This window comes from Oncorhynchus gorbuscha, linkage group LG14, assembly GCF_021184085.1.
Source record: "Oncorhynchus gorbuscha isolate QuinsamMale2020 ecotype Even-year linkage group LG14, OgorEven_v1.0, whole genome shotgun sequence".
NCBI lineage: Eukaryota > Metazoa > Chordata > Actinopteri > Salmoniformes > Salmonidae > Oncorhynchus > Oncorhynchus gorbuscha.
In genome coordinates, this window is record NC_060186.1 from 34578658 (window position 1) to 34650746 (window position 72089).

The window sequence follows — 72089 nt, forward strand, 5'->3', positions numbered from 1 at the left end:
AATGTTTCTGCCGAACATGTATCCCACTTTCATTACCTTCTTGGGCCCTACAGCCCACGTTGGCTTGCCTATCTTATAACTCAGGGAGCTTGCAAGCACAGCAATTGAAGCATCAAAAGCTCGCAACGCTAAGAGCCCTGACCACTCGGCTTGAAGTTTGACCAGGAGCACTCACTCCAGTTAGGAGGGTGCATTATCAGGTATTGGAGCATTGAGAGATGAAACCAATAACCACGGTCAAAATAACTGGAAAGTACATCGCCATCGAAATGACTACCACTACAATCGACCTGTTCTCTACGTTCCTGCACCCAACCCACACAAAGTGTCAGAGCACAAGGGTAACAAAGGGTTAAAGGATGATCAAAACGTAGACAAATGTTCTCTAGAAGTTCCACTATATGAAGAACTAAAGCGAGAAACATTTGAGAAAAGGGTAAAAGATAGGACTAGACGGGGAATTGCCGGATACCAGGTCTGCAGGAATTAACACCCTTACAAGGACATTAAAAATCTAATTTCTCCCGCTCTCTCTCAAGACCCTATCCAGGGCCTGCTTGATCAAGAAACAAGCCCACAGACTTTGTCTATAGACTCTGATACAAAGATTGCGAAGAAAAGGGTAAAAAGCTTTGTTAAAACTTCGTGACTCCCCATCCCGGGTCCGGAGCGTAATCATCGCCTGACACTAATTAGTATAAAGCAACGGACATAAATCTTCCTAGAAAATCTTCCTATTCATGAAAATCACAAGTGAAATATATTGGAACACAGCTTAGCCTTTTGTTAATCACCCTGTCATCTCAGATTTTCAAAATATGCTTTACAGCCAAAGCTAGACAAGCATTTGTGTAAGTTTATCATAGACTAGCATAGCATTATGCCTTGCTAGCAGCAGGCAATCTTGTCACGAAAATCAGAAAAGCAATCAAATGAAATAGTTTACCCTTGATGAACTTTGGATGTTTTCACTCACGAGACTCCCAGGTAGATAGCCAAAGTTAATTTTTTCCCAAAATATTATTTTTGTAGGCGAAATAGCTCCGTTTGTTCTTCACGTTTGGCTGAGAAATCGCCCGGAAATTGCAGTCACGAAAACGGCGAAAAATATTCCAAATTAGTTCCATAATATCGACAAAAACATGGCAAACGTTGTTTATAATCAATCCTCAAGGTGTTTTTCTAATATCTATCCATCTACTCACTGTTCCTAGGCCGTCATTGAAAATAAGAATTTGTTCTTAACTGACTTGCCTAGTTAAATAAAGGTATAAAAAAAACTACACATATACATATATATATATATATATGTATATATGTATATATATATATGTATATATGTATATATGTATATATATATATATGTATATATATATATATATGTATATATATATATATATATATATATATGTATATATATGTATATATATATATATATATATATATATATATATATATATGTATATATATATATATATATATATATATATATATATATATGTATATATATATATATATATACATATATACATATATACATATATACATATATACATACATACATACATACATACATACATACATACATACATACATACATACATACATACATACATACATACATACATACATACATACATACATACATACATACATACATACATACATACATACATACATACATACATACATACATACATACATACATATATATATATATATATTCAGTAGGACCGATTGGAGTAATGGCTACCTCTGTATTTTACGTGAGTCACCCTGGGAGCCATCATGTGACCACTTACGCAATGTAGCCGCCTACGGCTATTCTTCAATATAAATGCGTAAAACTACGTCACAATGCTGTAGACACCTTGGGGAATACGTAGAAAGCGTAAGCTGGTTGATAGGGCATTCACAGCTCAGTAGGGACTCATCGGAACGCAGCGCTTTCAAAATATGGGGCACTTCCAGATTGGATTTTTCTCAGGCTTTCGCCTGCAACATCAGTTCTGTTATACTCACAGACAATATCTTTACAGTTTTGGAAACGTTAGTGTTTTCTACCCAAAGCTGTCAATTATATGCATATTCTAGCATCTTGTCCTGACAAAATATCCTGTGTAAAACGGGAACGTTTTTTTTTCCGAAAATGAAAATACTGCCCCTAGAGTCGCAACAGGTTAACCTCTCTAGAGTATGTGGGACGTTAACATCCCTCCTGACCAACATCCAGTGAAAGTGCAGGGCGCTGAATTCAAACAGAAATCTCATAATTAAAATTCCTCAAAAATACATGTATATAAACCATATTAAAGATAAACTTGTTGTTAATCCCACCACGGTGTCCGATTTCAAAAAGGCTTTACGACGAAAGCATACCATGCGATTATGTTAGGTCAGTACTTAGTCACAAAAAAACAGCCATTGTTCCAGCCAAAGAGAGGAGTCACAAAAAAGCAGAAATAGAGATAAAATTAATCACTAACCTTTGATGATCTTCATCAGATGGCACTCATAGGACTTCATGATACACAATACATGTATGTTTTGTTCGATAAAGTTCATATTTACATACAAAAATCTCTGTTTACCCTAGCGCATTGTAACATTTTAACTCCAAAACATCCGGTGACAGTGCAGAGAGCTACGTCAATTTACAGAAATACTCATTATAAATGTTGATGAAAATACAACTGTTATGCAAGGAATTAAAGATATACTTCTCCTTAATGCAACTGCTGTGTCAGTTTTCAAAAAAGCTTTACGGAAAAAGCACACCATGGAATAATTTGAGTACAGCGCTCAGAGACCAAAAAAAAGCAATACAGATACCCGCCATGTTATGGAGTCAACAAAAGTCAGAATTAGCATTATAAATATTCACTTACCTTTGATGATTTTCATCAGAATGCACTCCCAGGAATCCCAGTTCCACAATAATATGAGAACATATATCAGTGTTTTCTATCCAAATAATATGCATATCCTAGCATCTGGGCCTGAGTAGCAGGCAGTTTAAAAATAATAATACTGTGAAAATACTGCCCCCTACCCCAAAGATGTTAACTTGCCATGCTTGACAACTTGACATTATCGCTCATCTCTCAAACATTGTTTGATGATCTCAAAAGGGCTTTGAAGCCAACTAAACGTTGGTTAAAAGTGGAACGATGCAACACTACACTTCGAGGTTTCACTCAGACTACCTCGCCTCTCACATTGAGAGTCATGCTGAAACTACACTTCCAGGACGTATTGCTCGTTCATTCTGTGTATGTTACCAGCCTCGAATCTGAACCCCTGCAACTTGGAGCAGACTTTATGGATCGGTTACTCCCACTGACATTTATGGTCACAGGCCACATTGCCTTTTCCACTGACCACATTGTCTTCCTCCAACGCTAGCTGCAGTGCAGACATCCATGAAGGGTATGTGTTGAAAGTATCCCTTGGGAAAAAGACGTTTAGAAACCTCTTGGTGCAGAATCCGATCCAAGGAGATATTACGAGATGTCAATACATTCCATCAGCAAACCTGATTGACCATTATTTTCATGATTTCGAGCCATCAGTCTCTGTGAATGAGCATCCTCCCTCCTCCTTGGAGTCGTGCAATATTGTTGCTGTGATGAACTGCTCTTGTCCTTCGGACACTTCCGCAAGCACTGCAGCCACCAGAGCAGTAAAAGCGTCGGCGCGCAAAGTGTACTCTGCTTCCGATTATAAATCTTCCGCTTTGTGGGGGACTGTCACCCCTTACAAGGACAATAATGGCGTCATTACAGCAACTGACCCGATGACTTCGCGTTCCTAGGAAACTATGCCGTTTTTTTTTTACGTGTTATTTCTTACATTAGTACCCCAGGTCATCTTAGGTTTCATTACATACAGTCGAGAAGAACTACTGAACATAAGAGCAGCGTCAACTCACCATCAGTACGACCAAGAATATGACTTTCGCGAAGCGGATCCTGTGTACTGCCTTTCACCCAGGACAACGGAATGGATCCCAGCCGGCGACCAAAAAAAACGACTTCGTAAAAGGGGGAAACGGAGCGGTCTTCTGGTCAGACTCCGGAGACGGGCACATCGTGCACCACTCCCTAGCATTCTTCTCGCCAATGTCCAGTCTATTGACAACAAGGTTGATGAAATCCGAGCAAGGGTAGCATTCCAGAGGGACATCAGAGACTAAGGTTCTTTGCTTCACGGAAACATGGCTCACTGGAGAGACGCTATCGGAATCGGTGCAGCCAGCGGGTTTCTCCACGCAATGCGCAGACAGAAACAAACATCTTTCTGGTAAGAGAGGGGTGGGGGCGTTATGCTTCATGGTTAACGTGACGTGGTCATAACAACATACAGGTGCTCAAGTCCTTCTGTTCACCTGATTTAGAATTCCTCACAATCAAATGTCGACCGCATTATCTTCCAAGGGAATTCTCTTTGATTATAATCACAGCCATATATATTGCCCCCCAAGCAGACACATCGATGGCTCTGAACGAACTTTATTGGACTCTTTGCAAACTGGAATCCATTTATCCGGAGGCTGCATTCATTGTAGCGGGGGATTTTAACAAGGCTAATCTGAAAACAAGACTCCCTAAATTTTATCAGCATATCGATTGCGCAACCAGGGCGGGAAAAACCTTGGATCATTGGTATTCCAACTTCCGCGACGCATATAAGGCCCTGCCCCGCCCTCCTTTCGGAAAAGCTGACCACGACTGCATTTTGTTGATCCCTGCTTACAGACAGAAACTAAAACAAGAAGCTCCCGCGCTGAGGTCTGTTCAACGCTGGTCCGACCAATCTGATTCCACACTCCAAGACTGCTTCCATCACGTGGACTGGGATATGTTTTGTATTGCGTCAAACAACATTGACGAATACGCTGATTCGGTGAGCGAGTTCATTAGAACGTGCGTTGAAGATGGCGTTCTCATAGCAACGATTAAAACATTCCCAAACCAGAAACCGTGGATTGAAGGCAGCATTCGCGTGAAACTGAAAGCCCGAACCACTGCTTTTAATCAGGGCAAGGTGACCGGAAACATGACTGAAAACAAACAGTGTAACTATTCCCTCCGCAAGGCAATCAAACAAGCTAAGCGTCAGTATAGAGACAAAGTAGAATCTCAATTCAACGGCTCAGACACAAGAGGTATGTGGCAGGGTCTACAGTCAATCACGGATTACAAAAAGAAAACCAGCCAAGTCACGGACCAGGATGTCTTGCTCCCAGGCAGACTAAATAACGTTTTTGCCCGCTTTGAGGACAATACAGTGCCACTGACACGGCCCGCAACTAAAACATGTGGACTCTCATTTACTGCAGCCGACGTGAGGAAAACATTTAAACGTGTCAACCCTCGCAAGGCTGCAGGCCCAGACGGCATCCCCAGCCACGCCCTCAGAGCATGCGCAGACCAGCTGGCTGGTGTGTTTACGGACATATTCAATCAATCCCTATCCCAGTCTGTTGTTCCCACATGCTTCAAGAGGGCCACCATTGTTCCTGTTCCCAAGAAAGCTAAGGTAACTGATCTAAACGACTACCGCCCTGTAGCACTCACTTCCGTCATCATGAAGTGCTTTAAGAGACTAGTCAAGGACCATATCACCTCCACCCTACCTGACACCCTAGACCCACTCCAATTTGCTTACCGCCCAAATTGGTCCACAGACGATGCAATCTCAACCACAATGCACACTGACCTAACCCATCTGGACAAGAGGAATACCTATGTGAGAATGCTGTTCATCGACTACAGCTCGGCATTCAACACCATAGTACCCTCCAAGCTCGTCATCAAGCTCGAGACCCTGGTTCTCGACCCCGCCCTGTGCAACTGGGTACTGGACTTCCTGACGGGCCACCCCCAGGTGGTGAGGGTAGGCAACAACATTTCCACCCCCCTGATCCTCAACACTGGGGCCCCAAAAGCGTGCGTTCTGAGCCCTCTCCTGTACTCTCTGTTCACCCACGACTGCGTGGCCACGCACGCCTCCAACTCAATCATCAAGTTTGCGGACAACACAACAGTGGTAGGCTTGATTACCAACAACGACGAGACGGCCTACAGGGAGGAGGTGAGGGCCCCCGGAGTGTGGTGTCAGGACAATAACCTCACACTCAACGTCAACAAAACTAAGGAGATGATTGTGGACTTCAGGAAACAGCAGAGGGAACACCCCCCTATCCACATTGATGGGACAGTAGTGGAGAGAGTAGTAAGTTTTAAGTTCCTCGGCGTACACATCACAGACAAACTGAATTGGTCAACCCACACAGACAGCATCGTGAAGAAGGCGCAGCTGCGCCTCTTCAACCTCAGGCTGAAGAAATTTGGCTTGTCACCAAAAGCACTCACAAACTTCTACAGATGCACAATCAAGAGCATCCTGTCGGGCTGTATCACCGCCTGGTACGGCAACTGCTCCGCCCACAACCGTAAGCTCTCCAGAGGGTAGTGAGGTCTGCACAACGCATCACCGGGGGCAAACTACCTGCCCTCCAGGACACCTACACCACCCGATGTCACAGGAAGGCCATAAAGATCATCAAGGACAACAACCACCTGAGCCACTGCAAGTTCATCCCGCTATCATCCAGAAGGTGAGGTCAGTACAGGTGCATCAAAGCACTTTAATAAAATAATGTGGGACCTTTTCTTTAATGCAGAACTTACTCGGAAACATGCATCATGTCCCTGTTGTCAACTTCTGTCTGCAATTGCATTAAAGGTTTTTGAATGATTTAAAACCACTTGCTCCTACCCGACACGCAGGCGTCCCATCTAGACATCTGGAAATGCAAATGCACTACGCTAAATGCTAATAGCACTCGTTAAAACTCAAACGTTTATTGAAATACACATGCAGGGTACTGAATTAAAGCTACACTCGTTGTGAATCCAGGCAACAAGTCAGATTTTTAAAATGCTTTTCGGCGAAAGCATGAGAAGCTATTATCTGATAGCATGTAACACCCCAAAAGACCCGCAGGGGACGTAAACAAAATAATTAGCATAGTCGGCGCTACACAAAACGCACAAATAAAATATAAAACATTCATTACCTTTGACCATCTTCTTTGTTGGCACTTCTAGATGTCCCATAAACATCACTATTGGGTCTTTTTTCCGATTAAATCGGTCCATATATAGCCTGGATATCGATCTATGAAGCCTGTGATCAAGGAAAAAAATTGCGTTTTATAACGTAACGTCATTTTTTTAAATTAAAAAAGTCGACGATAAACTTTCACAAAACACTTCGAAATACTTTTGTAATGCAACTTTAGGTATTAGTAAACGTTAATAAGCGATCAAATTGATCACGAGGCGATGTATATTCTATAGCTGTACGTCTGGAAATAATGTCCGGGTAAATCTCAACCAAAATATCCGGTCGGAGACCGGAAGAAAGGCGCTACCTTGTGCCCGTTTGACCAAGAAACAAATCGTAGGCAAATGACAAGACTGTTGCCATCGTGTGGAAGCTCGGCCCCATTTAATGTGGTTCACATTCAACAATGGGTTCTAGTGGCGCATGGATATATTTTCGCATTTTCAGTGATCAGATTTTCCTGCGCTTTTCGATGAAATGCACGTTCTGTTATAGTCACAGCCGTGATTTAACCAGTTTTATAAACGTCTGAGTGTTTTCTATCCACACATACTAATCATATGCATATACTATATTCCTGGCATGAGTAGCAGGGCGCTGAAATGTTCGCGCGATTTTTAACAAAATGTTCAAAAAAGTAGGGGGTAGGAGTAACAGGTTAAAGAGTCATAATGCTAATTTCACCAATGAGTCAATGATTGACAAGGAACAAGGAAATTAACCCCAACACCTGCACAGAGCCCCCAACTCAACCCAATCGAACACCTTTGGGATGAATTGGAACTCTGACTGCGAGCCAGGCCTAAACGCCCACCATCAGTGGCTGACCTCACCAATGCTCATGGTGGAATGGAAGCAAGTCTCTGCAGCAATGTTCCAACATCTAGTGGAAAGTCTTCCCAGAAGAGTGGAGGCCGTTATAGCAGCAAAACTCCATATTAATGGCCATAATTTTAGAATGACAAGTTTGATGAGAAGGTGTCCACATACTTTTGGTCATGTGTATATAAACACGTTCCTTGAATTTTCTTTAGCAGGTGCCTTTTCATTATAGGATAGACACAATCAAAGCAGTGATTGAGCATGTAGTAAAGAAAATCTTGTCGGCGTCAAAAACATTGATCTTGGGGCAACGGGGGGAGAGGGAATACAAAATGCAAACATATAACGCATTTACACCATTTATAAAATGGTTAGATATATATAATTAATACAGACGAGCTAGAAAATAAGTGAAAATTGACAAATTATCCAAAGCATTAGAATAATTCTGGTTAAAAAAAAGTGTAGGTACAAAAACACAAGTTAGCAACCACTGTTTTAATTTGTACAATGGGCTCAGGCAGCTAAGTGGTTGCTAGGCTGTTTAGCTTCACTCAGTTGTAAAGAGGAATAACTTTTCAGGTATTTCTGATTAATAACCAATGCAGTGCTGCGAACATTCAAATAAAACTCAGCCATGAAATATAACAGGCTAAAAATAAATTGCACATATTGGACATTTTCTAGTACATATACATACACCTTAGAGTAAAATCAGTGCACTCTGTGTGTCTAGGTCATTAGACGGCATTAGACATGCACCTGTCTTGAGAGTGGTCATGTCTGTTTATTTTTGTACCATTGCTATGGCTCTAATGTTTCTATGCCCTAAAATGAAACCAAACTAAAATTTGTACAAGGCAAAAAGATAATGGTGGCTAAATGCCAGAGGGGATGAATCATTAACATAAAGAGGAGTTATTATGTTTAAGGATGAAACCTGTGTGTGCCAAGGCTGGAAAGGGAGTTACTTCATGAACCAGCTCGGCTCAGGCTCCGGTATTTGAGAAATATTATTGACTGAATATTTCCACGACACATGTCATCTCATAAGAAAAGACAGCGCATTGACACAGATTTACACTAATGTCTCACTTCGGATTTCCAACTTTATCATACTTTGGCTAAAATGCCAACCTTTTGAAATATTTGGATGTACTACAACACGGGTAAACTCTGGCCTTCGTCTTTCAGATCGAAAAAGTGTATTTCTGCTGGTGTGGGCGTATAAATCACCATATAAACAGCCTCTCAACATAGATTGATCGTGGTTATAGCCAAAGAAAGCCAATGATCTGGAGATGAAACTGACCAGGGTATCAAGTTCATTTTGATTGGTCCAGTGCAATGAGACAAGGTCGAAAGTAGGGGAGGGAAAGGTGTAAGTCGCTCTGGATAAGAGCGTCTGCTAAATGACTTAAATGTAAATGTAAATGAAACGCCTTCAAATGTTACCACGTTCAAACGCCGAAATTGATAGCGACAGTCAGTCTAAACTTGCATGGTCACAAAAAAAAACGTTCTTATTTCATCATCACTGCTAAGTAAGGTTATAATATTGTAAAGAATAATGTAATGAATAATTGTATGTGATTTATGACATGGGGCAAAGAAAACTAGGTTGACATTAATTTAGTAGCACACTCTTAAATTGACCAGTTTTCCTCTGCATTCTAGCGAGTGAATGCCCTTTGATGTACTGTATATAATTTGTACAATGCATATTCTCTAAATACATGGGCATGGCATCTTACATGACATTAGTACAGGTATCTTTTAATGCAGACAATCATGGACAGAATTACTTTTCTAACTCTATGGGATCTAATTTACAACTGGTGTGAGGCCAAGGCCTGCTTGGTGAAAAATAAGTATTCATCATATTTATAAAAATGTACATAAAATGGGTCGATTTTTGATAACTGAACAATGGATTCTGTAACAGACAATATAACAGGATAAAAACTTACCAGTTTAACGTATAGCCTCATTTCCCAAGCTTGCATGTTTGTGTTATCAATAATGACAGGAGAACAGCGTTTACACATGACTTCTTTGGCTGAAAGAATACAAAGCATTGATGTAAAACTATTAATCCATACATCTTTTTTACATGTTTACAAAACAAACACTATATCCAATTAAACAATACATAATATTAATACCAATGATGGTGGCCTGGCTGGTCTAACATGAATGCCTCAGCTTCCAACATGAGTCTTCAGTATCGGCATAGGTTTGAATCAGGCCTACTACCCCTTGACACAATTTCTATCTTTCCCACTGTCATTCTCTCTTTCTGGGTGTTCAATAAAATCAGAATATAGCTTAAAAACACATTTTAAAACTATAGCAACGATGGACTTTTGCAAAGACACTGCTATGAGCCAACCTCTGTTCTGGTTCCAATAGTGTGCGGCCCCAAGCAGACTGGGGTCGTAGGGGTAGCCTTCCTCCAGGGAAAAGTAGTCATCTGTACTCAGCCCACTGGAGCCTGTCGACAGCAGTTCCCTAGAGTAACACACATGCAATGGCTCAAAACAAATGCTTGAAAAAAAGAGAGAAATACATTCAAACATGAGTAGAGTCTCTATGATTAATTATATGACATGCTATTTTATCAAATCGATAACCTAACGTTTAATTGATTACGTGATTGAATTAAACCATGCAACAAGTAAACCATTAATAACCTGGGGCACCACGGAAGAATTAATTTATACAGAGTGGTTATCTCCTGAATCCACTCTTGAAGATCTTTTATATCAATATTAATCGTCACCTCGATCGGTCTCATTCTGATTGTCGTAAGTACTCTTATCTGCACGAACCCTAGCTAACAAGTTGAATCAGGAATACACAAATTGGCTTAATTATTTATTTACTAAATAAATCACACACACGATAGATTATACATTGATTACTAATCATGTCATGACAAGCACCTAGTGGGCTAACCAGATAAGTCTGGAGAGTTCCTGTACCCATCAGGGACAGGGAACTTGTGGAAATGTAGGACCTGCTGGGAGCCCTTTCTTTGGGGGTGTTACTGGTGGTCAGCGGGAGGCGGGAGGCAGGGGTTTGGAGGTGGTGGCGGGAGGTGGTGTGGAAGTCTGTGGAACCTGGGGTATGGCTGAGTGTGGAAAGGTGGGGGAGGTTGCCAGTGATTGGAGTTAGGACCATAGCTGGTCCCCCAAGGCATCAGTCTCCTGGGCTGGAATAGCTCGTTGTCATACCAGTGTGGGCAAGGCTCGTTATTACAGTAGGTCGGTTATGGTAAAAAAAAATTGTAAACCTCCACAAGTCTGGTTCATCCTTGGGAGAAATTCCCAAAAGCCTGAAGGTAGCACATTCATCTGTACAAACAATAATCTGCTATTGGGACCACGCAGCCATTATACCGCTCAGGAAGGACGTACTTTGTTGGGAAAAGTGAAAATCAATCCCAGAACAATAGCAAAAGACCTTGTGAAGATGCTGGAGGAAACAGGTACAAAAGTATCTATAACCACAGTAAAACGAGTCCTATATCGACATAACCTGAAAGGCCGTTCAGCAAGGAAGAAGCCACTGCTTCAAAAATCGGCATTAAAAAAAGCCAGACTACGGTTTGAAACTGCACATGGGGAAAAATATCGTACTTTTTGGAGAAACATCCTCTGGTCTGATGAAACAAAAATAGAACTGGTTGGCCATAATGATCATCGTTATGTTTGGAGGAAAAAGGGGGAGGCTTGCAAGCCGAAGAACACCATTCCAACTGTGAAGCACAGGGGTGGCAGCATCATGTTGTGGAGGTGCTTTGCTGAAGGAGGGACTGATGCACTTCACAAAATACATCATGAGGAAAATTGTGGATATTGAAGCAACAGTCAGGAAATTAAAGCTTGGGTCGCAAATGGGTCTTTCAAATGGGCAATGATCCCAAGCATACTTCCAAAGTTGTGGCAAAATGGCTTAAGGACAACAAAGTCAAGGTATTTGAGTAGTCATCACAAAGCCCTGAATCCTATAGAAAATGTGTTGGCAGAACTGAAAAAGCCTGTGTGAGCAAGGAGGCCTACAAACCTGACTCAGTTACACCAGCTGTCAGGAGGAATGGGCCAAAATTCACCCAACATATTGTGGGAAGCTTGTGGAAGGCTACCCGAAACATTTGACCCAAGTGAATCAATTTAAAGGCAATGCTGCCTAATACTAATTGAGTGTATGTGAACTTCTGACCCACTGGGAATGTGAGTCTCCATTTTTTCCAGTGAGAGAAGTTTCAGACTTGTCTCACGGAAATGCCATCGAGAAGTTGGGGTAAATCCTTTGAATCAGCATGCTACGAAGGAAAAAAATCCCTCTACTACATATTATAGTTCATGGGTTTGATTAGCAATACTTAGCAAATACTTGCCAAGCAAGTTAGCTTGTTAGTTAAAGCTGAAATCAGTGCCAGAAAGTTGAGATATTTTTTAAAGAAACATTATTTCTGCACTTCATTGATAAGCATCAAGCTTTAACTATAGCTAGTTTCAAAGAATGGCTGAGGTTAGTTAACTAGAAAAAGCATATTTATATTAGTTAAAGCAATTCAAAATATACAATCTAGATGAAACTAAGAGCATACAGCTACAACAGAGTATAGCTACAAACATTAGCAAGCTAGCCAATGTTATAGCAAGTCTTGCAAAGTTACTGATAAACTGATCAAATAAAATAGCTATAGGCAGCTGCCAGAATTGTGCTAATATGTTAGCTACTTACCATAAAGTGACGAAGTATTACATGTTACATTTTCATGATTTTAAATTAGCTAGGTAACATTATTTTAATGGAAATTATCATAAAGACCGACTGTTTGTGAAAAAAATGGAGGCAGTTTCGCAGCAACATCGCCACCTGCTGTTGTTTAAGTGTTTGACCACACCAGTAAAATCCTGTTCATAAATTACACAAAATACTCATATTACCAATACATTAGAACATTTATTGTGAACATGCAGATGTGAGCACAAACGGTCATAAACACAAGGACGTAAATGTTACAGTATTTTTTCATTTATATTATACAGTTCGTGACGGTTCTTCTAATGCGATTTCACTAAACTATTTCAGGAGTTCTCCAAGACAACCCCTTTTCTGTCCGATGCATTTTGTTGGGCTCCTTGTTGGCATCAATACCTTGGCCCAAAAAGGCAAGATGGACCAAATCCTAACTTGATTCAGCCTGATGTTACAAACAACTCCATATGATAATTTTCCAACATTTGCTAGTGTTAACATTCACCTGGCACCAATCATGTCATGGTTAGCCTCTAAAATCCCCCCCTCCCGTAGCTTACAAAAGGCACTACATCTTTCCAGGTGGATTCCCAACACACAAATTCAACATGTGGGCTCGGAGAAGCTGACCAGCTTTGTGCTGATGTTTTCAGAAACCTTTAAAATAACAGTCCAACACATTCTCTGTCACGTGTCTCTCTCTATGCCATCGTGTAAGGCCTGAGTGTCAATCATGACCAGCTCTTCATCCTCCACCCACTCATCCTCTAGGGGCAGGTGGACATGCTGTGGAGCGGGGGCCAGAGGTGTCTTTAGGATCCGGTGGGGCTCAGCCCTGCGAGGGGTGTTGAAGGTCTTGTTGACGCACGGCGAGGGTAATGTCATGGTGCCCAAGGGGCAGAGTGGAGGGGGAGAGGGGATGCGACACAGGTAGTCCAGGCCCCTCTTTCTTTTCAAGCTCTTGGGGTCTTTGTTGTCCCCCCCTGAGAAGCAGGCGGGTGGAGGGGGGACGATGCTGTTCAGAGGGGTGAAGGGGCCAACGCTTCGAACTGACTGCTGGGGTGTCATCTGGAAGACAACACACACTAAAGGTTCGTACAGACAGTGGCAAGTCAAATTCAAGGACTTAAGTACTTTTTCAAGCACTAATATTTATTTTCAAGGACCATCAATTTGTAATAGTTAGTACTATGCAATTGTTTCTCGTTGCTGCCAGTAGATCGACAAACTCATGGAAAAAAATTCTAACTATTCATCACTACCTTACAAGTTCTACTCAATAATATGTTGTTTCACTACATAAACATGAGTGTTAAGTCAGTACTGATGATTTTGGGAGATGCCTACTGATGAACACACATTTCATATTTACATTACTCCCGAGAGGCGCAGCGGTCTTAGACACTACATCTCAGTGCTAGAGGCGTCACTACAGACCATGGTTAGATTCCAGGCTGTATCACAACCAGCCGTGATTGGGAGTCCCATTACAGCTGAATTACTTTTTGAATCTCATACTTAATAGCTACGAAAAAGCGCCTAGCTTCCGAGTGGCAGCTTTAGTGTCGCCGGCGGGAGAAGGGTGGGTGGGCTGTGTGAGGAAAACGGCATGTGAACAGTCACCAGAACCCGCTTAATATATGAATGAGGCGATTGCCAAAAAATCTCAGGAGGTTGTTTTGAGAAAGTCACAATTTGTCTCCCCCCCCTTCATGTGACTCTTCAGGGCCGATTCACCCATACTCACAAAACAAAAATATAAGACACAACATGTAAAGTGTTGGTCCCATGTTTCATGAGCTGAAATGAAAGATCCCAGACATACCCATAAAAGGCAGGAAAGAATCTACCCAGCATTTTAGCTATCGATGTGACATTTGGCGGCACCTAATCAGTCAGTTCTGTACCTTCCTGGCTGAGTGGCAGTGTGGGTATAATCAGCGAGCTCGCCTGGCAACGACAGCACGAAACAAGAGGAAATTAAACTCTGTAGTCTGCCCGGAAATTAATTCGCAAGACCAATACATTTTTAATTAAAAAAAAAAATTCATTGTCTGTTCTCTCATTTGAATTCAAGTACTTTTCAATTACCAACTTGAGAAAATGTCTGATTTTCAGAGTGCCAAATTCCAGTACTTCAAGCACCTCAAACACCTTCTGCGAACCCTGACACACATTCTTTGTTAATTGAATGTACAATGTGTAGATGTGACTTGATGTGTAGTGGTGAATAACATTGATACAGACTTGTGTTATGTACATAGGGATGTACATTATTATTTATTTTATTATCAACTGTCATTCCAGGTTGACCAGAATAGTTGTCTGATTGGGAAACCAACAAAAACTCACAGTAGTCCTTGAATCTGGTTTGGCTGCTTTCCATGGCAGCGGAGGAAGACACTGGACAGACACCTGGACTAAGTTAGATAACCTCTCCTCTGCAGTCCTGAAGAAGTGTTCCTGGCCCTGCTCAAACCACACACAATAGATTCAAACATCAGTTTGTTGAAAATATCCTCAAATCAGCAGCAGTGAGGAAGACAAATCTTGAACTCACAGGAATAACGTGTCCAATTTCCCTGTATAATAGCTTATCTGTCTACCACACTTCAGGTGTGATTGTGATGTTTCGAAACCTTCAAATGCCCTCAATCCCTAGCTACCTGGACAAGGGTCCTGAGTTGAGCAGCAGCCTCCTGTAGATGTGGCTCCTTAGGGTTGGTGGAAAACGAGACTAGATCTCCAGCGTATAGGCCAGGGATGGCGCTGCGGATGGGGGTGGGGGAGGAGGGATGGGCTCTGAGCTGAAGGTTACTGAGGGCCACCAGAGCCAGAGGCTTGACCACCTCCTCCAAGCCCTGCTGGACCAGACTGCTGCAGCAGCGCACCTTGACAAAGTCCAGCCAGCCATCCACTAGATACACCACTGGAGAGTGACCTGCAGGCAACAGCATGTCAACATAGTTGGTCAAATCCATCTGTTCACTCTTGTTCTTGATATACCATTGCCATATATGGTTATGTATTTGTCCAAGACCTGTGATCACGTTTTGAAGTAAGTATTTAGACAAAATATCTTTGAAAATACAAGTAGTTGAACATTGGAATGTATTTGGAAAAAAAAACATGTGGAAAGTATTGGCATGTATTTTACAACTAATTATATTCGAACATCTAAAAAATGCTCACACAAAAGTACTTAAATGCCAAGTGCAGTCAAAAATGTGATTTTCCTGCGTTTTACATATTTCCATACTACAAGGTTGGAATAATAATAATAAATGACTATGCCTTTTTAGAATAAGAGCGGTTTGAAAAGACCGCCTGAAATTTTAGCCTGTCTTGGTGGGATGGAGTTTTGGCCGGACTGCTGACATCATCTAGCATTAAATGAGTTAATAGACCAATAAGAAAGACCGTTCCAAACATCTCTGCCAATAACAGCTAGTTTTCAGTTTTCCCCTCCCCACTCAGACCACTCCAGCAAAAATCTTGCTTGAGAAATTGCTTGTTGCTGAAAAGCAATCACATTACAAGGTACTTAATTGTTACACACATACATATAAATACACATCTATATAAAAACATATACATACAAATAAATAAATATATATACACATATGTATGTATATACACTGCTCAAAAAAATAAAGGGAACACTTAAACAACACAATGTAACTCCAAGTCAATCACACTTCTGTGAAATCAAACTGTCCACTTAGGAAGCAACACTGATTGACAATACATTTCACATGCTGTTGTGCAAATGGAATAGACAACAGGTGGAAATTATAGGAAATTAGCAAGACACCCCCAATAAAGGAATGGTTCTGCAGGTGGTGACCACAGACCACCTCTCAGTTCCTATGCTTCCTGGCTGATGTTTTGGTCACTTTTGAATGCTGGTGGTGCTTTCACTCTAGTGGTAGCATGAGACGGAGTCTACAACCCACACAATTTCCACCTGTTGTCTATTCCATTTGCATAACAGCATGTGAAATGTATTGTCAATCAGTGTTGCTTCCTAAATGGACATTTCAGTTGTGTGCCCTGATGAACAACCCACCTTGTCTGTCTGTGATGGAGATGACGTAGCCTACCAGATCCACCTCTCCACAGAGCGGCTTTAAGTCGCGGTTCAGGAGAACGCGAAAGCCGACCGCCTCTCGGGCTTGGAAAATCTCAGACAACCACCCTGCAGAAGCCTGGGTGACGGAGAAAATAACACGAGACAACCAATTCCAAATCAATCCCTAAAACCCTTGCCACTAGGCACTTGTGAGGACCTGGGAGGATCAAATCAGTGTAATACAGTGTCTTCAGAATGTATTCACACCCCTCAACTTTTTCCACATTTTGTTGTGTTAGACAGAATTCAAAATAGATACATTTGAATCCTAGAGAAAAACCTGGTTCAGCCTGCTTGAATTCACCTTTCAGCAGAACATTAACCTAAGACTCAAGGCAATATCTACACAGGAGTTGCTTACCAAGAAGACTGTGAATGTTTGTGAGTGGCCGAGTAAAATTTGCAAGACTTCTACAATGTGTTTTGACTTAAATCTTTGTGCTTTTATGCACAAATATTGATAGAACCATATTGTATTTATGCATGAAAATCTGTAGCGAATTGGATTTAAACCTAGTTACTGGTCAACAACCAATGTAACAGAGCCTGACTTTTTATTTATTTTTAAGATTAATGGACAAATGTTGCACAATCCATGTGTGGAACACTCTTAGAGACTTAATTCCACCTAGGAACAACAAAATGTGGAAAAAGTCAATGGTTGTTTATGCTTAACGGCCAGTTTATTACATACACCACCCCGTTCACCGCAGTGAGTCATGTGGCCGTGGCTTCCTATATAAAGCAGGCGGACAGGCATCAAGGCATTCAGTTACTGTTTGATTGATTGTTAGATAAGGGCGTCCTCCTAGGCTTTTCACGCACGACTGTCTCGGGTTTACAGATAATGGTGCAACATCCAGTCTGTGGCAGTCCTGTGTTCAAAAACAGCTTGTTGATGAGAGGTCGAAGGAGAATGGCAAGAATCGTGCAAGTCCCAATACAACCGCGGTGTGCAGAAGGGCATATTGGGCTATTGCAGAAGAGTACCACACTGGGTTCCACTCCTATCAGCTAAAAACACGAAGCGGCTCCAGTGGGCAAACGATCACCAACACTGGACAATTGAGGTGTGGAAAAACGTTGCCTGGTCCGACGAGTCCCAGTTCCTGTTGCATCATAGCAACAGCAGTCAGGATTTCACGTAAGCAGCACGAGTCCATGGACCCATCCTGCCTGGTACAGGCTGGTGGTTTTACTGGTGTGGGGAATGTTTTCCTGGCAGGAATCCATGACACAAAGAATTGAGGCTGTTCTGGAGGCCCGACCCAATACTAGATGGGTGTACATTATAAAATGGTCGGTGAGTGTATACAAGTGCCTAGGGTTGATTTGAGATTGGCAAATAATTTTAGAATTTACATTTGTATTCGCACACTGTCGTTTAATTTCAGTGTTACCTGTAAATTCTGGAACTGGGTTTTCTTGGTGGCGGTGAGCTGAATGGACGTATTACCGGCTCGTTTCTTGCCCTCCGACGTGGATAGTTGGTAGGCCCTGTATCGACAGCCCTCCTTCAGCAAGGACTGCAGATCCATGGAGGGGCGCCAGATATTCAACAGGTACACTGCTGGAAGGAGTGTGTTGGTTAGGTGAGGAACCAAGAATTAAACAAGGACGACACTGGTCTACTACCCCTTCGGGGTCCAGGGTTAAATCCCTGTGTTGACCTTATAACTTTCTCTTTTCCCATATCTGTACCCCTTTTACTTTCTCCTTGGTCTGAATTGTGCTATATACAAAGATCCATTCACACCATTGCTGCCCGGCTTGGCCCTGGAGTCAGCGACGCTGAGCTTCCAGATGGGGGTCACGTCTCGGTTGTGACAGCTCCTGCCCTCGCCCTCCCGGGTGCTTTCCAGAGCCTGGCGAAACCGCTCCTGCAGTGCCTCTTGCCTCCTCTCACCAACACAAAGCCTATAGCTGTTCAACGCCTCCCGTTGCTGCTCACTCAGACGGCCCTAGCACAAAATAATATGAAAGGCAGTAGGTCTACTTAGGACTCAAAAATATAAATTGGGAATTAAAAGAACTTAACTGTACACTTGGCATTTTTCCTAGTATAAATACATGTATGAAATTATTGTTTTGCTCAACTGTTATGAGGATATATTGACACAAAGAGACTAAAAAGAGTAATGTTTTGTCAACATCAAACACCAGAATCATGGATGGTTGTCTGTCATAATTTGTTTTGTTTTTTTACACTTGTTTCAGACATCCATCTAATAACCAAATCAGTTTGATCAACATTGGTGGGATTGAAATAAAGCATCATATAAAAGTGACTATACATAACTGATTTGATATGGTCAGTCATGTATCCTTAACCATAACTAAGACTCCTTCCTAGCAAGGGCTATGCCCCAAATGGTACCCTATTGTATGTTTAGCGCACCACTTTTGATCAGGTCCCATTAGGCTGATCCTTTATTTAAACCCACCAATGTTGATCAAATGGATTTGGACAGGGTGATTATGGTCACCTCCAAATAAACTGGGTCATTCTCCACCGCGTCGTACAGCTCCTCCCCGTCCAGCAGTGTCTCAATGTCTCGACCACGCAGGGTCCGTCTCCGGCCTCTGGGTTTACTGCAAACTGTTGGGTGATGTTCAGTAGGCGGAAAAGGTTTTGTAACTGAGTGAAACGGGGAGGCGGGACCTGAACTTACACAGATGTACAGATGTTTTGCTAGTGTGCCCTGCTGAAAATGACTGGAAGATTAGTAGGAAGTAGTAGTAGTTGATGTTATTGGTAGCAGTCAGACTAAATTCTATAAGAATTTGCAATACATAATACATGCAGGAACATGAAAATAATATTGTAAATATATTTGAGATATAGGAACCTGAACAAGTCTATGGACTAAATTAAAACTAGAAAATGTAACTGTTAATATGATTGACAGATCTCATCTAACCTCAACAATCCCTGTCAGTAATAATAGACAGTAATAGGGGCACCCTATTCCTTATGGACCCTGATCAAAAGTAGTGCACTGTATAGGGAATAGGTTGCCATTTGAGATGGAACCAGGATTTCCTACCATCCTCCTCCTTCTCAAACTGTGTCTGGATCTTGGCGAACAGTATCTCCATGTCTCTGTGTTTGGCGTTGCCATGACGCCGTGCCTCCCTCTCCTCTGCACGGCCTGCACGGAACACAAACCCTCCATCCGACTTCTTCTCCATCCACTGGAGGGACACACACAACCTCTCTGAATAAACCTCTCACCAAGGGCCAGGAGTGTTACCTGGGCCTAAGTTATACATATGTAACACGCCCTCACAGAGTACATCACTCACAGCTAGGGGTCCAGAGTTTCTCCTTGTTCAGGTTACGTGATCTGGGAAAAATTCCTGACCCCAGCAATGCCTTCTTAGGTGATTCATTAAGTGGATGATGTGTGCCTAGCTCTGGTTCAGGTTGTTAGTGCATGTTCCTCCACTAAATGGTAAACGCACACTAACACCAATTTGTAAGTCGCTCTGGATAAGAGCGTCTGCTAAATTACTTAAATGTAATGTAACACAATGGACCAGAGCTAATGTGTACAGTGAAACACACCTGGGTAGGGTAGCTCCTCAGCACCACAATGTCCACACAGCCCACGGGGCCTCCGTTGCTGTAGAGGGAGGAGAGGGGGAGGAGGAACGGACTAGGGTTTCTGTAGAACCCTAGCCTGGTGTACCAACGCGCCGCTCTGGTGCAGTTGGCCCCAATCTGAAACCACATACATCAGGGTCGTGTTCATTAGGCACAAAACAGAAGAAATAAGTCCAAAATGGAGTGTAATGCGGAGGTACCATCGGAACTTAACCAATAAGAGACACTTCCAATCAGTTAAATTCATTATCTTACAGCTTCCCCCTGTAGCCTATCAACTGCTTTTGTCCCCGGAGCTTGGTAAGAGCAATTGCATTCAAAATCGCTGCTGAAACAAAACAAAAATGTTTCGCTTAGGTTATGCCCAATCCCAAACTAATCCAAAAGGAGTGTGTAAGGGACAATACTGTTAATGGAAATACAGGCTAAGGGAGGGTGGGTACAACCCAACTTGTTGCTATACCATTGGGGTCCCTAGTGTGCATACACTGACAGCAGTGGCAAAATGTTTTGTTACAGAGCTCTCCTACTCGAACCGAGCCCGACATTATATATCGGTTTAGGGCCATGTAGGGCTCAGATATCACTAAATTGATCCCTAACATTTTAAAGCGGACACATTTGCTCGTGCTCTGCTGCTGTCTTATCTGACTAAGATCATGACATGGTGTCAGAAGTGCTTCAACCTCGTCAAATACAGTATAAAACAGGACAGATTATTTCACAGAAAAGAATAACGGTCCTTGAGTTGTCCGATTTTAGAGTGACGAAAAGTAGCTAACAGCTAACTGCTCTCTCATGTCTCGTCGTAGAGCAGAGCAGCACCAGTAGAGCCGGTGATATGGATACTTAGAGCATCCATGAGCAGAGCGAGCTGTGTTCAGAGAGCGAGTGACAGAGAGGAACAGCTAATGGATTTACTAATGGAGGAAGTTATTTTAGATTTTGGGCAAGGCCTTAAATTTGGCAGAAGCAATCAGGCATGGATAGGGCCTAAAAATCATGCCTGTGCAGGACTCGTGTGCCCTACTGAAAATGACCCGGGAAGATCCGTAGTAGTAGTGGTACTAGCTGTTATTGGTAGTTAGGGATGTGACAGTTCTGGAATTTTGGAAGAATTATTTGTCGGTCACAGTTAATAATTGCTATTTGAACAATTTTATATAATATATATATATATATACACAAATTATCAACAAAGCCTGGTTTACACACATTTTCTACTCTCCTCCACTCCTGGCTGCTGCAGGGAGAGGTGTGTTGCCTAGGCAACCGAAGTCTTGTTTGCTACAACACCTTGCTAAAACAAGGAGCAACAAAGATTTATCACGTTCAATAATCGTCGGTTACACGATTAAAGAATTACCGTGCCAGCCCTACTGGTAGCACAGTCAGACTGAATTCTAAAGGAATTTACAGTACATTTATATGCAGTTGGAATATATCATTCTGAATACTGAGTGTCTTCTAAGCCCATATCGGCTATATTGTCTTCTTACATTTGAGTTCATTGCGGGGCGCAATGGAAAACAGCGTTTCTTATTAGACAAGTGCAAGCAGTTCCTCCCAGTTACAGTCTCTTTTCTTCTGGTTTGTGCCTAATGAACACAACCCAGTTCTTACCTTCAACATGAGGGAGTCGGGAGCCTCTAGTGGGGAGCAGGCATCCTGAGATCCCACCAACTCGGCCCCGTGGACCAGCACCTTTCCCCCAATCGCCAGGCGGCCCCGGTGGAGCATGGCGGTCAGTGGGACATCCAGCTGGGCCTTGATGGCGTACCAGCCATCCGTCAGCCAGATCAAGCCTACAGGGGACGACTTCGCTTTAGACCCTGCGGCGCTCCCGGGTGGGGTTTTGGTCTTGGTCTCACTCCAGCTCTGCCTATGTGATGCACATAGGGTTCTCTTTCAGTCCGCTTACTAAATGCAACACACTCATGGGGAAGCAAGCTCCATACCGGTTTGTTGCATTTCCTTCTCGACCTTCTTAGAACCGAGGTTATAAACAATAATAACATAACAATTTCTACACAACTATATGACATGAAGTCAATTTTGAATAAGTCAATCGACTTATTTTGGCAAACTTCACATTGAACAAAGTCATTTATTTTTCTACTCCGTTTCACCTTGTTGGGTTATGGCCTTTGGTGACAACACCACATACACAAAGCACCAGGGTCTTGACTGCCGTGTCGTCTCTCTCCATGATCTTTCTTAGAGCTGACCTCTTGCTGTTGTCCACCTCCAAGTCGTACCTGACACACACACACACACACACACACACACACACACACACACACACACACACACACACACACACACACACACACACACACACACACACACACACACACACACACACACACACACACACACATTCAATAGCCTTGCTACTTGCTGCTGTGGTTCACAGCACAAATCACAGCACACTTATTTGTGTGTAGCACACACACAAATAAGTGTTACATTTAGTTCGCACAATAATTTGTTTTGTCTGCAGTTTATGTATGCAAGTTTCTCTTCAACCTCACTTCACTGTACACATTATTATGGGTTCACCATATAAAAACAGAAATTGAAATATCCTGGTCACAAAAGGCTGAATAGGAATGTACATTACACAAAACACATACACACTCTTTATCCAAAATCATTTAATGTTCTTACGCAGTATGAGGTTACTTGCTGGTAGCTCTGGTCCAGGGCGTGAGTGCGCATTCCCCTACTATCGTCCTGTACCGATGTGCGCACATTGATACAGGTCGTTAGTAAAGGAAAGTGCACCAACGACCTGCACCAGAGCAGTTGCTGCTGTACCTGTATTTCAGTTGTAGGAGCACCTGTTCTGGTGTGAGACAGAGGCTGCCCATCACCTCTGGGAATGCCCTCTCCATGCAGGCCCGTTTCCACACCACCCAGCGGTAGTGGTTGAACACCCAGTCCTCACTGATCAGCTTGGGGTCCACGCCAGGGCTGTCACACAACGCTCTGAAGTAGAGGGGGAGCTTATGTTCAGTTTAATTCATTATTTAAAAATGTATACATTTTAATCAAGTTCACCATCAAAGTATTGCGATGTAGTGTTAACTGCAGCATCAGTGATGTAACCTATAAACCAAATATTTATTCAAGTTGATTAACTAGTTATTTAAGTACAAATGTATTTAAATTTGTTTCTAAAAACTATTTTGTTATAGCGGTAGATGGAGCATCAGTATACCTGTTATATACATACATTAATCCTAATTAATAATAAATATGTTCAAGGGAATACATAGCAAAGATGAAAATTAACAACTTCATCAGTTGGAACGAATGCTACCTGTCCCAAACAATCAATAAAACCGTACCTGTGGAACTCATGTTTCCCTGCAGTTCCATCGTTGCGAGGAATGAGCCAACCCCCGTCGGCCAGCTGAATGCACCCCTCTACAAACGCCTCGCGTCTGAAGAAGTGTCGGCAAACAAAGCGGAACGCCTCAGCACTGTCACTGCTGATATCCCAAACATGCCGGTGCACTCCATAGCCATACAGCTGAGTAATATCCACAATGAGGATTAGACATCAGTCATTACCCCCCCCAAAAAAACACACTTATCAAGTTCAACAGACAAGCCCCCAGCCACTCACCATTGTTCATATTCTAAATCAGACTTCAAAAGCCCTGTTCCACCTCTACAAATCCAGTGTGTTTATCGGTCTGTTTTTACAGTATCAGTCTGTGTGTGTGTGTGTCTTCAAACACCCGTTTGTCTGTGTGTTTCAGTATGTTTGTATGTGTAGGTTACAATATATGTTTGTGTGTGTTACAGTGGCAAGAAAATGTATGTGAACTCTAATGAATTACCTGGACTTCTGCATCAATTGGTCATACAATTTAATCTGATCTTCATCAAAACAATAGACAAACAGTCTGCTTAAACTAATAACACATACAATTATATGTGTTTATGTCTTTATTGAACACAATGTGTAAACATTCACAGTGCTGGGTGGAAAAAGTATGTGAACCCTTGGATTTAATAACTGGTTGACCCTCCTCTGGCAGCAATAACCTCAACCAAATGTTTTCTGTAATTGCGGATCAGACCTACACGGTCAGGAGGAATTTTGGACCATTCCTCTTTACAAAACTGTTTCAGTTCAGCAACATTCTTCTGATGTCTGGTGTGAACTGCTCTCGAGGTCATGCCCCAATCAGGTTGAGGTCAGGACTCAGACTGGGCCACTCCAGAAGGCATATTTTCTTATGTTGAAGCCATTCTGTTGTTGATTTACTTCTGTTTTTGGGTCGTTGTCCTGTTGAGTCACCCAACATCTGTTGAGCTTCAACTGGAGGACAGATAGCCCAACATTCTCCTGCAAAATGTCTTGGTCAACAGAGAAATTAATTCCCAAGTTTATGATAGCAAGCTGTCCAGGCCCTGAGCCAGCAAAGCAGCTCCAAACCATGTTGCTCACTTCACTATACTTTATAGTTGGGATGAGATTTTGATGTTGGTGTGCTGTACCTTTTATTCTCCACACAGTGGTGTGTGTTCCTTCCAAACAAACTCAAATGTAGTTTCATCTGTTCACAGAATATTTTGCCAGTAGCGCTGTGAAACATAAAGATGATCTTTTGCGAACTTCAGACATGTAGCAATGTTATTTTTTGGACAGCAGTGGCTTCTTACGTGGTGTCCTGCCATGAACACTATTCTTGTTTAGTGTTTTTTACGTATCGTAGACTCGTCAAAAGAGATGTTAGCATGTTCCACAGATTTCTGTAAGTCTTTAGCTGACACTTCTTATTCTCATTGAGCATTCTGCGCAGTCCTCTTGCAGTCATCTTTGCAGGACGGCCACTCCTATGGAGAGTAGCAAGAGTGCTAGACAATTCGTCTTACCATGGACTGATGAACATCAAGGCTGTTAGAGATACTTTTGTAACCGTTTCCAGCTTTATGCAAGTCCAAAATTCTTAATCTTGGGTCTTCTGATATCGGTTTTGTCGAGGCATGGTTCACATCAGGTAATGCTTTCTGTGAATAGCAAACAAATGTTTTGAGTGTTTTTTTATAGGGCAGGGCAGCTCTAACCAACATCTCCAATCTCGTCTCAATGATTGGACTCCAGGTTAGCGGACTCCTGACTCCAATTAGCTTTTGGAGAAGTCATTAGCCTGAGGGTTCACATACTTTCCCCAACCTCCACTGTGAATGTTTAAATTATGTATTCAATAAAGACAAGAAACAAACACAATAATTTGTGTGTTATTAGTTTAAGACTGTTTGTCTGTTGTGACTTAGATGAAGATCAGATCAAAATGTTATGACCAATTTACGCAGAAATCCAGATCATTCCAACGGGTTCACATAGAGTGGCAAAAAAAAGTATGTTTGTGTGTGTTATTTACAGTACCTGTTTGTGTGTGTGTTGTACAGGGTGCCAACCTCCAACAGCCTCCCTGAGGTTCAGCCTGGCCACCCCAGATGTCTTGGCCAGGTACAGGCTGCCAGGGAGAGGTCTAATGGTCTGCCGCTTCTTCTTCCTGATCCTCATGTCCTGCATGTCTCGGGCAAGCTGCAAGCACTCTGCATCTGAACACACACACATTATTTTTTGACATTAAGTCGACTCCTAATAAGTGCACATCGGTTACAATTTATCAGTCCCGATTCAAATGCCTTCTTGTTAATTACTTTCGGATAAATACATGTTCTGATTCAGTACACACATTTAGTCCCAAGCCAGTGAATTGATCAGCATAATTTTTCACGTGTTGTCACACCATGTTGAAACTAATAATATTGTTTACAATATCCCAAAGATGATAAAAAGGCAAGATAAATTATTATATTTGTACCATAAACAACATTTAGAAGGGTACCGGTGGCATCAGGGGCTAGCTGACCTGCAATAGACTCCTCTGCAGTGGCATCCTCTCCTCCTAGGGTGACAGGGAGGCAATGGCCACAATCATCACCTCGGTCCGTTTTGTCAATATTTTGTGGGTCCTTAATGGACTCCTTTGCGTTATCACTACCAGTGTCAGTGATGGGGTTGTACTCAGGAAGTGGAACAGATGTGGTCTTGGTATAAATTTCAGAGATGAAGGGAGAATAATTATCTTCTGAAGGCTTAAAGGAACCCTCCCTGGTTAAGCGGTTGTTTTTTCGAAATGGGGAAACAAACACACCAGGCGCTCTAGTCTTGTCCTGAAGACCACTGCTCCCCTGTGGCTCAAGCTTGACATTCTTCCGGAATGGGGGGACAAATACAGCTGTCTTGGAGCTAACTGGTTTACGGTCTTCGGCAGTTGGATCTGACGTCGTCTTCTGTGGCTCGGGCTTATTCAGCCTTGTGTCTACACATCTCTGATTAGCGCTGGAAAGACAAACATAGGTGATGAGAATATGACACAGATTTCATGCTAGGTGAATGAATGAATGCATTTTATTTGATAAATAATTTCAAAATACATGTTGTTTGAACTACGTGAAAACAACAAATACACACAGGTACTGTACTCTAGTTCAGAAATACCTTTGTTTAAAATTGATTACCTACCGATATGGCCTCGTGACATTAGGTTGAAGAGCCACATTATATTTGAATACTCTCCTGTCTTTAAATATACCTGAAACAATCAAATATGCATTGATGAACCATCTTGTCAATGTTCATTTTCATTGTACAGGGAATTGTGTTACTTGATAATTCGTTACTTAGAAAAGGTCAACTGTCTTACCATCTGAACTGCTTTTAGCTGGAGTGAGTTTTGACCGTCGAATACAATCCACAGTTCTGTCGAATTTGGTCAAGAGTTTTCTTTTCAGAGGAGGCTGGTCTATTGAATATAATATCACATAAAGGACAATGCTGTAAATAATTTTCTTCAAAACAATATTAGATTGGTAAACACACAAACCTGTATATATATGCAAGTAAAAAGTTATGTCTAACAATACTCCTCTAGGCTCCTCCCAATTACAATATCTGATCACATTTTTGTTATTTTAGATCTGATAGATACAGTGTACACACACACACACACACACACACACACACACACACACACACACACACACACACACACACACACACACACACACACACACACACACACACACTCCCAGTTAAAAGTTGACACACCTACGCATGCAAGGGTTTTTAGTTTATTTTTTACATTGTAGAATAATAGATGACATCCTAACTATGAAATAACAAATATGGAATCATGTGGTTAACAAAAAAGTGTTTAAACAAATCCAAATATTTAGATATTTTAGATTCTTCAAAATAGCCACCCTTTGCCTTGATAGCATTGCACTCTTGGCATTCTCTCAAACAGCTTCACGAGGTAGTCACATGGAATGCATTTCAATTAACAGGTGTGCCTTGATAAAAGTACATTTGTGGAATTTGTTTTCTTAATGCGTTTGAGCCAATCAGTTGGGTTGTGACAAGCTAGAGGTGGTATACGGAAAATAGCCCTACTTGGTAAAAGACCAAGTCCATATTATGGCAAGAACAGCTCAAATAAGCAAACAGAAACGACAGTCCATCATTACTTTAAGACATGAAGGTCAGTCTATACGGAAAATTTCAAGAACTTTGAAAGTGCAGTCGCAAACACCCATCAACCACTATGATGAAACTGGCTCTCATGAGGACCGCCACAGGAATGGAAGACCCAAACTCTACTGCACAGGATAAGTTCAATAGTGTTACCAGCCTCAGAAATTGCAGCCCAAATAAATGCTTCAGAGTTTAAGTAACAGAGACAACATCAACTGTTCAGAGAAGACTGCGTGGATCAGGCCTTCATGGTCGAATCGCTGCAGAGAAACCACTACTAAAGGACACCAATAATAAGGAGAGACTTGCTTGGGCTAAGAAACACGAGCAAGACAGACCAGTGGAAATCTGTCCTTTGGTCAGAGGAGTCCAAATTTGAGATGTTTGGTTCCAATCACCGTGTCTTTGTGAGACGCCGAGTAGGTGAACCGATGATCTCCGCACATTTGGTTCCCACCGTGAAGCATGGAGGTGGTGTTGTGATGGTGTTTTGCTGGTGACACGGGCAGTGATTTATTTAGAATTAAAGGAACACTTAATAAGTATGGCTACCACAGCATTCTGCAGTGATAGACCATCCCATCTGGTTTGCGCTTAGTGGGACTATCATTTGTTTTTCAACAGGACAAGGACCCAACACACCTCCAGGCTGTGTAAGGGCTATTTGACCAAGAAGGAGAGTGATGAAATGCTGCATCAGATGACCTGATCTCCACAATCACCCAATTTCAACCCAATTGAGATGGTTTGGGATGAGTTGGACTGCAGAGTGAAGGACAAGCAGCTAACAAGAGCTCAGCACGTGGGAACTCTTTCAAGATTGTTGGAAAAGCATTGCAGGTGAAGCTGGTTGTGAGAATGCCAAGAGTGTGCAAAGCTGTCATCAAGGCAAGGGGTGGCTACTGTCGGGTTCACCTTGGGAACATGATAGGGGCTGTACCAAATGTTTGATCCATTATAATAATTGATTATGCTTATGTTGTATTAATAGAAGGAGAGGGGTTATAAGACCCCTCCCTCCTTACATTTATAGGGTCCTAGACTACAGATTTTATATATATTCATTATAAAGGTTTAATATTGATCCACAAGCTTTTCTAATCTCTGCCACTTATTAAGAAACTGTCTGAGAAATTCGAGACTGAGACAGAACGCTGCAGGGGAGTTGTTAAGGTATAGGAGGCAGCATTTTCACTTTTGGATAAATAGCGTGCCCAATTTCAACTTCCTGCTACTCATGCCAGGAATATAAGATATGTATAGAAAACACTGAAGTTTCTAAACCTGTTTGAATCATGTCTGAGTATAACAGAACTTATGTAGCAGGCAAAACCCCGAGGACTGTTCAGATTTTTTTTTTGCTGCCTCTGACTGTTCACTGAGTTGTCATTGCCATGGGATATTTCTTAGGAACCTGTTTTCAGTTCCTACCGCTTCCACTGGATGTCACCAGTCTTTGGAATTTGGTTAAGGTTATTCATTTGTGCAATGAAGAAGAAGCACATCAACGTTACACTATCGAGAGTTGCGTAAGACGTAAAAAGGAGCATGGTTTGTTTACTTCCTGTATTGAAAACAGATTGCGCAGTCTACAATTTGATCGATTATTAACGTTTAAAAATACCTAAAGTTGTATTGCAAAAGTAGTTTCAAATATTTTGGCAAAGTTTTTCCTGGATCAAACGCGTCAAATAAATGGACATTTGGATATATATAGACTGAATTAATCGAACAAAAAGGTCCAATTGTGATGTTTATGGGACATAGTGGAGTGCCAACAAAAGAAGCTCGTCAAAGGTAAATGCATGTTTTGTATTTTATTTCAGCGTTGTGTAGCGCCTGCAGGGTTGAAATATGCTACTCTCTTGGTTGACATTGTGCTGTCATCAGATAATAGCTTCTTATGCTTTCGCCGAAAAGCCTTTTTAAAATCTGACATGTTGGCTGGATTCACAACGAGTGTAGCTTTAATTGAGTATGTTACATGTGATTTTTATATCATTTTTTGAATTTGCCGCGCTGCATTCTCCCATTTAAAAAAAAAAGTGGGACGCAACCATCCCCTATACCATAACAAGTTAAGAGATAAGCGACTAGTCAGACATTCCACTATAAATCAACTTGGGGAGTGGACATTTACTGCAGAGCTTTTAGATAACACTAAAACTTGTTTATATAGCTGTGTAGGCATAGTTTTGGTCTCATGAGTAGAAGGTAATGACGTAGGCAGTGACATCACTAAGATATATGACTGTAGGAATAATAAAACTCGGACCGCTTTCTATTTTGCAGAACTTACTCGGAAACATGCATGCTATGTTCCTGTTGTTAACTTATGTCTGCAATTGCATTAATAAAGGTTTTAGAATGATTTAATTAAAAGATAGTCTGAAGGCTAATTTCACAAATGAGCCAATGATTGACAAGGAACGAACCCTACTTTTAATTAAGTATCTAAAATATATTTTGATTTAATTAACACTTTTTTTAGTTACTACATGATTCCATGTGGTATTTCATAGTTTTGATGTAGTCAGTATTATTCTACAATGTAATTAAAAATAAAAATAAACTAACCCTTGAATGAGTAAGTGTTTCCAAACTTTTGACTGCTACTGTATATCTTACCTGTCATCCCTAAATCCTCTGCCGACCTTTTCCAAATTCCACTTCTCATCTCAAAACCCCCCTTGCAGGACATGGGTTTAGCTTGGATTGGTGTTCCAGGACAATGATCGGTCAAGTCTTCGTCCTCTAAAAGAGCCTTGGTACAATCCATGGCCTCCTGGGCAAAGTACCTCCTCTGGGTCACAGAGCAGCCACTGAATCCAAGGGATTCAAAATTTAACAAGGAAGACTCCGCTTGACATTCTACAGACAAAGACTTACATTCCATTCCAACAATGGTCTGGATCACTTCGCGGTCCTCCAGTCGAACTGCTTTGACCGGCACACGCTGAACATTAATATGGGGAGAAGGGACCTTCAGTGGCCTATTTTCTTCAGATCTTTCGTGAGGGTCAGTATCCCTGGCAAAGGTATCATCACACGCTTCTTGAAGTGCCTTCTCTGAAACAGACAGTCCTTTACTACTGGCTGTGCTAAAACCAAAATGGCTTCCGACTGGATTACTGCCAACTGAATATTTTGCATTACCAGTCTCACCCAGAACGTACACAGACTTCACATGCTGAAGAGCCTTTTCTGAAATAAACACCCCTTTCCCACTGGCTGCACTACCATGAGAGATTTCATGCGTTTCCTTTGTTGGAATCTTTTCCAGATGCAAGTTGTGGCCATTCTCAGGTTGTGGATTTTCAATTACATCACATTCGTTCAAAATAGACTTTGCTTTCTGGAGTGCTCCATCGGACATATGCACAGTCTTCCCACCGGCAGTGCTGAAATCACAGCTCTTTTCATCCCCGTTGAGGTCAGAATAATTTGATTTGTTCCTTGCTCCTTTTTTGACACCTGTACCATCTTCAGTGAGTAACAAAAATCTACCATCTGAAAACCAAGCCTCCTCAATGGCATTTGAGTCTGTGCAGTTATCAAGGTTTTCATTCAGAATGCTCTTCGCCTTCAAAATACCTTTTTCAGATACATGCACATTCTCTCCACCAGCTGTCATGAAGGCACAATAGCTTTTCCCTGGATTGTTCATCAGACCATCAGCAGACTTTATGTCTATATTCCCTTGCTTTGCTTCAGCACTGATTAAGCTGACCATATTGAAATCACAGTTGTTGAAAAGAGCCTGTGCTTGCTTATGGGCCTTAGGTGATACGGTAACTTCTTTGACACCAGCAGTCTTAAATCCACTGTGCTTCTGTGTTGGGTTATGAAGATCTACTCTAATCTTTTTCTTTGATTTAGAAAGTTCCTCTCCATCTACATTACATTCACTCAAAAGAGCCTGTGCTTTCAATAGCGCCCCTTCTGACACAGACACTATTTTACCACTGGCAGTGCTGAACCCACATCCATTTTTCAAAGGATCTTTAGCATGGGTTTGAGAATTTTCTGGTTCAAGCATTTTGCTCTTTGCCCCTAGAACATCATGTGACATGCCACTATCAAATGGAGTTTTTGCTGTAAAAGGGATCCTTGCTGATATGGAGGCTGCTTTAATACTGGGTTTCTTAAAATCACAGTAACTTTTCTGCTGAATATTCTGACTTGGTATCTTTGCATTCAAGCTGGGGATTTTCCCTGGCTTAGAATTTTCCAATTCATCACAGTCATTCAGGAGAGTCAGTAGAGATTTTTCAGAAACATCAAGTCTCTTCCCTCGAGCAGTGCTGAAGCCACAATTGTTTCTCTCAAAATTATTGCTGCCAGTCTCTGATACAACACTTGTTTTGCTCAGCTTTTCTGATGCACAACCTGAACTTTCCATAGCGTCACAGTCTTTGAAGACTGCATTGGTTTTTTGAAGGGCCTTTGCCGAGATTGTCACTCCTTTACCACTGGCTGTCTGGAAACCACCATCCCCATGTGTGTGAGAATGTGTAAAGTCCACTTTAATCTTGTCAATGTATTCATCATGTAGTTCCTTCAGATCTACTTTCTTTTCAGGGCCATGAAAATGTGTCACATTTGAATCAACATTTGTGTCAACTTCGCCTCTATATTGAACAGGTGAAATTTCAACTTGTTCCGTATTTTTTACTGCACACTTGGGTGCACAGTTTTTTTCCTCAAAATCTGCAAACAAGGCCCTTGCTTTGCTCAGACACTTCTCTGAAACTATCATAGCATTTCCGCCAGCAGTTTTAAAACCCACATCCAACTTGGGGAGATTTTTGCGTTCACACTCCATTCCACTGGTGTTCGTATCCATATCGAGTAAATGGCTCTTGTTTGTAGATTTTGTCAACAAACCAAAGGAATGCTCAGCTATGTTTTTAGAGCTATAACTGGGAATGTAAAGTACTCTTCTGTGGATAACATGTTCTTTGGATTTCTCTGTTGAATTGCTGGATGATGCCCCACTAGATTTAATTTTGGTGGTTACTTGGCAAATTTCCTTGCAATGAGAAATAGTTGTCTTTTTGTCAGGGGTGACCATCTTCACAGATTGCTTCTCAACATCAGAGTCGAAACTGTCATCGAAATCTATGCCTGTGAGAAAGTCGGGATCCAATTCTTTCTCAGATTGACGAGGGGGGCTACCATCTGGAACATAGAAGTTCAGCTTTGCTGGTTTAAACTGTGTGAACTCAAATTGGCTGTCTGCAGCTTCTAAGAGACTGCACAATTCTGAAACATCAGCTCTCTGTGAGGCTGTCAATGGACCTTGGCTATTAACAGACCTCTGGCGTGTATAGAGTAGAGGTGGTAAATGAGATCCATCAACAAGCTCCAATCCACATGACATGTTATCTTCCTCAGGAAGGCTTATCTCAGGAATATTGACTGCAGGTATTTCATCCTCAATCTCCTTAAACAGATCCTCGTCTTTCTCCAGATTTGCTGAAAAAAAATGTATCTTCTTATTGGAGGCCATTTTGAAACCAGACCCAGGGTGTGAGAAAACCGAAACATTGATGCTCTGATGGGTCGGAACATGAACTTGACCATTCAATTTTACGCTGGCTTGCTTTGACCTTTTGGCAATGTTGAGTGGACTAATGAACTTCACTTCTGTGGACAGTCGGCTTCCTGTCACACATGACAACACAGGTTTCACTTCACTGGCAGCAGTAACAACATCAGTCATATTTTCCTCAATTAAGTAATCTAATGATGCTTTTGCTTTCTTTATTGCTTCTGGAGGCAAAGAGATAATCCAGTTGTTACCCGTTTTAAACCCTCTAGATGATTGATTTCCATAACTTTTTTCAGAGCTAGGGTGAACGTTGGATGATTCTGTTTGTGTGACATCAGAAAGGGTGGAGGAGGGGAAGCCGCTATCACACACTGTACTCTTCATTCTAGATGTGTTTGCAGAGTTGCTAAACTGAGAACCAGGAATATGCATTTCATCACTGATGCCAGAGTTAAAATGTTCAGGTTTCTGACCCCATTCTAGTCTATTCAACAGTTTTCTGTTCCTTAGTCTCATTGCTGAGAGACAAGCTGATGCAGAGAAGCCATTTTTAATAGCATCTGCTCTTTTGCTGCATGGTTGACTGTAGTCAATTACTTGACTAAAATCTTGCGCAAATACCCTGCAAAGCTGTGACATATCAAGATCAGGGTCTTTGCTTGGTGCTTGTGAAACAATATTTTCTTCAGCTGCACTTTTCTGAACTAGCGGCTTTTTCCCATCCAAGGCAGTTTTGTTAAGATTATTAAACTCAGCTTCATCTGGTACGGTTTTACTTTGTTTCATGTTCTGATTTTCACCTAACATGATGGAAGAGAATAAAAGCATATATATCAATATGTATAAATATATATCAGTGAAATTGTTTCATTGAATGAAAGAAATCAATACAATAAATGGAATGAGATTAAAAAACATCATTACAATCTTACCTCTGGGAGCAGTTCCAGGTGATGCAGGTAACATCTGAGTAACATATTTCTCTTGCACTGACAGAAGTGGATTTTGGACACAGTAAACAAATGTCCTTGTTTTCCTGGGAAAGGTGTGTTCTAGAGAGCTTTCGACTACAGACCCTGTCAATTGAGATCCCTCTGGCTGGCTGGTGCAGGGTAATGTTCTTCTGGAAAGAGCAGACTCCACCTGGACAGTGGCTTCCTGCTGGCTTCCAGTGAAATCACGGAATGTTTCACCTTTGCCACCTTGTGGAATTATGTGTTTAGTAGAGGAAGACCCCTCATGGTGAAATGAATCCATATCATAGCCTGAAAAGTCAGGTACATTTATTGGAATCCACTGAGAAGTCACCAAATCCCCAGACTTCATGTCTGTCCTGGACTCAAGAGGCTCAGAGGTTTCCCTGGTGTGTTGGTATTCTCCTGCTCTCTCACTGGATACTTTGTCATGTTCCATTGTAGAAGTAGGTACGTGTTCCTTAGTTGCGCCACTTGGCTTCCTTTTGATTCTCTCGTTGGTCTTCACCCGTTGTAAAGCCAAACTTTTGTTGCTGAAGAATATGGAGAGGACATCCTCGGCTCCATCTACGACACCGGTCATTGTGCTGCAGATTTCTCCGTCTTCAATAGCATCTGGTAAAGTCTGTTTCCAATGGCTGCCACTGTCACCAGGTAACGTGTCTTGAAAGCCAGGGGAGATGTCAATCACACCAGGCAAGTGGGAATCCAGTCCTGTTGGTATATCAGAGAAATAATCAGTACTTGTATCTGTTACACAGTGTTATTGTGCAGAGTAACTTCTACAATATTTACTACTGTAGTTACCAGTCAACAAATACTCACCATTGTGTTGACAGAGAGGTCTATCATTCTGTTCTGGTGACAGCATTGTGCTTCTAGACTCCTTGGCCGAAGGGAAAAGCTTTCGCACAAACTATATGAGGGCAGACAAATCCTTCTCTACAAGTCTGATACACAAATGCCTTGAGCATGGGTAGAGTATCCAAGTGTAATCAAGGGGACACCAATGTACTGGAGCAATATTGTACTATTTATCCAATTTAGTTTTTAAAATTACAGCAAGTCAATAGCATTAGACATCTTTAGAGGAAGAAAAATCTGTTTATCCTTAACCTGCCATGAGTTTTTCTAGGATTGTATGGAATACTCACCATAACCTGCTCTTCCGTAGCAATTCTTACTGGGCACATAAGACTATGCTCCTCACTTTTAGCTGCAAGGGTGAGGACATGCCATTTTAGACAACCAATGTAAAACTCCCATTATAATAAAACCCCAAATTCATACAGGATCACACTTACTCAAAATTATGGTGGGCGACATGACAGGTGTATTGAGAGAACTGGTCCAGGACATATCAGGGTCTAACTGTGCACCAAGACTTTCAGATATACGTTTGGTAGAGTGTGCCTGCTGAAATAAAAAGATCTTAATTAAAAAAAAGTTTATTGGAACTTTTACAACACTAGTTTGGTTTTAAAAAGATTTCCCAAGAACAGCTGCACCTACCGTAGAGTGTTTCGGTGTGTCAAGCAGCCCTGTAAAAGGAAGTTGTGCAAATTTTAAATCAAAACAATAAATACCAATATAATAAATATCAACATCGATCAACACTGAAAAGTCACTAGTCAGCGTACCAAAACTGTCTCCATGCAGCCTTGTTCTATAGGATTTACTGGGGGTCCCGCTGAAAATAGAACCACTGATGTCAACCATCACATTCTGAGCAGGTGGTCAGAATATCAGGATCCAGGCATTAGCAAAGCAAGGTATACTTTTAGATGAGCACATTTGTGAAAAGCCAACGTATCTGCACAAAAGAGACAGACATTCTCACCTGTCTATTGATTTTCCAAATAAGCATGGGCTTGTGTCCATTTTTTCAGTTGCAGAGGTTCCTGAGCAGCAAAATGGAAAATACCAGTGCACACATTCCGCAGCCACGTAATCAGGGATAACATAGAAAATCAGGAAAAAGGAGATAGGCTAACTGGTTAGAGGTAGGTCTAGCACTCATTCACCAAAGAAGGGTTCTCAGTTAAAGAACTTATGACGGAGTAGGAATTTGTACAACTGTTCTGACGCTCTGTCCACACGTTTAAGATCCTCACTTGCGGTTTTGGAAACTTTTGGAACTTCACTTTCATTTATTTTCATGAAAGAAATTGTAAAATTACGACACCTTTTTAACAAGATTCCCACAAAGGAATATTTCCATATTAAAGCTTTACGGAACAGAGGCGCCCATCAGTTCAAATTATCTACAGTTGAAGTCAGAAGTTTACATACACTTAGGTTGGAGTCAATAAAACTCGTCTTTCAACCACTCCACAAATTTCTTGTTAACAAACTAGAGTTTTGGCAACTCGGTTAGGACATCTACTTTGTGCATGACAAGTAATTTTTCCAACAATTGTTTAGACAGATTATTTTACTGCATCACAATTACAGTGGGTCAGACGTTTACATAGATTAAGTTTAAACAGCTTGGAAAATTCCAGAAAATGTCATGGCTTTAGAAGCCTTTGATTTGAGTCAATTGGAAGTATACCTGTGGCTGTATTTCAAGGCCAACTTTCAAACTCAGTGTCTCTTTGATTGACATCATGGAATATTCCAAAAATAAATCAGCCAAGACCTCAGGAGAAAATATTTTTTGTAGACCTCCACAAGTCTGGCTCATCCTTGGTACCTTCAGGCGTTTGGAAATTGCTCCCACGTTCATCTGTACAAACAATAGTACGCATGTATAAACAGCATGGGACCACGCAGCCATCATACCGCTCAGGAAGGAGACATGTTCTGTCTCCTAGAGATAAACGTACTTTGGTGCAAAAAGCGCAATCAATCCCAGAACAACAGCAAAGGACCTGGTGAAGATGCTGGAGGAAACAGGTACAAAAGTATCTATATCCACAGTCAAACGAGTCCTACATCGACATAACCTGAAAGGCCGCTAAGCAAGGAAGAAGCTACTGCTCCAAAACCACCATGAAAAAGCCAGACTACGGTTTGCAACTGCACATGGGGACAAAGATTGTACTTTTTGGAGAAATGTCCTCTAGTCTGATGAAACAAAAATAGAACTGTTTGGCCATTATGCCATCGTTATGTTTGGAGGAAAAAGGGGGAGGCTTGCAAGCCGAAGAACACCATCCCAACCGTGAAGCACGGGGGTGGCAGCATCATGTTGTGGGGGTGCTTGGCTGCAGGAGGGACCGGTGCACTTCACAAAATAGATGGCATCATGAGGCAGGAAATTAAGTGGATATATTGACGTAACATCTCAAGACATCAGTCAGGAAGTTAAAGTTTGGTTGCAAATGGGTCTTCCAAATGGACAATGACCACAAGCATACTTCCAACGTTGTTGCATAATGGCTTAAGGACAACAAAGTCAAGGTATTGGAGTGGCCATCACAAAGCTCTGACCTCAATCCTATAGAAAATTTGTGGGCAGAACTGAAAAGGCGTGTGTGAGCAAGGAGGCCTACAAACATGACTCAGTTACACCAGCTGTCAGGAGGAATGGGCCAAAATTCACCCAACATATTGTGGGAAGCTTGTGGAAGGCTACCCGAAACATTTGACCCAAGTTAAACAATTTAAAGGCAATGCTACCAAATACTAATTAAGTATGTAAACTTCAGACCCACTGGGAATGTGATGAAAGAAATAAAAGCTGAAAGAAATCACTCTATTATTCTGACATTTCACATTCTTAAAATAAAGTGGTGATCCTAACTGATTAAATGTCAGGAATGGTGAAAAACTGAGTTTAAATGTATTTGGCTAATGTGTATGTAAACTTCCGACTTCAACAATGTAAACTGAGATCATGTGACACTAAAATAAAGTCCACCTGTGTGCAATCTAAATAATTATGTGACTTCTGGAAGTAATTGGTTGCACCAGATCGTATTTAGGGGCTTCATAGCAAAAGGGTGATTACATATGCATGCATCACTTTTCTATTTTTTAAATAAGTTATTTTCATTTCACTTCACCAATGTTTTCTGTGTGACCAACATCAAGATGTAAGTTGCATCTCAATAGTTGTATTGCTTCTTCAAATCAGGACAACAGTTTACAGCTGTGCTAACAATTGCAAAAGGGTTTTCTAATGATCAATTAGCCTTTTAATTAGCTAACACAACGTGCCATTGGAAGTGAGTGATGGTTGCTGATAATGGGCCTCTGTACACCTATTTAGATATAAAAAAATTAAAAAAACATTTAAAAAAGGTGTTTCTAGCTACAATAGTCATTTACAATTTTAACAATGTAATGTAACAATGTCTACACTGTATTTATGATCAATATGATGTTATTTTAAAATTGACAATTGTTATGCTTTTCTTTCAAATTAAAAAACAAGGACATTTCTAAGTGATCCCAAACTTTTGAACAGTAGTGTAGGTCCTTGGATGTGAAAGGAGTAGGCTTGCCAACAATCCTTAACAGTACATTTTGGGCTATGGTACGTCAATGATGAAATTTAGAATAGTTTATTATAAACAGTGCAAACAAATATTTCTCTACCTTGATCAGGAAAAAACACTGCATCTTCTATCAACGTCTCAGGAGACTGTGGTCTTCTCTGCCTGAAAATCTTTGGGGTAGAGAACATATCACCATCAAGGGGACATTTCCCCAATGGTGTTCTGAAACTGCCATCTTGTCCACAAGATATTGCAGTACTGGGATTATCTTTCTCTGTATCACCCCAATCCCGACTGGAAGCTTTAGCAGTGAGCTCTTCAAACCAGTTTGGGTTCAGAGGTCCCAACTCTTCATTGAGAGGATATGGAATAGAGAAGAGTCAGTATAAATGATATGACAATATCATTGCTAGCAGGTACATTAATATGATTATAATGAGAAAATTAGATGCAAAGTTTAAAAAATGACTTGCTACCTTCCCATATTTGATCCTTGAAAGCATCAAACATGTTTCTCCTTATGTCCATGTCTTAGGTCATCTGTGGTATGCCTGAAACGAGTTGATTATTAAAGTTTACTTAGCTAGATAAGCAAATAGCTAGTCTATATGCAGCATTCACGACTGGCAAACCTACAGTGCAGTCGCAAACTATTCAGACCCTTTGTTATTTTACAGCCTTATTCTAAACTTTAACCAATTAAAATGTTTCAGCAATCTAAACACACTATCCCATAATGCCAAAGCGAAAGTTTAGACATTAATAAAAATGAAGACCTTATTTACATACAGTACCAGTCAAAGGTTGACACACCTACTCAATTCAAGGTATTTCTTTTATTTAACATTTTCCACTTTGTAGAATAATAGTGAAAACATCAACTATTAACTAACATATGGAATCATGTAGTAACCAAAAGTGTTAAACACATCCAAATATATTTTATTTTTGAGATTCTTCAAAGTAGCCACCCTTTGCCTTGATGACAGACTTGCACTCTTGGCATTCTCTCAAACAGCTTCATGAGGTAGTCACCTGGAATGCATCTCAATTAAGAGGTGTGCCTTGATAAAATTACATTTCTGGAATTTGTTTCCATCTTAATGCATTTGAAATAATCAGATGTGTTGTAACAAGGTAGAGGTGGAATACAGAAGATAGCCCTATTTGGTAAAAGACCAAGGCCATATTATGGCAAGAACAGCTCAAATAAGCATAGAGAAACGACAGCGTCATTACTTGAAGATATTAATGTCAGTCAAGGCAGAACATTTCAAGAACTTTGAAAGTTTCTTCAAGTGCAGTCGCAAAAACCATCAAGCGCTATGATCAAACTGGCTCTCATGAAGACCGCCACAGGACAGGAAGACCCAGAGTTACCTCTGCTATAGAGGATACGTTCAATAGTTACCAGCCTCAGAAATTGCAGCCTAAATAAATGCTTCAGAGCTCAAGTAACAGACACATCTCAACATCAACTGGAGACTGTGTGGAACAGGCCTTCGCGGTAAAACTGATTCAAATAAACCACTACTAAAGGACAGCAATAAGAGACTTGCTAGGGCCAAGAAACTCAAGCAATTAACATTAGACTGGTGGAAATCTGTGCTTTGGTCTGTTGAGTCCAAATGTGAGATTTTTTGTTCCAACCGCCGTGCCTGTGACGCAGGGTAGGTGAACGGATGATCTCTGCATGTGTGGTTCCCACTGCATGGAGGTGGTGGTGCTTTGCTGGTGACATTGTCAGTGATTTATTTTGAATTGAAGGGAAACTTAACCAGCATGGCTATCATAGCATTCTGCATTCTGGGATTCTCTGCCTCTAACCCCATTACGGGGGCTGAGTCACTGGCTTGCTGGGGCTCTCTCATGGCGTCCCTGGGGGGGGGTGCGTCACCTGGGTGGGTTGATTCACTGTTGTGGTCAGCCTGTCTTGGTTGGCGCCCCCCCCCCCCTTGGGTTGTGCCGTGGCGGAGATCTTTGTGGGCTATACTCGGCCTTGTCTCAGGATGGTAAGTTGGTGGTTGAAGATATCCCTCTAGTGGTGTGGGTGCTGTGCTTTGGCAAAGTGGGTGGGGTTATCCTTCCTGTTTGGCCCTGTCCGGGGGTCCTCGGATGGGGCCACAGTGTCTCCTGACCCCTCCTGTCTCAGCCTCCAGTATTTATGCTGCAGTAGTTTGTGTCGGGGGGCTAGGGTCAGTTTGTTATATCTGGAGTACTTCTCCTGTCCTATTCGGTGTCCTGTGTGAATCTAAGTGTGCGTTCTCTAATTCTCTCCTTCTCTCTTTCTTTCTCTCTCTCGGAGGACCTGAGCCCTAGGACCATGTCCCAGGACTACCTGACATGATGACTCCTTGCTGTCCCCAGTCCACCTGGCCATGCTGCTGCTCCAGTTTCAACTGTTCTGCCTTCTATTATTCGACCATGCTGGTCATTTATGAACATTTGAACATCTTGGCCACGTTCTGTTATAATCTCCACCCGGCACAGCCAGAAGAGGACTGGCCACCCCACATAGCCTGGTTCCTCTCTAGGTTTCTTCCTAGGTTTTGGCCTTTCTAAGGAGTTTTTCCTAGCCACCGTGCTTTTACACCTGCATTGTTTGCTGTTTGGGGTTTTAGGCTGGGTTTCTATACAGCACTTTGAGATATCAGCTGATGTACAAAGGGCTATATAAATAAATTTGATTTGCAGCAATATGTAATCCCATCTGGTTTGCACTTAGCGGGAATATCATTTGACTCCAGGTTGTGTAAGGGCTACTTGACCAAGAAGGAGAGTGATGGAGTGCTGCATGAGATGACCTGTTCTCCACAATCACCCGACCTCAACCCAATTGAGATGGTTTGGGATGAGTTGGACCGCAGAGTTTAGGAAAAGCAGCCAACAGGTGCTCAGTATATGTGGAAACTCCTTCAAGACAGTTGGAAAAGCATTCCAGGTGAAGCTGGTTGAGAGAATGCCAAGAGTGTGCAAAGCTGACATCAAGGCAAAGGGTGGCTACTTTGAAGAATCTCAAATATAAAATATATTTTGATTTGTTTAACACTTTCTTGGTTACAACATGATTCCATATGCGTTTTTGATTGGAACTGTAAGTATTCAGACCCTGAATACTGACCGCAGTATACCCTCAAAATTGACCGCAGTTGCATCTTGTTTCCATTGATCATCCTTGAGATGGTAAATTCAATTGATTGTACATGATTTGGAAAAGCACACACCTGTCTAGATAAGGGCCAACAGTTGAGTGTATTTCAGAGAAAAAACCAAGCCATGAGGTCAAAGGAATTGTCTATAGAGTTCCGAGACAGGATTGTGTCGAGGCACAGATCTGAGGAAGGGTATCAAAAAATGTCTGCAGCATTGAAGGTCCCCAAGAACACATTGACCTCCATCATTCTTAAAATGGAAGAAGTTTGTAACCACCAAGACTCTTCTCACAGCTGGCCGACCCGGCCAAACTGAGCAATCGGGGGAGAAGGGCCTTGGTCAGAGAGGTGAAGTACAGAGGTCTTAATGAAAACCTGCTCCAGAGCGCTCAGGACCTCAGACTGGGGCAAAGGTTCATCTTCCAACAGGACAACGACCCTAAGCACACAGCCAAGACAATGCAGAAGTGGTTTCAGGACATTTAACATTTAACATTTACATTTAAGTCATTTAGCAGACGCTCTTATCCAGAGCGACTTACAAATTGGTGCATTCACCTTATGACATCCAGTGGAACAGCCACTTTACAATAGTGCATCTACATATTTTAAGGGGGGTGAGAAGGATTACTTTATCCTATCCTAGGTATTCCTTAAAGAGGTGGGGTTTCAGGTGTCTCCGGAAGGTGGTGATTGACTCCGCTGTCCTGGCGTCGTGAGGGAGTTTGTTCCACCATTGGGGAGCCAGAGCAGCGAACAGTTTTGACTGGGCTGAGCGGGAACTGTACTTCCTCAATGGTAGGGAGGCGAGCAGGCCAGAGGTGGATGAACGCAGTGCCCTTATTTGGGTGTAGGGCCTGATCAGAGCCTGGAGGTACTGAGGTGCCGTTCCCCTCACAGCTCCGTAGGCAAGCACCATGGTCTTGTAGCGGATGCAAGCTTCAACTGGAAGCCAGTGGAGAGAGCGGAGGAGCGGGGTGACGTGAGAGAACTTGGGAAGGTTGAACACCAGACGGGCTGCGGCGTTCTGGATGAGTTGTAGGGGTTTAATGGCACAGGCAGGGAGCCCAGCCAACAGCGAGTTGCAGTAATCCAGACGGGAGATGACAAGTGCCTGGATTAGGACCTGTGCCGCTTCCTGTGTGAGGCAGGGTCGTACTCTGCGGATGTTGTAGAGCATGAACCTACAGGAACGGGCCACCGCCTTGATGTTAGTTGAGAACGACAGGGTGTTGTCCAGGATCACGCCAAGGTTCTTAGCGCTCTGGGAGGAGGACACAATGGAGTTGTCAACCGTGATGGCGAGATCATGGAACGGGCAGTCCTTCCCCGGGAGGAAGAGCAGCTCCGTCTTGCCGAAGTTCAGCTTGAGGTGGTGATCCGTTATCCACACTGATATGCCTGCCAGACATGCAGAGATGCGATTCGCCACCTGGTCATCAGAAGGGGGAAAGGAGAAGATTAATTGTGTGTCGTCTGCATAGCAATGATAGGAGAGACCATGTGAGGTTATGACGGAGCCAAGTGACTTGGTGTATAGCGAGAATAGGAGAGGGCCTAGAACAGAGCCCTGGGGGACACCAGTGGTGAGAGCGCATGGTGAGGAGACAGATTCTCGCCACGCCACCTGGTAGGAGCGACCTGTCAGGTAGGACGCAATCCAAGCGTGGGCCACGCCGGAGATGCCCAACTCTGAGAGGGTGGAGAGGAGTATCTGATGGTTCACAGTATCGAAGGCAGCCGATAGGTCTAGAAGGATGAGAGCAGAGGAGAGAGAGTTAGCTTTAGCGGTGCGGAGCGCCTCCGTGATACAGAGAAGAGCAGTCTCAGTTGAATGACTAGTCTTGAAACCTGACTGATTTGGATCAAGAAGGTCATTCTGAGAGAGATAGCGGGAGAGCTGACCAAGGACGGCACGTTCAAGAGTTTGAGAGAAAAGAAAGAAGGGATACTGGTCTGTAGTTGTTGACATCGGAGGGATCGAGTGTAGGTTTTTTCAGAAGGGGTGCAACTCTCGCTCTCTTGAAGACGGAAGGGACGTAGCCAGCGGTCAGGGATAAGTTGATGAGCGAGGTGAGGTAAGGGAGAAGGTCTCCGGAAATGGTCTGGAGAAGAGAGGAGGGGATAGGGTCAAGCGGGCAGGTTGTTGGGCGGCCGGCCGTCACAAGACGCGAGATTTCATCTGGAGAGAGAGGGGAGAAAGAGGTCAGAGCACAGGGTAGGGCACTGTGAGCAGAACCAGCGGTGTCGTTTGACTTAGCAAACGAGGATCGGATGTCGTCGACCTTCTTTTCAAAATGGTTGACGAAGTCATCTGCAGAGAGGGAGGAGGGGGGGGGGGAGGAGGATTCAGGAGGGAGGAGAAGGTGGCAAAGAGCTTCCTAGGGTTAGAGGCAGATGCTTGGAATTTAGAGTGGTAGAAAGTGGCTTTAGCAGCAGAGACAGAGGAGGAAAATGTAGAGAGGAGGGAGTGAAAGGATGCCAGGTCCGCAGGGAGGCGAGTTTTCCTCCATTTCCGCTCGGCTGCCCGGAGCCCTGTTCTGTGAGCTCGCAATGAGTCGTCAAGCCACGGAGCGGGAGGGGAGGACCGAGCCGGCCTGGAAGATAGGGGACATAGAGAGTCAAAGGATGCAGAAAGGGAAGAGAGGAGGGTTGAGGAGGCAGAATCAGGAGATAGGTTGGAGAAGGTTTGAGCAGAGGGAAGAGATGATAGAATGGAAGAGGAGAGAGTAGCGGGGGGAGAGAGAGCGAAGGTTGGGAAGGCGCGATACCATCCGAGTAGGGGCAGTGTGGGAAGTGTTGGATGAGAGCGAGAGGGAAAAGGATACAAGGTAGTGGTCGGAGACTTGGAGGGGAGTTGCAATGAGGTTAGTGGAAAAACAGCATCTAGTAAAGATGAGGTCGAGCGTATTGCCTGCCTTGTGAGTAGGGGGGAAGGTGAGAGGGTGAGGTCAAAAGAGGAGAGGAGTGGAAAGAAGGAGGCAGAGAGGAATGAGTCAAAGGTAGACGTGGGGAGGTTAAAGTCGCCCAGAACTGTGAGAGGTGAGCCATCCTCAGGAAAGGAGCTTATCAAGGCATCAAGCTCATTGATGAACTCTCCGAGGGGACCTGGAGGGCGATAAATGATAAGGATGTTAAGCTTGAAAGGGCTGGTAACTGTGACAGCATGAAATTCAAAGGAGGCGATAGACAGATGGGTAAGGGGAGAAAGAGAGAATGACCACTTGGGAGAGATAAGGATCCCGATGCCACCACCCCGCTGACCAGAAGCTCTCGGGGTGTGCGAGAACACGTGGGCGGACGAAGAGAGAGCAGTAGGAGTAGCAGTGTTATCTGTGGTGATCCATGTTTCTGTCAGTGCCAAGAAGTCGAGGGACTGGAGGGAGGCATAGGCTGAGATGAACTCTGCCTTGTTGGCTGCAGATCGGCAGTTCCAGAGGCTACCGGAGACCTGGAACTCCACGTGGGTCGTGCGCGCTGGGATCACCAGATTAGGGTGGCAGCGGCCACGCGGTGTGGAGCGTTTGTATGGTCTGTGCAGAGAGGAGAGAACAGGGATAGACAGACACATAGTTGACAGGCTACAGAAGAGGCTACGCTAATGCAAGGAGATTGGAATGACAAGTGGACTACACGTCTCAAATGTTCAGAAAGTTAAGCTTACGTAGCAAGAATCTTATTGACTAAAATGATTAAAATGATACAGTACTGCTGAAGTAGGCTAGCTGGCAGTGGCTGCGTTGTTGACTTTGTAGGCTAGCTGGCAGTGGCTGCGTTGTTGACACTACACTAATCAAGTTGTTCCGTTGAGTGTAATAGTTTCTACAGTGCTGCTATTCGTGGGCTAGCTGGCTAGCTAGCAGTGTTGATTACGTTACGTTGCGTTAAAAGAACGACAACAATTATCTTTGATACACAGACGGCTATGTAGCTAGTTATGTAGCTAGCTACGATCAAACAAATCAAACCGTTGTGCTGTAATGAAATGAAATGAAAAAATGTGATACTACCTGTGGAGCGAAGCGGAATGCGACCGGGTTGTTGAGTGCGGAAGTTCTATTCAGTAGACGTTGGCTAGCTGTTGGCTAGCTAGCAGTGTCTCCTACGTTAAGGACGACAAATAGCTGGCTAGCTAACCTCAGTAAATTAAGATAATCACTCTAAGACTACACGCTCTAAACTACACAATTATCTTGGATACGAAGACAGCAAAGACAACTATGTAGCTAGCTAACACTACACTAATCAAGTCGTTCAGTTGAGTGTAATAGTTTTTACAGTGCTGCTATTCGGTAGACGGTGGACGTATGCTAGCTGGCTAGCTGCTGGGCAGATAGCAGTGTAGACTACGTTAGGACGACGAAATACAAGTTGCAATAGAAGTGCTGACTGTTTCACTATGTTGTCCTCTTTCTTTTCCTTTTTCTTCTGTCCTTCTTTTGTCCTTATTTTGTCTTCCTTTCTTCTGTTAACTAGATATTTTTTGTTGTTATTCTTTGTAAGCTAGCTAGCTTCTTCCAGGAGAGTCCCTAGCAACTGCTTAGCAACAAGTAAACAATTCTGCTAGCAATTCAGATAGCTAAGATAACTGTACAATTTTATGAAAAATAGTTAATTTTTCAAAAGCCTGTCTTTTTGGTTTGTTCCTTGTTTTGTCTTCTATTGAGTCTTGCAGTTTTCTCTTGATTTTTTTGATGTACTTCACTCTAAAAAACCATTTAAATCTCAATATATACAGGAGCTCATTTTTCAGCAGCTGCTCAATTTAGAACTCCGGAACACATAGAACACACAATCTCAATGTCCTTGGGTGGCCCAGCCAGTGCCCAGACTTGAACTCGTTCTAACATCTCTGGAGAGACCTGAAAATAGCTGAGCAGTGACACTCCCCATCCAATCTGACAGAGGATATGCAGAGCGGAATGGTAGAAACTCCCAAAATTCAGGTGTGCCAAGGTTGTAGTGTCATACCCAAGAAGAATCAAGGCTGTAATCGCTGCCAGAAGGTGCTTCAACAAAGTACTGAATACTTGTGTAGATGTGATCGGATCGGCAGACTATTTAATCCATTTTAGAATAAGTCTGTAACGTGAAATAAGTCAAGGGTTCTAAATACTTTCTGAATACACTCTGTGGCAAGCCATCTGTTAGCTCAGCCTGTTCTTATAGACGAGACATAGTAAATGTAAATCCGGGACACTCAAATTAGTTTGATATGTAACCATACCAAATATAACCATACCAAATATAACATAAGACAAATGGTTACTGGGTGGTTGGTCGGGTAGGTGGGCATAGAACAGTAACGTCTTGCAAGTTAGAATCTCACAGACAATTTTAGCATTTTATTAGCTACTTTTAAGATACTTTGCAACTACTTAGCATGTTAGCTAACCCTTATCTCTAGCTAATATCGGCTAACCATAGCCACCTAGCTAGAATTTGTGACATATGTTTTGCAAATGTACAACATATTGTACATTTTGCAAATTTGGAACATAATATGAAATGTGATAAACATTCACAAAATAATACATACAATTTGAAATGTAACAGTTAATTTAGTATGACGTCCCGGATTTACGTACAGAATCATATGAAATGCTGAGACCAGGTTGGTTTGCTAGCTACTTCACTGCATTATGTTTACAAGGCAAGCTAGGCAAGGTAGTTAGCTTGCTAATATTAGGTAACTGATAGATACTTTGAGAAATGCTAATATTACAACGTTCGGGTCTTTACGTGTCAAAAAAATACATCAAATAACACTATTTGACTCGTCATATAAGCTTGTTGACTAATCAGGCCCTGAATACGTCACATAATTTGTATTTTAATTGTCACAATGATACGAATGCTATGATGCTGGTAAAGTTGTCTCTTGCACCTGCGGCAAGAATGCAGACACTTCCTAAACTCTGGACAGTGCTGGTCATAAAAAAAAAGCTAGCTAGCTGATGGATGCAAACAATGTTCTTCCTCAAAAACATAGCAAAACCACAATCTGTTTCAGTAGCTATAGTTATCTAGCTGGGTGTCATCTAAAATACTCCTAATTTATAAGACAGTTCTTATTTGATTAATGGTGGTCCGACCCACCTATGTGAAGCTAGCCACAATAGTGGAATTTGCAGTTCACTTCTAAATAAATCTCATTAAAAGTGATACAATTGAATACAAATAGTGGTATCATGCCATAATGGAAAAGATCGTGCTAAACGAGGTTGGAATGTTATATCAATTAAAACAAGACAAATTGTTAATTTGACAATCTGAAATCACACTAGATGTAGACTTTCAAATTCCATTGAGGGCATACTTATTTAACTGTACATCCTTACCTATGGATTGTGGGTCAATGACATGGGTTATCAGTCTATTCAGTGACAACCAGAGAACATTAACGTTGTAGTTTTTATTGCGGGACTCCGAAACCACTGAATTGAGCCACATTTATTGTACCAGTCAACCTACTATGTGTATTGAACACTATTCCAGAGGAAAAACAATTCAATGTGGATGTTTTGGAGTCTGATTACTCTGAGGGGGTAAGGCGGTACAGTGCAATATTAAATGTCAATACTCGGGGAGGTAATTTCCCACAGTCAAAGTCCTGCATTTTTTGTTGTATATGTTTTACTTTTTATTTAACCTTTAATTTAATAACAGCTATGATGCTAATATTTGCGTCAACTCTTCAGTTGTGTTCTGTGGGTGTCACCGAAGACTGATAAACCATTTCATTGCTCCACATTACAACCTTGTTTAACATTGTTTTGTCTAAATTAGGCATGATTCCACCAATTGTAACCTTCTGCGTCACTTTCAAAAGGGGACTTATTTTGAAGGTGAAAAGCAAATTCCACTATTGTGGCTAACTTCACAACACAGTAACCCGGTCTGGTCAAGCCTCACTAGCCAAATTCAGCTAGCTGGCTGTTTATAACGTTAGCTTTGGGCAACAAGGTTAAGTAGCTGGCTAGCTAGTTATTTTCATGAACTGAAGTTCGATTTTAATAGAACAACAAGTGACAACCTAGCTAACACTTACTCACATGGATTCCTACATCATTGCTAAGAACATGTATAATGACTGCAGTTTCTACTGGTCATTGTTTTCAAGCTGGTTGCATTGTGGAAGCTAGGTACCAAGCTAAAGCTAGCTACCCCAGAAGTTTCTAATAACATCATTATCAAATATACTTGCAAACATTGATCATGTTCGTTGGATCCTTATCTTATTTAAAAATTCTCACACAGACGTTATCCCATTCGGTCGAACAAATAATTACTTATTACCAACACGGTAGTAAACACATCGTTCGTGGATGGTGTACTTGTTTACAGGCGTATTTTTGTACAGCTTTGACAGTGGTGGCGCTTGGCCTGCACGTGCAAATTCAGTACACACAACCTTCTATAATAGAATTGTGTTATTTGACGAGTCAAATAGTGTTGACGTGCATATATTTTTTGACGTGTATATTGTTTGATACGCAAATACCCAAACGGCGTTCCATAGCCGGAAGCCATTCGTTAAATAAAAATGTAATTTCAACTTACTCTGCCAAATGTCCGTAAGGTCGGTCCTTATGATGGGGGGGAAGTTGAGAAAAAGCATATAATAGAACATTAATTAAACTTTCCAAACATGGGTCAGTTGTAGACCCACTTCCTCTCCGCTTACCCTCATGTCAAAATAACAGTCCTGCAAGTGCGCCATAAACGGCACCAAAAAGCAAGACATTGTGGGGGACTTTGACTTGAGGTAAGCAGTAAGGAACTGACCTCCCGGAGGAACTGCAAGACCCACGGTACATGTTCCATATTCCCCCTGCACAATGATCAACTATATACACAATCCACATAGTAAATTTCAGGGGGTCAAACAACTAGTTCGTAAGTTAAATACTAGCGTTGCTAAAAACGCACCTAGCTTAGTAGCTAACTAATAAAGTTGTCACAAGGAGTTGTTACCACTAACTGTTAGTCCATATTTAGCTAGAGAGCTAACGTTAGTCAACTGAAAAGTTAACGATATGGAGATTTAACTAGCTTGGTAACGTTACGTAAAGACATCTAAAGATAACTAGCAAGATAGCTAACGAGTTACCACTCGTTAGCTATCTTGGCTAGAGAGAGTTAGCTAGAGCTAGAGAGAGCTAACGTTAGTAAGCTGAAAAGTTAACGATATGAAGATTGGTAACGTTACATAAAGACATCTAACGTTAACTAGCTTAGATAGCTAACAACAAACCAACACTGATAAAAAAAAGTGATGACAGCTAGCAAGCTACGCTAGGTGCAAGAGATAAAATTGTAAAAAATTACATAACAATTGTCTCGTTCTCCTCACAGCAGGGGTAAACATGAGACTGCACTGTAGCTAGCAGTCCTTACACAGAAAACAGACCGATAGCTATGACTTCCTTTGACTGCTTCATAAGGTAACGTAAAATGTTTGTCAGACCTTCTTTTTCTATGGTGCAATGGGCGGTCCGCAAACATACGTTTAAGGTGCATGCCGACACCTACTGTGCTGGAGTTTGTGGGTCTAATTACGATTTACAACATTAGCGCCACATTTCTAAATCCTCCTACCTAACTCAGTACTTCTGAGAAAATAAAAAAATAGCCCTACTCTTCAAATAGGCCCATCTTCAAAATCTCGTCCGACCTCAGTGACCCTTCACTTCAATCTTTCAGTCACTTCAAAATACTTACAACATTATAACGACACATTAACAGACATGTTTTAAAACTAAACCAAGATAGACCACAGCCTGTCGTTTCCAATGGTAACAATTTAGTCCTTGTGGGCAGAACAATCAAGGAGGTGGGCAAAGGCAAGCAGGAACGGGCCAATAAGATCTCGTTAGTGCTTGGATTTTATTGGCCCGTTCTAGCAGACATCTGCATATTTCCGTTAGGGAACACCTTGTCTGTGAAATACGCGTGTTCAATAGTTCAATTCGCCTTTGCACTCCTAAATAACGCATTTAAAATAAAAAATATATACTTTGGCATAAGCTAAAGTCTACAAAACTTCGTCAACTATGTTCATAACATATTCTAGTTTTGTGAACAGAAAACTATTGATATCCAATGTTTAATCAATGACATTTGCAGAATGTAGGCCAAAATCCGTCTTCTCCAACTGCTGGCCGCTGGGCCTCCTTTCACTGCCATATTTGGTGGAAACACCAAGCGGATGCTACATATTTATACATCCAGTGAAATATTTGTCTCGTTGTGCTATCTGTGCCATTCACATGCTTGCCAACCAGAACTAATGATGAGCTTTTGTACAATGTCCTAGGCGCAATCTAGCAAATGCCACCTCTTCCTTCCTAATCTGTCCTTTGAATTTTGGTCCACCGACCTTTCTTGGAGGGCATATAAATGCCGGCCCTTGGGCTCAGAGTCCTGTCTCTTCTGCCACACGTCTATCAAAAAGGCTCTTGTCTCACATTTGGCCTCACCTCTAGTCAGAACATGCTGCTTCTTCTTCTTCAAGATTTTATTGGTGGACTACATCCAGAAAGATGTATTGCCACCACCAACTGAGTGGGCTAAAAACTGAGATACAGTGGGGCAAAAAAAGTATTTAGTCAGCCACCAATTGTGCAAGTTCTCCCACTTAAAAAGATGAGAGAGACCTGTTATTTTCATCATAGGTACACTTCAACTATGACAGACAAAATGAAAAAAAAAATCCAGAAAATCACATTGTAGGATTTTTTATGAATTTATTTGCAAATGATGGTGGAAAATAAGTATATCTGGCTGACTAAATACTTTTTTGCCCCACTGTACTTGAATGAAAAAAATATAGTCAGAACATTTGACTTAACTTCGCCCACTGTCGTCCGGGTGTGGCCGGGTTAGGCCGTCATTATAAATAACAATGTGTTCGTAACTGACATGCCTAGTTAAATAAAGGTAAAATAAAATAAAAAATTCCCCTTTAGCTGTTAATTTTCTTGAAATCCAAAGGCAAAACCTAGATTTGAGCCAATGTCTAAAAGCAGTTTAACATGTTTTTACTCCAACCTTGTGAAAGTAACAAACTGACACATTTTCATTTTCATCAAAACAACTTTATATTGAAGGAATGCAGTTGAGTTGATTTGACGGCCTTTACGTATGCAGTTTGGCGCGTGATGACCATTATATGCTGACCACACCGCTCACGTTCCAAATAAATGTACACATACATGTTATTCAATCATTGCACCCACAATGCTCACGAGCGCCAACGAGTGTCTGCGTTTTCAAGCACTAAAATAGAAGTCAGTTCTATTTGTGACGCTGAACGCGGTGCAAGTCCTGCCTGTCCCATCTCCTAATTTATAGAAGCATATACCCACATGCCATCTCATTTACATTACATTTAAGTCATTTAGCAGACGCTCTTATCCAGAGCGACTTACAATCTCCTCATTGGTTTTACCCACGTGAGTGATTGAAGATGAACTGAGATCGGTTGGTCGGCTGTGGTAATATACCTTATTATGAAAGTTAAGATCGCCATATCGCCATATAAAGTCCAAAGAAGGAAAAGCCTGAAAGGAGGAGAGATGACTAGAAACGATTTGGTTGACCGTTTTATGTGTGGATTAATTGTCAGACCTTGTGCATTTCAGGTAAAATAACAACTCAACGTTTACATCCCAGGACAAATTAGCTAGCAACTGCAAGCTAGCTATCTGAATTGCCATACATGTTTAATGCTTTTCGATCTGCCGTTAACCCCAAACAACAACTTATTTTGCTGCTAATGAGACATGGTTCGATCCCACCTTGGGGCACAACTTGTTTGGTAATTAAAATACTAAACAATCACAATACAGTGACTATTGTTCACTTATGCTTTATTATTCTAATATATATTAATTTTTGAATTGTCAGTTATTAATGATAATATTAATTAATTAATTAAACCTATTTTACCTCACTCTAGAGAGTTGTAGGTCTAGATATCTGACAATGTATTTACACATTTACAGACTGTGTGTGAGAGAGATAGAAGAGTGTGTGTGTGTGTGCATGTTGTATTTTATTTTTTCCTTGTCAGCCACCCATCTCTGCTTCATAAAAAACTAAAGTCTAGAACTCCCTCCAGGTCATCTCTCTCCATTCCTTGGTCTTGGTTGCCTGATGAGTCACCCTGAATTTTAATCACTACATACAGTGTCTTCTGAAAGTATTCAGAGCCCTTGACTTTTTCCACATTTTGTTAGTTTACAGCCTTATTCTAAAATGTATTAAATTGTTTTCCCCTCATAAATATACACACAATTATACACACAATACCCCATAATAACAAAGGAACATTTTAGCAAATTTATTAAAAATAAAACAGAAATACCTTAAGTATTTAGACCCTTTGCTATGAGATTCGAAATTGAGCTCAGGTTCATCCTGTTTCCATTGATCATCCTTGAGATATTTCTACAACTTTATTGGACTCCACCTGTGGTAAATTCAATTGATTGGACACAATTTATATATATTTTTTAAATATCACATTTACATAAGTGTTCAAACACTTTACTCAGTACTCAGCACATTTGGCAGCATTTACAGCCTCGAGTCTTCTTGGGTATGACGGTACAAGCTTGGCACACTGTATTTGGGGAGTTTCTCCCACTCTTCTCCGCAGATCCTCTCAAGCTCTGTTAGGTTAGATGAAGAGCGTTGCTGCACAGCTATTTTCAGGTCTCTCCAGAGATGTTAGGTTGGGTTCAAGTCCGGGCTCTGGCTGGGCCATTCAAGGACATTCAGAGACGTGTCCCGAAGCCATTCCTGCGTTGTCTTGGCTGTGTGCTTAGGGTCGTTGTCCTGTTGGAAGGTGAACCTTCGCCCCAGTCTGAGGTCCTGAGCGCTCTGGAGCACATTTTCTCAAGGATCTCTCTGTAGTTTGCTCAGTTCATCTTAGCCTCGATCCTGATTAGTCTCCCAGTCCCTGTCCCTGAATAACACGCCAACAGCATGATGCTGCCACCACCATGCTTCACCGTAGGGATGGTGCCATGTTTACTCCAGACGTAACACTTGGCATTCAGGCCAAAGAGTTCAAACTTGGTTTCATCAGACCAGAGAATCTAGTTTCTCATGGTCTGAGACTCTTTAGGAGCATTTTGGCAAACTCCAAGAAGGCTGTCATGTGCCTTTTGCTGAGGAGTAGCTTATGTCTGGCCACTCTACCATAAAGGCCTGATTGGTGAAGTGCTGCTGAGATGGTTGTCCTTCTGGGAGGTTCTCCTATCCCCACAGAGGAACTCTAGAACTCTGTCAGAGTAACCATCGGGTTCTTGGTCACCTCCCTGACCAAGGCCCTTCTCCCCCGATTGTTCAGTTTGGGCAAGCGGCTAGCTCTAGGAATAGACTTGGTGGTTCCAAACTTCTTCCATTCAAGAATGATGGGGGCTAATGTGTTCTTGGGGACCTTCAATGCTGCAGAACTGTTTTGGTACACTTCCCCAGATCTGTGCCTCGACACAATCCTGTCTCAGAGCTCTACAGACAATTCCTTTGACCTCATGGCTTTGGTTTTGCTCTGACATGCACTGTCAAATGTGGGCCCTTATATAGACTAGAGGTCGACCGACTATGATTTTTCAACACTGATTTAAAAAAAAAATGATTTCACCTTTATTTAACCAGGTAGGCTAGTTGAGAACAAGTTCTCATTTGCAACTGCGACCTGGCCAAAATAAAGCATAGCAGTGTGAACAGACAACACAGAGTTACACATGGAGTAAACAATTAACAAGTCAATAACACAGTATAAAAAAATGGGCAGTCTATATACAATGTGTGCAAAAGGCATGAGGAGGTAGGCGAATAATACAATTTTGCAGATTAACACTGGAGTGATAAATGATCAGATGGTCATGTACAGGTAGAGATATTGGTGTGCAAAAGAGCAGAAAAGTAAATAAATAAATAACAGTATAAAAACAGTATGGGAATGAGGTAGGTGAAAATGGGTGGGCTATTTACCAATAGACTATGTACAGCTGCAGCGATCGGTTAGCTGCTCGGATAGCTGATGTTTGAAGTTGGTGAGGGAGATAAAGTCTCCAACTTCAGCGATTTTTGCAGTTCGTTCCAGTCACAGGCAGCAGAGTACTGGAACGAAAGGCGGCCAAATGAGGTGTTGGCTTTAGGGATGATCAGTGAGATACACCTGCTGGAGCGCGTGCTACGGATGGGTGTTGCCATCGTGACCAGTGAACTGAGATAAGGCGGAGCTTTACCTAGCATGGACTTGTAGATGACCTGGAGCCAGTGGGTCTGGCGACGAATATGTAGTGAGGGCCAGCCGACTAGAGCATACAAGTCGCAGTGGTGGGTGGTATAAGGTGCTTTAGTGACAAAACGGATGGCACTGTGATAGACTGCATCCAGTTTGCTGAGTAGAGTGTCGGAAGCCATTTTGTAGATGACATCGCCGAAGTCGAGGATCGGTAGGATAGTCAGTTTTACTAGGGTAAGCTTGGCGGCGTGAGTGAAGGAGGCTTTGTTGCGGAATAGAAAGCCGACTCTTGATTTGATTTTCGATTGGAGATGTTTGATGTGAGTCTGGAAGGAGAGTTTGCAGTCTAGCCAGACACCTAGGTACTTATAGATGTCCACATATTCAAGGTCGGAACCATCCAGGGTGGTGATGCTAGTCGGGCATGCGGGTGCAGGCAGCGATCGGTTGAAAAGCATGCATTTGGTTTTACTCACGTTTAAGAGCAGTTGGAGGCCACGGAAGGAGTGCTGTATGCCATTGAAGCTCGTTTGGAGGTTAGATAGCACAGTGTCCAATGACGGGCTGAAAGTATATAGAATGGTGTCGTCTGCGTAGAGGTGGATCAGGGAATCGCCCGCAGCAAGAGCAACATCATTGATATATACAGAGAAGAGAGGGCCCGAGAATTGAACCCTGTGGCACCCCCATAGAGACTGCCAGAGGACCGGACAGCATGCCCTCCGATTTGACACACTGAACTCTGTCTGCAAAGTAATTGGTGAACCAGGCAAGGCAGTCATCCGAAAAACCGAGGCTATTGAGTCTGCCGATAAGAATATGGTGATTGACAGAGTCGAAAGCCTTGGCGAGGTCGATGAAGACGGCTGCACAGTACTGTCTTTTATCGAAGGCGGTTATGATATCGTTTAGTACCTTGAGTGTAGCTGAGGTGCACCCGTGACCGGCTCGGAAACCAGATTGCACAGCGGAGAAGGTACGGTGGGATTCGAGATGGTCAGTGACCTGTTTGTTGACTTGGCTTTCGAAGACCTTAGATAGGCAGGGCAGGATGGATATAGGTCTATAACAGTTTGGGTCCAGCGTGTCTCCCCTTTGAAGAGGGGGATGACTGCGGCAGCTTTCCAATCCTTGGGGATCTCAGACAAATATGAAAGAGAAGTTGAACAGGCTGGTAATAGGGGTTGCGACAATGGCGGCAGATAGTTTCAGAAATAGAGGGTCCAGATTGTCAAGCCCAGCTGATTTGTACGGGTCCAGGTTTTGCAGCTCTTTCAGAACATCTGCTATCTGGATTTGGGTAAAGGAGAACCTGGAGAGGCTTGGGCGAGGAGCTGCGGGGGGGGGGGGGGCAGAGCTGTTGGCCGAGGTTGGAGTAGCCAGGCGGAAGGCATGGCCAGCCGTTGAGAAGTGCTTATTGAAGTTTTCGATAATCATGGATTTATCGGTGGAGACCGTGTTACCTAGCCTCAGTGCAGTGGGCAGCTGGGAGGAGGTGCTCTTGTTCTCCATGGATTTCACAGTGTCCCAGAACTTTTTGGAGTTGGAGCTACAGGATGCAAACTTCTGCCTGAAGAAGCTGGCCTTAGCTTTCCTGACTGACTGCGTGTATTGGTTCCTGACTTCCCTGAACAGTTGCATATCACGGGGGCTATTCGATGCTATTGCAGTCCGACACAGGATGTTTTTGTGCTGGTCGAGGGCAGTCAGGTATGGAGTGAACCAAGGGCTGTACCTGTTCTTGGTTCTGCATTTTTTGAACGGGGCATGCGTATCTAAAATGGTGAGGAAGTTACTTTTAAAGAATGACCAGGCATCCTCAACTGACGGGATGAGGTCAATGTCCTTCCAGGATACCCGGGCCAGGTCGATTAGAAAGGCCTGCTCACAGAAGTGTTTTAGGGAGCGTTTGACAGTCATGAGGGGTGGTCGTTTGACTGCGGCTCCGTGGCGGATACTGGCAATGAGGCAGTGGTCGCTGAGATCCTGGTTGAAGACAGCGGAGGTGTATTTGGAGGGCCAGTTGGTCAGGATGACGTCTATGAGGGTGCCCTTGTTTACAGAGTTAGGGTTGTACCTGGTGGGTTCCTTGATGATTTGAGTGAGATTGAGGGCATCTAGCTTAGATTGTAGGACTGCCGGGGTGTTAAGCATATCCCAGTTTAGGTCACCTAACAGAACAAACTCTGAAGCTAGATGGGGGCGATCAATTCACAAATGGTGTCCAGGGCACAGCCGGTGAGCTGAGGGTGGTCGGTAGCAGGCGGCAACAGTGAGAGACTTATTTCTGGAGAGAGTAATTTTCAAAATTAGTAGTTCAAACTGTTTGGGTATGGACCTGGAAAGTATGACATTACTTTGCAGGCTATCTCTGCAGTAGACTGCGACTCCGCCCCCTTTGGCAGTTCTATCTTGACGGAAGATGTTATAGTTGGGTATGGTAATCTCTGAATTTTTGGTGGCCTTCCTGAGCCAGGATTCAGACACGGCAAGGACATCAGGGTTAGCAGAGTGTGCTAGAGCAGTGAGTAAAACAAACTTAGGGAGGAGGCTTCTGATGTTGACATGCATAAAACCAAGGCTTTTTCGATCACAGAAGTCAACAAATGAGGGTACCTGGGGACATGCAGGGCCTGGGTTTACCTCCACATCACCCGCGGAACAGAGAAGGAGTAGTATGAGGGTGCGGCTAAAGGCTATCAAAACTGGTCGCCTAGAGCGTTGGGGGCAGAGGATAAGAGGAGCAGGTTTCTGGGCATGGTAGAATATATTCAGGGCATAATGCGCAGACAGGGGTATGGTGGGGTGCGGGTACAGCGGAGGTAAGCCCAGGCACTGGGTGATGATGAGAGAGGTTGTATCTCTGGACATGCTGGTTGTAATGGGTGAGGTCACCGCATGTGTGGGAGGTGGGACAAAGGAGGTAACAGGGGTATGCAGAGTGGATCTAGGGGCTCCATTGTGAACTAAATCAATGATAACTAACCTGAACAACAGTATACAAGGCATATTGACATTTGAGAGAGACATACAGCGAGGCATACAGTAATCACAGGTGTTGAATTGGGAAAGCTAGCTAAAAACAGTAGGCGAGGCTAATCAGCTAGCACAACAAACAGCAGGTAAAATGGCGTTGACTAGGCAACTGGGCCGACAGATAAAACAAACAAGCAGAATGGAGTACCGTGATTAATGGACAGTCCAGTGTGCGTCAGCTATGTAGCCAAGAGATCAGTGTCCAGGGGGCAGCGGTGGATGGGCAGGGAAGCTGGACTGGCGAGTGTTATCCAGGTTTAAAAAGAAACTAACAATGACTAAATAGCTTGTAGCTAGTTAGCTGGTTAGCGTCTGGAGGTTCTTGAGTGAGTCATAAAAATACAATTAAAAGTAATAGCGATTCCGTATCACAGTGGGTGAGGCAGGTTATTGGGGGACCAAAAAAATCCGATACAGATTAATCGATCAATTTATTTATTTGTAATAATGACAATTACAACAATACTGAATGAACACTTATTTTAACTTAATATAATACTTCAATAAAATCAATTTAGCCTCAAATAAATAATGAAACATGTTCAATATCTTTTAAATAATGCAAAAGTGTAGGAGAAGAAAGTAAAAGTGCAATATGTGCCATGTAAAAAAGCTAACATTTAAGTTCCTTGCTCAGAACATGAGAATATATGAAAGCTGGTGGTTCCTTTTCACATAAGTCTTCAATAGTCCCAGGTAAGAAGTTTTAGGTTGTAGTGATTATAGAAATTATAGGAGTATTTCTCTCTATACCATTTGTATTTCATATACCTTTGACTATTGGATGTTCTTATTGGCGCTAGTATTGCCAGTGTAACAGTATAGCTTCCATCCCTCTCCACGACCCTACCTGGGCTCGAACCAGGGACACATCGACAACAGCCACCCTCGAAGCATCATTACCCATCGCTCCACAAAAGCCACGACCCTTTCAGAGCAAGGGGAACAACTACTTCAAGGCCTCCGAGCGAGTGACGTCACCGATTGAAACGCTATTAGCGCGCACCCCACTAACTAGCTAGCCATTTCACATTGATTACACCAGCCTAATCTCGGGAGTTGATAGGCTTGAAGTCATAAACAGCTCAATGCTTGAAGCACAGCGAAGAGCTGCTGGCAAATGCACGAACGTGCTGTTTGAATGAATGCTTACGAGCCTGCTGCTGCCTACCACCGCTCAGTCAGACTGCTCTTTCAATTCATAGACTTAATTATAACACACAGAAATACGAGCCTTAGGTCATTAATATGGTCAAATCCGGAAACTATCATTTCAAAAACAAAATGTTTATTCTTTCAGTGAAATACTCAACCGTTCCGTATTTCACTGAAAGAACAAGTGGCATCCCTAAGTCTAAATATTGCTGTTACATTGCACAACCTTCAATTGTATGTCATAATTATGTACAATTCTGTCACATTAATTACGGTCTTTGTTAGGAAGAAATGCACTTCACATAATTCGCAACTAGCCAGGCGGCCCAAACTGCTGCATATACCCTGACTCTGCTTGCACGGAACGCAAGAGAAGTGACACAATTTCCTTAGTTAAAATAAATTCATGTTAGCAGGCAATATTAACTAAATATGCAGGTTTAAAAATACATTCTTGTGTATTGATTTTAAATAAAGGCATTGATGTTTATGGTTAGGTACACATTGGTGCAACGACAGTGCTTTTTTCGCAAATGCGCTTATTAAATTATCACCCGTTTGGCGAAAGTAGGCTGTGATTCGATGAGAAATTAACAGGCACTGCATCGATAATATGCAACGCAGGACAAGCTAGATAAACTAGTAATATCATTAACCATGTGTAGTTAACATTTACATTACATTTACATTTAAGTCATTTAGCAGACGCTCTTATCCAGAGCGACTTACAAATTGGTGCATTCACCTTATGACATCGAGTGGAACAGTCACTTTACAATAGTGCATCTAAATCTTAAAGGGGGGGGGTGAGAGGGATTACTTATCCTATCCTAGGTATTCCTTAAAGAGGTGGGGTTTCAGGTGTCTCCGGAAGGTGGTGATTGACTCCGCTGTCCTGGCGTCGTGAGGGAGTTTGTTCCACCATTGGGGGGCTAGAGCAGCGAACAGTTTTGACTGGGCTGAGCGGGAGCTGTACTTCCTCAGTGGTAGGGAGGCGAGCAGGCCAGAGGTGGATGAACGCAGTGCCCTTGTTTGGGTGTAGGGCCTGATCAGAGCCTGGAGGTACTGAGGTGCCGTTCCCCTCACAGCTCCGTAGGCAAGCACCATGGTCTTGTAGCGGATGCGAGCTTCAACTGGAAGCCAGTGGAGGAACGGAGGAGCGGGGTGACGTGAGAGAACTTGGGAAGGTTGAACACCAGACGGGCTGCGGCGTTCTGGATGAGTTGAAGGGGTTTAATGGCACAGGCAGGGAGCCCAGCCAACAGCGAGTTGCAGTAATCCAGACGGGAGATGACAAGTGCCTGGATTAGGACCTGCGCCGCTTCCTGTGTGAGGCAGGGTCGTACTCTGCGGATGTTGTAGAGCATGAACCTACAGGAACGGGCCACCGCCTTGATGTTGGTTGAGAACGACAGAGTGTTGTCCAGGATCACGCCAAGGTTCTTCGCGCTCTGGGAGGAGGACACAATGGAGTTGTCAACCGTGATGGCGAGATCATGGAACGGGCAGTCCTTCCCCGGGAGGAAGAGCAGCTCCGTCTTGCCGAGGTTCAGCTTGAGGTGGTGATCCGTCATCCACACTGATATGTCTGCCAGACATGCAGAGATGCGATTCGCCACCTGGTCATCAGAAGGGGGAAAGGAGGATTCAGCGGTGTCGTTTGACTTAGCAAACGAGGATCGGATGTCGTCGACCTTCTTTTCAAAATGGTTGACGAAGTCATCTGCAGAGAGGGAGGAGGGGGGGGGAGGAGGATTCAGGAGGGAGGAGAAGGTGGCAAAGAGCTTCCTAGGGTTAGAGGCAGAAGCTTGGAATTTAGAGTGGTAGAAAGAGGCTTTAGCAGCAGAGACAGAAGAGGAAAATGTAGAGAGGAGGGAGCGAAAGGATGCCAGGTCCGCAGGGAGGCGAGTTTTCCTCCATTTCCGCTCGGCTGCCCGGAGCCCTGTTCTGTGAGCTCGCAGTGAGTCATCGAGACACGGAGTGGGAGGGGAGGACCGAGCCGGCCTGGAGGATAGGGGACATAGAGAGTCAAAGGATGCAGAGAGGGAGGAGAGGAGGGTTGAGGAGGCAGAATCAGTAGATAGGTTGGAGAAGGTTTGAGCAGAGGGAAGAGATGATAGGATGGAAGAGGAGAGAGTAGCGGGGGAGAGAGAGCGAAGGTTGGGACGGCGCGATACCATCCGAGTAGGGGCAGTGTGGGAGGTGTTGGATGAGAGCGAGAGGGAAAAGGATACAAGGTAGTGGTCGGAGACTTGGAGAGGAGTTGCAGTGAGGTTAGTGGAAGTACAGCATCTAGTAAAGATGAGGTCAAGCGTATTGCCTGCCTTGTGAGTAGGGGGGGAAGGTGAGAGGGTGAGGTCAAAAGAGGAGAGGAGTGGAAAGAAGGAGGCAGAGAGGAATGAGTCAAAGGTAGACGTGGGGAGGTTAAAGTCGCCCAGAACTGTGAGAGGTGAGCCGTCCTCAGGAAAGGAGCTTATCAAGGCATCAAGCTCATTGATGAACTCTCCGAGGGAACCTGGAGGGCGATAAATGATAAGGATGTTAAGCTTGAAAGGGCTGGTAACTGTGACAGCATGGAATTCAAAGGAGGCGATAGACAGATGGGTAAGGGGAGAAAGAGAGAATGACCACTTGGGAGAGATGAGGATCCCGATGCCACCACCCTGCTGACCAGAAGCTCTCGGGGTGTGCGAGAACACGTGGGCGGACGAAGAGAGAGCAGTAGGAGTAGCAGTGTTGTCTGTGGTGATCCATGTTTCCGTCAGTGCCAAGAAGTCGAGGGACTGGAGGGAGGCATAGGCTGAGATGGACTCTGCCTTGTTGGCCGCAGATCGGCAGTTCCAGAGGCTACCGGAGACCTGGAACTCCACGTGGGTCGTGCGCGCTGGGACCACCAGATTAGGGTGGCCACGGCCACGTGGTGTGGAGCGTTTGTATGGCCTGTGCAGAGAGGAGAGAACAGGGATAGACAGACACATAGTTGACAGGCTACAGAAGAGGCTACGCTAATGCAAAGGAGATTGGAATGACAAGTGGACTACACGTCTCGAATGTTCAGAAAGTTAAGCTTACGTAGCAAGAATCTTATTGACTAAAATGATTAAAATGATACAGTACTGCTGAAGTAGGCTAGCTGGCAGTGGGTGCGTTGTTGACACTACACTAATCAAGTCGTTCCGTTGAGTGTAATAGTTTCGACAGTGCTGCTATTCGGGGGCTAGCTGGCTAGCTAGTAGTGTTGTTTACGTTACGTTGCGTTAAAAGAACGACAATAGCTGGCTAGCTAACCTAGAAAGTCGCTCTAGACTACACAATTATCTTAGATACAAAGACGGCTATGTAGATAGCTATGTAGCTAGCTACGATCAAACAAATGAAACCGTTATACTGTAATGAAATAAAATGAAAATGTGATACTACCTGTGAATGCGACCGGGTTGTTGAGTCTATTCAGAAGACGTTGGCTAGCTGTCGGCTAGCTGTCGGCTAGCTGTTGGCTAGCTGTCGGCTAGCTGTTGGCTAGCTAGCAGAGTCTCCTACGTTAAGGACGACAAATAGCTGGCTAGCTATCCTCGGTAAATTAAGATAATCACTCTAAGACTACACACTCTAAACTACACAATTATCTTGGATACGAAGACAGCAAAGACAGCTATGTAGCTAGCTAACACTACACTACTCAAGTCGTTCAGTTGAGTGTAATAGTTTCTCCAGTGCAGCTAATCAGTGGACGTTAGCTAGCTGGCTAGTGAAGACTACGTTAGGATGGCGAAATACGATAATTACGCAATTATCTTTGATACAAAGACGGCTATGTAGCTAGCTAAGAAGAAATTGCTAAGATTTAGACAAATCAAACCGTTGCGCTATAATGAAATGTAATGAAATGTAATGAAAAAGTTATACTACCTGTGGAGCGATGTGTCGATGCGACCGCTCGCTCCAACCCACTAGTTAACTAGTGATTATGTTAAGATTGATTGATTGTTTTTCATAAGATAAGTTTAATGCTAGCTAGCAACTTACCTTGGCTTCTTGCTGCACTCGCGTAACAGGTAGTCAGCCTGCCACGCAGCCTGCCACGCAGTCTCCTCGTGGAGTGCAATGTAGGCCACAATCGATGTCCAAAAATGCCGATTATCGATTGTTAAGAAAACTTGAAATCGGCCCTAATTAATTGGCCTTTCCAAATCATATCCAATCAATTGAATTTACCACAGGTGGACTCCAATCAAGTTGTAGAAACATCTCAAGAAGGATCAATGGAAACAGGATGCACCTGAGGTCAACTTCGAGTCTCATAGTAAAGGGTCTGAATAGTACCACCTGTATATAGCCTAGTTATTGTTATGTAATTTTGTGTTACTTTTTATTAAATTTTTTACTTTATTTAGTCTATTTATTGAACTGCATTGTTGATTAGAGGCTTGTAAGTGAGCATTTCACAGTAAGGTTGTATTAAGCGCATGTGACAAATTACATTTGATTTTACTTATGTAAATAAGCTATTTCTGTTTTTTATTTGCAACAATGTTTAAAAACCTGTCATTGTGGGGTATTGTGTGTAGATTGCTGAGTATTTGTATTTATTTAATACATTTTAGAATAAGGATATAACTTAACAAAATGTGGAAAAGGTTAGGGGGTCTGAATACTTTCCAAAGGTCTGTGGAGAACAATTGTCAGTTTGGCTGGAGCGATGTGGTTGTACTCATCCTTCTTCTTCCTCCCCACGAGGTGAGATCTTGCATGGAGCCCCAGACCGAGGGTGATTGACCGTCATCTTGAACTTCTTACATTTTCTAATAATTGCGCCAACAGTTGTTGCCTTCTCACCAAGCTGCTTGCCTATAGTCCTGTAGCCCATCCCAGCCTTGTGCAGGTCTACAATTGTATCCCTGATGTCCTTACACAGCTCTCTGGTCTTGGCCATTGTGGAGAGGTTGGAGTCTGTTTGATTGAGTGTGTGGACAGGTTTCTTTTATACAGGTAACGAGTTCAAACAGGTGTAGTTAATACAGGTAATGAGTGGAGAACAGGTGAGCATCTTAAAGAAAAACTAACAGGTCTGTGAGAGCCGGAATTCAAATACTTATGTCATACAATAAAATGCTAATTAATAACTTAAAAATGATAATGTGATTTTCTGGATTTTTGTTTTAGATTCCGTCTCTCACAGTTGAAGTGTACCTATGATAAAAATTACAGACCTCAACATGCTTTGTAGGCAGGAAAACCTGCAAAATCGGGAGTGTATCAAATACTTGTTCTCCCCACTGTAAATACCTTTAAGAAATAACGTCCATGAAGTCAACAACTTACTTGTAATAGATGACATTCAAATTCTGACTCTCTCTGTAACTCGCGTAGATAAAACTCACTTAGTCAACCTACCAGGGTAGTTACAAACAGCACAGGAATTAAATCATCAACATGTATTGATCACATCTTTACTAATGCTGCATGCTGCATTTGGATTCTGCTTTAAATCAGAATCCAAATCCATAGGCTGTAATGACCACAATATAGCAGCCATATCTAGGAAAACCAAAGTGCCAAAGGCTTTAAGAGGTCATACAAAAGTTTTGTAATGATTCATATGTTGATGTTTTTCTGGTCTGTGGTGTGTAATGAGGAGCCACCAGAGCCCGCACTTGACACATTTATGAAATTACTTATTCCAGTTACTAATAAGCACGCACCCATTAAGAAAATGACTGTAAAAACTGTTAAATCTCCTTGGAATGATAAGGAATTGAAGAATGTTATGGTTGAGAAGGATGAGGCAAAAGGTATGCCAAATAAGTCTTTCAGCCCAACCGATTGGCAAACGTACTGCAAATTGAGAAATCATGTGACTAAACTAAATAAAAAATAAACTATACTATCAAACAAAAATAAATTCTAAAGAATGATAGCAAAAAGCTTTGAAGCACCTTAAATGACATTTTGGGAAAAAAAGGCAAACTCAGCTCCATCATTCATTGAATCAGATGACTCATCACAAAACCCACTAATATAGCCAATTACTTGAATTATTTAGCAAGATTAACAAATTTAGGCATGACATGCCAGCAACAGACGCTGACAATACACATCCAAGTATATCTGACCAAATTATGAAAGACAAGCATTTGTTACACCCTAATCTGTTTCACCTGTCTTTGTGATTGTAGGTGTCACCCATCTCCCCCATTATCCCCTGTGTATTTATACCTGTGTTCTCTGTTTGTCAAGCCAACCAGTATTTTTGTGTAAGCTCCTGCTTTTCCCCAGTCTCTCTTTCCTCGTCCTTCCGGTTTTTGACCCTTACCTATCCTGACCCTATACCCACCCGCCTGACCACTCTGCCTGACCCTGAGCCTACCGACCTGCCGTCCAGTACCTTTGCCCCACCTCTGGATTACTGACCTCTGCCTGACCTGACGCTGAGCCCGCCTGCTGCCCTGTTCCTTTGCCCCTGTTGCTGTAATAAACATTGTTACTTCAACACGGCCTGCATCTGGGTCTTACTGTGAATCCTGATAGCATTGTACTTTTGAATTCCATTAATTGAGTGTGGATTAAGTGAAACAATTACTGTTGTCTATAAACATTGACAAGCCACCGGTGTCTGAAAACCTGGATGGAAAAATACTGAGGATAACAGTGACCGATATTGCCACTCCTATTTGCCATATCTTCAATTTAAGCCTATTAGAAAGTGTGTGCCCTCACGCCTGGAGGGAATCAAAAGTAATTCTGCTACCCAAGAATAGCAAAGCCCCCTTTACTGGCTCAAATAGCCAACCAATCAGCCTGTTACCAACCCTTAGTAAACTTCTGGAAACAATTGTGTTTGACCATTAACAATGCTATTATACAGTAAACAAATTGACAAAATAATTTCAGCATTCTTATAGGGAAGTACAGCACTAACACAAACGATGTTGAGAGAAATTGATGATAAAAAGATTAGGGGGCTGTTTAGTTAGACTTCTGTGTGGCTTTTGACATTATCAATCATAGTCTGCTGCTGGAAAAACATATGTGTTATGGCTTGACAGCCCCTGCAATAAAGTGTTACTTGTCTAACAGAACAGAGGGTGTTCTTTCATGGAAGCCTCTCCAACATAATTCCCCAGGGCAGCTGTTTAGGCCCCTTACATTTTGAAATCTTTACTAACGACATGCCACTGGCTTTGAGTAAAGCGTGTCTATGTATGTGGATGACTCAACACTATACACGTCAGCTACTACAGTGACTGAAATGATTTCACACTTAACAAAGAGCTGCAGTTAGTTTCAGAATGGATGCCAAGGAATAAGTTTGTCCTACATTTTCCAAAACTTAAAACATTGTATTTGGGACAAATTATTCAGTAAACCCTAAACCTCACCTAAATATTGTAATGAATAAAGTGGAAATTGAGCATGTTGAGGTGACTAAACTGCTTGGAGAAACCCTGGATTCTAAACTGTCATGATCAAAACATATTGATAATACAGTAATTCAGATAGGGAGAAGTCTGTCCATAAAAAGTGCTGCTATGCCTTCTTAACAACACCATCAACGAAGCAGGTCCTACAGGCCCTAAGTTTGTCACACCTGGACTACTGTTCAGTAGTGGTCAGGTGCCACAAAGAGGAACTTAGGAAAATTACAATATGCTCAGAACAGGGCAGCTCGGCTGGCCCTTAAAAGTACACGGGGAGCAAACATGAATGATATGTGTGTCAATCTCTCATGGCTCAAAGTGGAAGAGAGATTGACTTCTTGACTACTTGAATTTGTAAGAAGTGTTGTTGAATGTACCGAGCTGTCTGTTTAAACTACTAGCACACAGCTCAGACACCCATGCATACCCCACAAGACATGCCACCAGAGGTCTCTTCACAATCCCCAAGTCCAGAACAGACTATGGGAGGTGCACAGTACTACATAGAGCCATGACTACATGGAACTCTATTCCACATCAGGTAACTGATGCAAGCAGTAGAATCAGATAAAGAAAATAGTTAAATACACTTTATGGAACATAAACAGCGAGGATACGCACACAAGCACTCTACACATGTACATTGTAATATTGTTGTATGGTGGTATTAAACATTTTGTATTGTAGATATGTAGTGGTGTAATAATGTTATGATGGACTGATTTATATTTTGTTTTATATGTAATGCAAATGCCTTAATGTGTTTGGAAGCAGCTAAATGGTGATCCCCAATAAATACAAATACAAATAAGCACTTTTATACGTGTTTGTAATGGCTTTTTCACAAAAATGTTTTCTTCTAACTGACCTGAACAGTGCTATGTACCTGGTCAGACATCTGGAGTCCAGGTCCAGTTCTCCTCGTGAGTCTCCCAGAGCCAAGATTTCCAGGTTGAAGCGGTCGTCGCCACAGTCAAACCTAGGCGGGAGGTCACTGATGGACAGGGACAGGTAATTCTCATGGATGTTTGTGTCCTCGTCTTCTATTGATACCTCAGCCTGGAGGGAGAAAGGAAAAGAGGGAGGGGCTTACTCAAAATGCCTGCATCAGTTGGTCAATATTAGGATGTGTCCCAAATGGCAACCTATTCCCTATGTAGTGCATTACTTTTGACCAGGGTCCATAGGGCTCAAGTCAAAGTAGTGCACTATATTAGAAATAGTGTGCTATTTCAGACGCACACTCAGTGTAGTACTCCAAGCCAATTTGATCTATTCCAGTACTTCAAATCAGTCGAACTGGCTGTAGGTACTTGAGGACAGGATTGGGAAACACTGGTGTATGTAACTAAATACAACACAGATGGTGCTCTACTGACGGAATCCAGTGAGTGACGGTAAATCACGGAGAGCGCCTAAGTGTAAAAGCACTCCATGAATCTATTATTATTATATACAGTCAAACATACTCGATGATGTGCTTCTGGGGGCATATGCATAATATTGTTTAATAATGAGAATTACTCCTCAGAAAATTCTCAGAATTATTACACTTTCCTCCTAAAAGGTAAGACATTTTCTGAAAGTACAGTATTATGAATAAATGATAGGCACACTGACCTTTCCAATGGACAAAGTGTTATGCAGGTGAATGAGGACCCAAAAGCGACTTGGCGAAAACAGAGTTTTTAATCCAGTAAAGATACTTTACAAAACAAAAAGCATAATACTACTCGTAAAGACGAGAACAGACTGGAGACTTGATCAAGAACTGCAGGTTGCCTCGGGAAGGCACTTGAACCTAGCAGACTCAGACACCTGCTCACCACGCAGCATCTGAGGGAAACACGACACGACAGGGCAATACATAGACACAGCACGGTGAATATAGACAAGGATCCGACAGGGCAGGTACGGAAAACAAGGAGAGAAATAGGGACTCTAATCAGGGAAAAGGATCGGGAACAGGTGTGGGAAGACTAAATGATTGATTAGGGGAATAGGAACAGCTGGGAGCAGGAACGGAACGATAGAGAGAAGAGAGAGCGGGAGAGTGAGAGAGGGAGGGGAGAGAGAGGGATAGAAAGAGGGAAAGAACCTAATAAGACCAGCAGAGGGAAACGAATAGAAGGGGAAGCACAGGGACAAGACATGATAATCAATGACAAAACATGACAGTACCCCCCACTCACCGAGCGCCTCCTGGCGCACTCGAGGAGGAATCCTGGCGGCAACGGAGGAAATCATCAATGAGTGAACGGTCCAGCACGTCCCGAGACGGAACCCAACTCCTCTCCTCAGGACCGTAACCCTCCCAATCCACTAAGTATTGGTGACCCCGTCCCCGAGAACGCATGTCCATGATCTTACGTACCTTGTAAATAGGTGCGCTCTCGACAAGGACGGGAGGGGGAGGGAAGACGAACGGGGGTGCGAAGAAAGGGCTTGACACAGGAGACATGGAAGACAGGATGGACGCGACGAAGATGTCGCGGAAGAAGCAGTCGCACAGCGACAGGATTGACGACCTGGGAGACACGGAACGGACCAATGAACCGCGGAGTCAACTTACGAGAAGCTGTCGTAAGAGGAAGGTTGCGAGTGGAAAGCCACACTCTCTGGCCGCAACAATACCTTGGACTCTTAATCCTGCGTTTATTGGCGGCTCTCACAGTCTGTGCCCTGTAACGGCAAAGTGCAGACCTCACCCTCCTCCAGGTGCGCTCACAACGTTGGACAAACGCTTGAGCGGAGGGAACGCTGGACTCGGCAAGCTGGGATGAGAACAGAGGAGGCTGGTAACCCAGACTACTCTGAAACGGAGATAACCCGGTAGCAGACGAAGGAAGCGAGTTGTGAGCGTATTCTGCCCAGGGGAGCTGTTCTGCCCAAGACGCAGGGTTTCTGAAAGAAAGGCTGCGTAGTATGCGACCAATCGTCTGATTGGCCCTCTCTGCTTGACCGTTAGACTGGGGATGAAACCCGGAAGAGAGACTGACGGACGCACCAATCAAACGACAGAACTCCCTCCAAAACTGTGACGTGAATTGCGGGCCTCTGTCTGAAACGGCGTCTAACGGGAGGCCATGAATTCTGAACACATTCTCGATAATGATTTGTGCCGTCTCCTTAGCGGAAGGAAGTTTAGCGAGGGGAATGAAATGTGCCGCCTTAGAGAACCTATCGACAACCGTAAGAATCACAGTCTTCCCCGCAGACAAAGGCAGACCGGTAATGAAGTCTAGGGCGATGTGAGACCATGGTCGAGAAGGAATGGGGAGCGGTCTGAGACGACCGGCAGGAGGAGAGTTACCCGACTTAGTCTGCGCGCAGTCCGAACAAGCAGCCACGAAACGGCGCGTGTCACGCTCCTGAGTCGGCCACCAAAAGCGCTGGCGAATAGACGCAAGAGTGCCTCGAACACCGGGATGACCAGCTAACTTGGCAGAGTGAGCCCACTGAAGAACAGCCAGACGAGTGGGAACAGGAACGAAAAGGAGGTTACTAGGACAAGCGCGCGGCGACGCAGTGTGCGTGAGTGCTTGCTTAACCTGTCTTTCAATTCCCCAGACTGTCAACCCGACAACACGCCCATAAGGAAGAATCCCTCGTGATCAGTAGAAGCCACAGAAGAACTAAACAGACGGGATAAGGCATCAGGCTTGGTGTTTTTGCTACCCGGACGGTAAGAAATCACAAACTCGAAACGAGCGAAAAACAACGCCCAACGAGCTTGACGGGCATTAAGTCGTTTGGCAGAACGGATGTACTCAAGGTTCTTATGGTCTGTCCAAACGACAAAAGGAACGGTCGCCCCCTCCAACCACTGTCGCCATTCGCCTAGGGCTAAGCGGATGGCGAGCAGTTCACGGTTACCCACATCATAGTTGCGCTCAGATGGCGACAGGCGATGAGAAAAATAAGCGCAAGGATGAACCTTATCGTCAGACTGGAAGCGCTGGGATAGAATGGCTCCCACGCCTACCTCTGAAGCGTCAACCTCGACAATGAATTGTCTAGTGACGTCAGGAGTAACGAGGATAGGAGCGGACGTAAAACGTTCTTTTAGAAGATCAAAAGCTCCCTGGGCGGAACCGGACCACTTAAAACACGTCTTGACAGAAGTAAGAGCTGTGAGAGGGGCAGCAACTTGACCGAAATTACGAATGAAACGCCGATAGAAATTAGCGAAACCTAAAAAGCGCTGCAACTCGACACGTGACCTTGGAACGGGCCAATCACTGACAGCTTGGACCTTAGCGGAATCCATCTGAATGCCTTCAGCGGAAATAACGGAACCGAGAAAAGTAACGGAGGAGACATGAAAAGAGCACTTCTCAGCCTTTACGTAGAGACAATTCTCTAAAAGGCGCTGTAGAACACGTCGAACGTGCTGAACATGAATCTCGAGTGACGGTGAAAAAATCAGGATATCGTCAAGATAGACAAAAACAAAGATGTTCAGCATGTCTCTCAGAACATCATTAACTAATGCCTGAAAAACAGCTGGCGGATTGGCGAGACCAAACGGCAGAACCCGGTACTCAAAATGCCCTAACGGAGTGTTAAACGCCGTTTTCCACTCGTCCCCCTCTCTGATGCGCACGAGATGGTAAGCGTTACGAAGGTCCAACTTAGTAAAGCACCTGGCTCCCTGCAGAATCTCGAAGGCTGATGACATAAGGGGAAGCGGATAACGATTCTTAACCGTTATGTCATTCAGCCCTCGATAATCCACGCAGGGGCGCAGAGTACCGTCCTTCTTCTTAACAAAAAAGAACCCCGCCCCGGCCGGAGAGGAAGAAGGCACTATGGTACCGGCGTCAAGAGACACAGATAAATAATCCTCGAGTGCCTTACGTTCGGGAGCCGACAGAGAGTATAGTCTACCCCGAGGAGGAGTGGTCCCCAGAAGGAGATCAATACTACAATCATACGACCGGTGAGGAGGAAGGGAGTTGGCTCGGGACCGACTGAAGACCGTGCGCAGATCATGATATTCCTCCGGCACTCCTGTCAAATCGCCAGGTTCCTCCTGAGAAGTGGGGACAGAAGAAAT

The 72089-nt window shown here is 43.0% G+C and overlaps 1 protein-coding gene and 1 long non-coding RNA gene across 8 annotated transcripts in view; both read right to left on the reverse strand.

Annotated features, from left to right (window-relative positions):
* Positions 1–10467, reverse strand: part of LOC123994835 — a 21528-nt gene extending 11061 nt beyond the window's left edge. The window contains exons 1-2 of the long non-coding RNA XR_006831733.1: positions 10349–10467; positions 9927–10015 (exon numbers count right to left, since the gene is read on the reverse strand). This is a non-coding gene — a long non-coding RNA (uncharacterized LOC123994835). The remainder of the gene's footprint in view (positions 1–9926; positions 10016–10348) is intronic.
* A 2443-nt stretch (positions 10468–12910) lies between these two features.
* brca2 (BRCA2 DNA repair associated) lies at positions 12911–50593 on the reverse strand. 7 transcript variants are annotated; one of them, XM_046297861.1, is made up of 29 exons: positions 50489–50593; positions 49721–49746; positions 39482–39556; positions 39106–39354; positions 36401–36461; positions 36201–36250; positions 36073–36101; positions 35865–35976; positions 35715–35776; positions 35386–35476; positions 34519–35274; positions 30661–34386; positions 27203–27301; positions 27022–27091; positions 26318–26838; positions 25873–26051; positions 23819–24003; positions 23286–23456; positions 22595–22723; positions 22089–22347; positions 20427–20582; positions 19906–20053; positions 19345–19457; positions 18615–18819; positions 18259–18428; positions 16796–16934; positions 15393–15667; positions 15079–15195; positions 12911–13794 (listed from the first exon to the last, which is right to left on the reverse strand). In XM_046297861.1, the coding sequence occupies exons 3-29, from the start codon at positions 39531–39533 to the stop codon at positions 13414–13416; spliced, it is 8505 nt and encodes a 2834-aa protein (XP_046153817.1). In that variant the 5' UTR covers positions 39534–39556; positions 49721–49746; positions 50489–50593; the 3' UTR covers positions 12911–13413. The 7 variants fall into 7 exon arrangements, with proteins under 7 accessions (XP_046153817.1, XP_046153823.1, XP_046153822.1 ...); XM_046297867.1 differs by lacking the exon at positions 50489–50593 and having other exon boundaries at positions 26366–26401; positions 26651–26838; positions 49721–50468; XM_046297866.1 differs by lacking the exon at positions 50489–50593 and having other exon boundaries at positions 26318–26401; positions 26651–26838; positions 49721–50468.
* Between the last annotated feature and the right edge of the window lie 21496 nt (positions 50594–72089).

Coding starts and splice junctions, on each gene's coding strand:
- brca2 (XM_046297861.1), bottom strand. CDS start 39,533: ATGGACATAAGGAGAAACATGTTTGATGCTTTCAAGGATCAAATATGG. Junction 27,092..27,202: donor AGCTAAAAGCAGTTCAGATG/GTAAGACAGTTG, acceptor TGATTGTTTCAG/GTATATTTAAAGACAGGAGA. Junction 20,583..22,088: donor CCGACTCCCTCATGTTGAAG/GTAAGAACTGGG, acceptor ATGTGGTTTCAG/ATTGGGGCCAACTGCACCAG.